At 48.5% G+C, this 72,089-nt stretch overlaps 1 protein-coding gene across 1 annotated transcript; it reads right to left on the bottom strand.

Moving 5' to 3' along the window:
• Positions 1 to 13,323: 13,323 nt before the first annotated feature.
• Positions 13,324 to 64,927, bottom strand: LOC119393121 (keratin, type I cytoskeletal 9). Its single transcript, XM_037659946.2, has 2 exons — positions 64,872 to 64,927; positions 13,324 to 15,532 (listed from the first exon to the last, which is right to left on the bottom strand). The coding sequence occupies exons 1-2, from the start codon at positions 64,872 to 64,874 to the stop codon at positions 14,363 to 14,365; spliced, it is 1,173 nt and encodes a 390-aa protein (XP_037515874.1). The 5' UTR covers positions 64,875 to 64,927; the 3' UTR covers positions 13,324 to 14,362.
• Between the last annotated feature and the right edge of the window lie 7,162 nt (positions 64,928 to 72,089).

Here is a 72,089-nt window from a genome sequence, read left to right as displayed (position 1 = left end):
AAACAGACGTCCTCAAGGATATATAAACAAGTTCTCTGACCAAATGGAGAATGTTTCGAGATGCTGGTGGTGCGAGTTGGCGACAGCGAGGCCAGAAGGAAGGCGTGATCCCTAAAGCACGACAATTGGCTCGAGAGCTGGAAAGAGGGATCTCGTAGAGATGGCGAGCACCGAAATGGGAAGACTCTTCTTCTGGCATTGGAAGTGTCACAGCTTCTCAAACAAAAAAAGCAACGATGGCGCAGCACATTGAACCGACCACAGAGGGAAAAAAGCCAACATGATAATTCTCCAGGAGACATTTGACTACGCCAAAATTTCCGGGTACGCCGTGCACAAACAACGCACAAAAGGAACGGGAGGGACATTGTCGTGACCAACATTGGTCAAGAAAGGACTGCGCGATTCCGCGTATTATAAAAAAAATCCCAGACATTAGCCCCATCGTCACAGAAATCGTGCCACGCAGCGAGAGGAGAGCAGCACTTCGTCCTGAACGTATACAGCAGCCTGTCGAAAAAGGCTTAACACATGATTCGAAGAATTGATTAACGAAACGATGACCATCGTGGGCGACAGCAGGCTCGTCATCGGAGGTGGCAATAACGCTCCGCACACGCAATGGGGATATGGGCACTCGTCCAAGAAGGGAGAATACTGGCAGACCTTATGGAAGGCCGTCCTAACACCTTCTCACTGAGCCGGCCTCGCACTCCAGAATCGGGCGAGCCCCATAGGAACACCACACCGGACTTAACGCTGTGTAGAAACGCCGGGAGAATCACCTGGGCGAACACCTTTGGGGACCTGGGGAGCGATTACAGGATCCTCAACATCGCCCTAGGAGAGCCTCCCGCGACACAAATCGGAAACAACAAATCAGGCTAGTAGAGAGGGACACATTCCGCAAAGCAGAGACGCAAAAAGACAGGGCCCATCAGAAACATAGAAGAATGGAGCAGGGACCCGCTTCGAGGCATAGAAAAGGCCACGATCGAGATAAAGTGGGACGACCTGGTGTGCTCGGACGAGAAGAGGACGACGATGACAGTGGTGGCCACTCCCGCGGATGGACATAGAACTCGCAAACCTTCTAGAAACCCAAAAAATCCACCGACAGGCAAAACACAAGAAAAATCTACGGCGAAAAATTGCGGAACTAAATACACATCGAAACACACTGTGCCCAGCTATGCAACAAGAAATGGGAAGAGGTGTGGCGACGCTATGGACGGGAACATCAACACGGGCAAGAAGTGGAAAATCGTCAAGCAGCTGCTTGACCCGTCGGTCACCGAAACAGCGGCGAAAGCGGAAATGACCAACATCCGTGAGATGGTTGACCAAATCGTCACTGCTGCACCTCGACAGATCCCCAGCAGTCGAACACCGGACTACTCGGTCTCCCAAAGAGGATATTACAGAGACTTCTCCCCGCAAGAAATTATGGCAGTCCGTACACTATCAAAACCAAGTCAGCTCCGGACAAAGTGACAGCAAGATGCTCCTGAATGTGGACGACCAGGCAACGAGCCGCTTGACAGACTACATCAACCAGTGCTGGCGGAACATGGGTATACCCGACAAATGGAAGATGTCTGACGTGATCCTCATCCCTGAGCCGGGTAAACCCCTAGAGTTCCAGAACATGCGGCACCTCTACCTCACTTCCTGCGTCGGTAAAGTGATGGAGCATATTTGCCTGAATAAAGTTAACGGCTACCTGGAGTCTAACAACGTATACCGCAGCAACACGATCGTCTTCAGAAGAGGGCTCTCTACACAGGTATGATACAACTCCAGGAGCAAGTCATAGACAACCACTGGACGAGGCTTGGGGCAACACTTGGACTGATCTAAAGAAGGCCTTCGACATGTTCGAGCACGCCGCCGTCCTCGAAAGAATTTCGCATTCGGCCTGGGCAAACGAACTTGCAATTGGATGAGAAATTTTCTTACAGGAAGAAAACCAAGGATCAGACTCGACGAGCAGGAGAGCATCTAGGTAGATTTGGCAGCGTGGCACACCACAAGGAACCATCGTGTCGCCTATGCCCTTCAACCTCGTCATGATCGGATTATCAGAAACCTTGGAGCGAATTGAAGGTATCATTCATACAGTTTGTGCAGACGACATTACGATTTCCACCACGAAGACGCAAGCGAGGCCGATATGGAGAAGAGACTTCAAGAGCGGTTAGTTATTGATTAGTTCCCCCGCTAATCAATAATTTCCTTTGAGATTATCCTGCCAACTGATTCTCAATACCGTGACAACTAGGCGCTATACGTTTAGCTGACTGTGAGAGATTAAATCAGCTGCAAATGTGGTCGCAGCAAGAAACATAACATTATGGCGAGTGCAAGCGACGGTACAGGCGAAAGGACAGGGCTTTGCGCTGTTTTCGCGATATTGTACGTAAGGCAACTTGGACAGCTGAGAACCTTTTTCAAGAACAGGAGGATAGTCGTAGCAAACAGACTGTTGGGCTAGTTCGCTATTCATGAACACTGAAAGAATTAGGCGCTAAAAATTGACGAGCACAAAAATCGCCAGGTATGTGCGGAAACACGCAGCACAGTCACAGCGAAAGCTGGAAGAGCGGCCTTTCTAGACCCCGTACAACTAATACAGGCACACAGCAAGGTACCCACTACGCCTAAATATCGTAACTTTCCTGAAGTAGAGAAGCACCTATAATGCAATTATTCGTCATTCTGCGATAAGCGAGGTACCCGCTACCCTTCCTGAAAGCCATTATGTGCCCTTTGTTGTGCTGTGGCTGATTACGATGAAGAATTATGGCTGAACCTTTTGTAATGGGTTGGAAGCGATGAACGACCCGTTCACACGTGTGCAATCCACATTGTGTGGCGCCTAGTTGTTATTTTACTCTTCTACACGCTAGATCACATATGTTAACACGATTGCTTGCCCGACATGATCCTGTATAGGGCATCTTTGCGAGAAGTTTCAAGCACCAGCGTGGCCTGAGGTAGAATACTTGACTGCCATGCAGCGGGGCGCTGCTTCAATAATCCCATCCGTTCCTAGAATTTGTTTCTATCTTCAGTTTTTCTTATTTCGTGCGAGAGCTGGTAGCGTAACGGCCGGCGGCAGCGACAACGTACGGCGCCAGAATCGGCTCCTGTTGTCTTCTCATTAGAGTTTTCGCTGTAATAGATTTAAGGCACCAAACACCATCCACTGTCCCGGGAGCCGTTGCCGAGAGCGCAGATTGTCTGCTTACCATGGTTAGGTAGGTGGTGGGTAAGCAAAGAATACCAACTCACCACCGGTGGTATCTGGCAGCCGAGGTTGATGCCTAGAATTTAATTCTCGGTTAATTTTCTATTCCGGCGATAGTGGCTTGTTATGTTTGCCGCTCATAAGTCGATCCTGCAGACAGGACGGCGCGGCACGGTACGTCGTACAAAGCTTCTTTCTCGGCTCTCCCCCTGCCTGGTCTTTCGCTGGGCAATTATCAAGAGAAAGCAAACGGCTTCCTTTGAGCAAGCTTGTCTGCCCCGATGGCCAGCATGGGTTTGCGGTCAGGCGACCGTTCTCAGAGGTCGGCGGCCTGAATGTGTGGGAAAATGAGGAGGACATCCCCCGCTCTAAGCAGTCGCTCGAGGCGACAGTATGCGTGACCCCAACACGGACCAAGATGTGCTTTTGCAACAATGCAAGGTCGAATGCGTGGGAGGCAGGGTCACGCAGACGCCTTTTCTTTCCCGGAACGGTTTTAACGACTGGCTCCGCGAGTTCAACTCGATGTGTATGGGAAAATGGCGTGAATGCACCAGGGCTAAATACAGATGTATTTCGACCGTGAGAATCCCTGAGAGCGTGGGAAGGAGAGGGAGAGCCATGATGGGAAAGAGTGCCAAAACGCCTGTCTGCGCTGTAAAGACACTGCTGTCGAGATTAAGGACAGCCCGGTAGGGAGTGGCTTAATCTGAGAATGAACGGATTGGATAAGGGAATGTCGAGGCGGACCACCAGTGGCCACCTCCCCTTTTCTTTGTTACCGCAAGGTACTTAAGACTGGACGGAATTCGTTTCCCTTCAGTCTAGGCTGTAATCACTTAACTGATAGATCAGTAAGACTCCGTACGATGCAACTTCGTCTGGGGCCGTAACCACTTGGTGGTCGAACAGTGAGACTCGGTTCTTCGTATGTAGTAACAGTGTTCTAGGCTCTAACTTAAGAAAAGTTAAGTAGAAGAGTAAGATGCTGTTGATGTCTATGTTATCATCAGTGTGCTTCGGCAAATGTACATATGACTGTAAATATTTCGCTGCAATATACCTTCAAGTTTTCATTACCTCCAACCTGCCTCCTGCTTCATCGACGTCGATCATCTCCTTGACGGGACTTCAATCCACATCAAGGAGAAAACGAACAAAAGAAAAACATAACTGGCGCAGTCTGACAGGGATCGGCGAGCTCTACAGCACCATACACTGGACCAGCCTGAGAAGACCGAGGAGCAAGGCATCCAACAGCCACCAGCGGCAACGTCGAGACGATCCCACAGCAGTCAACTCCGGCGCCGTGGAGGAGATCCAGGAACGACGAGCATTCAGCAAAGGGTGAGCAGGATTTCTTGCGTCTTTCTCAAGTTGGCATGGCAGTTTATGTGTAGAGCACATGGTGAGAACACGCGGAGGGTGCTGAAACAATGGAGTTTAATGGAGATGAAGGTGCGAGTGTGGCGGATATGGATCGGAATCGAGAGCCATCAAATAATGGTAGTCTAAATTCTGATAAATCAGCTGAGGCGAGAGTGCCTACTCAGAGGCAAGAATCGATGCAGCAGGCATCTCAGGTTTTGCCGATTCAAGTGAAACGAGAACGCTCGAACTTGAAATCCAAAAGCTCAATCTCCAGATTGAGTACGAAAAGCTATTGCAAACTAGAATGAACGCGGAACGTCTCAATGGCACGTTGTCCAACTCTGGGTCGGAGACGGGTGATCAGAGGCGGCGGTGTTTCGATTCTGTCCAGCAATGTGCAAAAGTGCTGAAAGGGTTTCGCCTGCCGAGTGACGCGGATGTACCATTATGGTTTGAGGAAGTAGAAAGACTGTTTGCTACTTATCAAGTACCGTATGAGAGTCGCGTGCATTTGGTTATGCCAGCACTAACCGAACGAGTCCGTTACCTACTGCGTAACCTCAACCCTGAAGAGAGTGCAGATTACGAGTCAGTTAAAGCGGCAGGTGCTGACGGAACTGAAGCTTTCTCCGGCAGAGTATCTGCAGAGGTTTGAACGAGCAGTAAAGCGGAAGGAAGAGACGTGGGCGCAGTTCGCGTCCCGCGTGAAAACTTATTTCTCATACTACCTTCAAGTGAGAGAGGCCGACACGGTAGAAGTGATGGCCGAACTCATGGTTGCTGACCGTATAAAATCGGGACTCAGTACGGAGGGTCTTGAGTATGTGAGATTAAGGGAAGGCGAGGGATGGCTTAGGCCAACCTGAGATCGCTAAAGTGCTCCAAACTTTCGAGCAAGCGAAAGGGAAAGGGCGTGCTTCAAAGCAACCAATTGTAGAAATGGGGCAAAAGCCGGCGACACGAGTTGAGAAAGGGGCTTTGAAATGCCACTTATGTCACGGCTCAGGCCATTTCGCTAAAGAGTGCCCGAAGGCTAGTGATAAGGAGAGCAACACCAAGAAGGCTATCGAGCCAAAGCGGAAAGTACAAAAGGTATATTAGCCGACGAGTCGGAAATTGAAATACCTGATGGAGTACTTAGCGCAAAGGTGAAGTCTCTGAAACACGAGGGTGAAGGCACAAATAAACTGCAGTTAATTCCTGTATCATGTGCAGGTATAGCCGCAGATGCGATTTTGGATACGGGGAGTGAGATAACCGTCATTCGGGAGAGTCTGCTTCCGCGTAGTCTAATAGAGTCGTGTGGCAAGGTGAGATTGGTGTCTGCTTTTGGTAAAACGATCGAGGCAAGGCTAGCTACGTTGCCGGTCAAATTAAATAGCCCGCGAGTGGTGACGCAGCCTCAGAGCGTCGACCTACTCTGCGCGTTAACTGATGAGCTCGTCGAGGGCACAGATTGTTTGTTGACCGAGGAAGATTGGAAACTTTTGTTGAAGGCCAGCAGCCCTCTGGCACCCTGTCGAGCACCGGCCGAGCCTGCTCATGAGGCAGAACAAGCAGTAGAGAAACCAAAAGTAGTGGCCTGCAATCTTACCTTGGAGGAAAAAGACGTTTCCGGGGAGGATGAGCAAATTGTGGAATATGCTCCACAACCAACCACTATAAAGCGGGAAGAGCTAGTGCTAACGAGCGAGAAGGTTGCTCACCTTGATGCTGACGCACAGGCGGAAGTACAGGCGGTGTTCCAAAGACATTGCACACTCTTTGACGGCACCCCGGGTATAGCGAAGGTAGACGAACATAAGATAGAAATAGAACCGGGCCACCAGCCAAAAAAGGTGTTTCCTTATCGGGTGCCGGAACTATTAAAGAAGGAAGTCAGCCGGCAAGTTGACGAACTGTTGACTTCGAAGTTGATCTACCCCACGGAGAGTGAGTTCGCACACCCGGTAGTATGCGTCGGAAAGAAAGATGGGACTATCCGCATGTGTGTGGACTATAGGGCGTTAAATGCTGTCACCAAAGTGGATGCGTTCCCTATGATGAATCCTCAGGAATTGATTTTCCGAGTAGGTAGAGCGCAGTTCATCACGGTAGTGGACCTTAGGCGCGGGTACTGGCAGGTACCGATGGAAGAGAAGAGTCAGAAATTCACCGCGTTTGTAACGCACGAGGGTCAGTACGCATGGAAAGTGATGCCTTTCGGGCTAAAAAATTCCGCGGCAACCTTTCAAAGAATGGTGAATAAACTCTTGGCGCAACATCAAAGTATGCCACGGCATACCTTGATGATATTGCTATTTTTTCTAGTACTTGGGAGGAGCACCTAAAGCATCTCGACATTATTCTTAAGGTCTTAGATAAGGCGGGACTGAAAGCCAGTCCGGAGAAGTGTCAGGTTGCGCAATCCCACATACATTACCTGGGGCATATTGTCGGTTCAGGGACACATGCACCAGACCCTGAAAAAATAGCAGCGATTAAGAACCTGGTACCACCGCGCACCAAAAAGGAACTACGCAGCCTGTTAGGACTTTGTGGCTACTATCGCGAGTACGTCCGAGGATACGCAGAGGTGACGAGCCCGCTCACGCTGTTAACAAAGAAAGCGGTACCTAATAAGATACCCTGGCCGGAGGAAGCCCAGGCGGCATTTGAGATTCTCAAACGATCTTTGTGCGAGGCCGTGGCGCTTAACACTCCAGAGCCATCTCAGTGCTACTGGCTTTTCACAGACGCATCAGCTACGGCGGCGGGAGCATGTTTGGCGCAAATGTCAGCCGAGGGGCAAGAGAAGCCTATCGCCTTTGCAAGTCACCGCTTCTCACCGACCCAGATGCGCTGGTCGACTATTGAGAGGGAAGCGTTCGCAATAATATGGGCCTTAAAGAAGTTTGACTACTGGCTTTTTCGGTGCCATAGTAAACGTCGTTTCCGACCACAATCCGCTGTCGTACCTTACAACTTCGACTCCGCACGGGGCGAAATTGACAAGATGGGCGCTGGCGTTGCAGCGATATCATGTGTCGTACAACATCGGAAGGGCGTATGTAACGGTAATGCGGATGCATTATCAAGGCTCCAGAATAGTTTATGGAAGCCATCAGAATAACAGTGCCATGCCAACTGGGGGGGACGTGAATGTTCCTGCCCACTTGCTGCTGTATATTGTGGACTGTGTGATTGTGAATTCAAGAAACAGACACTAGTGATCATACTGCTTGAAGCAGCAATGGTGTGCTTGATTGTTTAGCATGTACTTGTTTACGTTTCTTGTATTCTCCTGTCGTGTTGTCTCGCAATTGTGTTTGATGTTTGTGTAGACTGTTGTATGGTTAGAAAGTCCAGTGACCTAATCGCGGCAGTGATTTATCGTACCACTGAGCGTAGAACAGCCCAGCGTACTCTTTAGGGGGGACGTGTTATGTTTGCCGCTCATAAGTCGATCCTGCAGACAGGACGGCGCGGCACGGTACGTCGTACAAAGCTTCTTTCTCGGCTCTCCCCCTGCCTGGTCTTTTCGCTGGGCAATTATCAAGAGAAAGCAAACGGCTTCCTTTGAGCAAGCTTGTCTGCCCCGATGGCCAGCATGGGTTGCGGTCAGGCGACCGTTCTCAGAGGTCGGCGGCCTGAATGTGTGGGAAAATGAGGAGGACATCCCCCGCTCTAAGCAGTCGCTCGAGGCGACAGTATGCGTGACCCCAACACGGACCAAGATGTGCTTTTGCAACAATGCAAGGTCGAATGCGTGGGAGGCAGGGTCACGCAGACGCCTTTTCTTTCCCGGAACGGTTTAACGACTGGCTCCGCGAGTTCAACTCGATGTGTATGGGAAAATGGCGTGAATGCACCAGGGCTAAAATACAGATGTATTTCGACCGTGAGAATCCCTGAGAGCGTGGGAAGGAGAGGGAGAGCCATGATGGGAAAGAGTGCCAAAACGCCTGTCTGCGCTGTAAAGACACTGCTGTCGAGATTAAGGACAGCCCGGTAGGGAGTGGCTTAATCTGAGAATGAACGGATTGGATAAGGGAATGTCGAGGCGGACCACCAGTGGCCACCTCCCCTTTTCTTTGTTACCGCAAGGTACTTAAGACTGGACGGAATTCGTTTCCCTTCAGTCTAGGCTGTAATCACTTAACTGATAGATCAGTAAGACTCCGTACGATGCAACTTTCGTCTGGGCCGTAACCACTTGGTGGTCGAACAGTGAGACTCGGTTCTTCGTATGTAGTAACAGTGTTCTAGGCTCTAACTTAAGAAAAGTTAAGTAGAAGAGTAAGATGCTGTTGATGTCTATGTTATCATCAGTGTGCTTCGGCAAAATGTACATATGACTGTAAATATTTCGCTGCAATATACCTTCAAGTTTTTATTACCTCCAACCTGCCTCCTGCTTCATCGACGTCGATCATCTCCTTGACGGGACTTCAATCCACATCAAGGAGAAAACGAACAAAAGAAAAACATAACTGTGCTTACGCACGGCCGCTGGATGAAAAAGCGCACGGTACGGCCTGCCGCGTCGGGCGGCTTTCTATGGGAAAGCGCGTGTCGGCCCTAGTTGCAGTTGCGGCCGCTGCGGCGCGACGGGGCGGGGAAAGGAAACGGGTGCCGGCGGCTCCGTTGGGGCAGCAGCCGCAGCAAATTAGTTGGTGGTGGTCACAACAGCAATCTCACTCAGCTGTTCTAAGCGGTTTTTTTCTATCTCACCTATCGCATTCATGGCATATCATGCATTCAGTTGAGTCCGTTCGCGTAATCTGGTTAAATAGCCACTTAAATTTCCGTGTACGTGCCGAGCTCCTGGCATTTTTTTTTTCAGGACCAACTTTTTGCTTTGTGTCTGAAAGAACATTCCACAATGCGCGTAGCAACATTATATGGCGCTGAATGTGTGAAAAAGTGGTTGTTATATTTATGTGCGTGTAATGAATGCATCGTTTGTTATTTTAGCATATTGATTTCCATGACATTTCTTCAGCACGTTTCTGAAAATACTTGACAAGTATTTATTTGAAACATCGGACAATACACGTTCATGTTCTTTATACACAGGAAGTGCATGTAAAAATATACGTTGAATCTTTTTCGTGATGTCTGATACATGATACTGTGCCGAGAAGTAATTCAGCTTCGGATGCTTGATACTAGCGAATTCTACAAATATAGTGACGCATTCATCGTAACTTTGTTGAAAAGGCTGTGGAAATATATATTCATTAGAAGTGGCTTGCAAATTTCTTGACAGTTCTTAGCAGGGCAATGTCATCAAATTGACGTATATATAAGGCCGATCACTGGAGGCCCATGACGGAGACTGCCAGAAGACAATCACGTTGGCGTGCAACGAAGATTCGCCAGTGCCTGTAGAGCGGTTAACATCAAAGGACCAAAACGAAAGGTTTTATGGCCTGCACAGACTGGAAGTAGACAGGGAAGCCAAAATTTGGGCTCACAAGCTGGAGGCATAACAAAACAATAATTAAAAATAAGAAGAAAACAGAGACGAGTATAAGGAAGCGTTTACCCCCCCCCCCCTCCCCCACTTTTTTTTTGTTTACCGTATAGCTGTCAAAAGCGACCCACCTTAACTTTGTCCCTGTGAGTCGCTCGCAATGTGTGTGTTGGCTGCCGCGTATATTTGTTCGAAATGAAATCTTGTCGTCGCCCACCAGCCGCTTTTCTGCACTTTTTTGTCTCCGCATGTTTTGCTGAGGTAAGTTTGAGTCCGTGCCCCGTACCGCTAATGACCACAGACAACCCAACTCTCTGAATAAAAGGAATACACGTGCTTTTCATGGCAACCAACATCAGTACCACATGGCATTGCGGGGCAACGCACGCCACCGCAACGCGACAGCGTTCGGAAACAACCGGAACCGATGGCAAAGGTGCCGCGGGCTGAAAGGTGGGAACTAGAAAAAAACGAGAGATAAGAGAAGACGGGAAGGTGGTGTTTGCAACAAGCCCTCGTTTGCAGCTAGCAGGGATGAACCCTGAATTCATAATAAGTAAACTAACTTCTCACATTTTGTCCAGATTTTATGTTTACTGTTGAATTCGTTACGCGATCATGAAAACGGCGTAACGGGAAGAGACAGAAATACTGAAAACCGCAGGAATGCAAGCAGTTGTGTTCGTGTGTTTTTCAGACTTTTCATCACTCTTTCCGTCTGACCGTTTTCATATTAATTAATCTGTAACAGCTCGCCCAATTGTCAGTACTGAAGATGTAGTCACTGAAATTTCAAAGTGATTCGAATCTCCTTCTATGAGATGGTCACACAATAATTATGATAAGCATTATTTCATGGCAGCTGCATGCGATGCCGTATCGTATGTGTACTATAAACATGTTTGGAAGAAGGAAGAAGTTTATCTTATTTTGTGTCAAATAAACAGTGGCCGCTGCAGTTTCTGAGATCACTTTTTCGAAATGAAATGTTTAAATCTGAAGCAGCATACTCAGAGCCAAAATAAATAATTTCGATGCATTAGGAAAGGTGCAGCGCCTCCAGGTTGGTTAGTTGTGGTCTTCAAGAACACCAAAAAAATATGCCCACGCGATTACTTCCGCAAAAAGTGATCGGTGCGCGAAGTTGCATCTTGGGCAAGGCAAGAACAAAAATTCCCAAGCGCTGCAAGAATGTGCAAGAAATATCGGTAATTAACTGATGTGTACACGCTAGATGGATTTTAGGAGATTTCGGGCGTCGCATGAAGACGCACGCGCTCAAGCATAACTGCCGCAAGCGCGCCGCGCACGTGATCCCGCGGGCGTCCGCGAAACCCGTCCCCCCCTGGTGGCGCCGCGGCGGTGGTCCGGGAAACTAGGCCCGTCACGCCGGTTTCGGAGCACGCGGCAGGCCGTACCCGTGTGCTTTTTATCCAGCGGCCGTGGCTTACGGGCGGCGGCGGCGGACCATTACCCCACTGCCGTTGTGATCTGATAACAGGAAGCGCCAGTCCTTTGTCTGTTCTCCTTTTTGTGCTCCTCATTTTTTAGCGCTCATTCTTTCAGTGTTCATGGATAGTCGTAGGTACTCCCTTTACGCATTCCATATACCACAGACTAAGGGAAGAAAGCAGCAATAGATCCGGCGTTACAGTTGGTCTTACGAGTACGAATAGCTGGCAGTGCGAAGAGCTGGCAAATGACTGGTGTTGAGTTGTTTCATATAACGCAGCACTAGATTTACACAATATCGCACTGCTGTAGTTTGGCAGAAACAACTTTATTGGAGCAAGGTTGCACAATGGCCATTAAGAACTTCTTTTCAGTGGTGGTCGCGTCTTCCCAGGGCGAACTGCCAAATATATATTATATCAGTAATTAATTGAGATAATAGGTCATTAAACGGAATATCGCCGTGACGATGCCATGCGACGACGCCATTCATTAGCGTACGCGGATAACATCCCTCACAGTTCGACCTTTCGGTTCACAGTCGGCGTTTGTGTTCTCTTTTAATGTGGTGTGTGGCGGGACCACCCTTACTGCGCATGCGCAAACCCTCTCCACTCCCACTCCCCCTATCCCATCCCCCTCTCCATTTAGATAAAAGACTCGCGTTAGGGCGTACACACGCTCAGTCACCGCTCCGGTGTCATGAGTTCCAACGTCAACGTCGGCGCTGCCACAATACCTTAACGCCTGCCGAGATCGCGGAGCAGCGGAAGACTCGACGCGCCGAAGCGCAACGTAAACGTCGGCAAGCGGACCCCGAGCTTCGGGCTAGGGAAGACCAGCGCAAACGGCAACGTCGGCGGGAAACTGCTGCGGATGAAATGCGAGCTGGACATGCCAAAACGCTGATTCGCATCGCCTCATAGTCCCCTTTAGCGGGAGATGGTGTAATTTTTTTTAATTAAAAGTACACGCTGGCAGTACACTCTTGCGTATTTCGGCCGATTTGCAACCGAATCCTGCCAGTCGCATTGCTAGGCATACAGAGAATCATTATGCGCCATGTCCTCATGCAGATTTTAAGCATGGAACACTTTGTTTCTTTTATAAATGAAGTAAATTCGTGGGAATTAAGCACTGACAATTTCCGTATTCTGTCTGAAACTGAGATGCAAAAAAAGATATATGACGAATTAAGCCACTATTTATCAACGTTTTTGTAGTTTTTGTATTACAGTACTACAGTTAATAGCGTTATTTCGTTCACTCACTTTGCAATAAGATGTTTTATCTGTGATGTGTCAAAGTACATTTTAATAAGTGTTTACTGCGATAGACGACATGCGGCGTTTCCTTGTGAGCTGTCTGTTTCCTTCTAAAAAGACAGGGAGTGCAAACAAGGACACAACAAAGAACTCAGGAAACAAGTCGGGACACAAGAAAGAAGTCAGTCAGGGCGCTTGTGGTGTCCTGCCTTCTAAAGTGGTGCTTTTATGTGAAGTCCTGCCTTCTTTCTTGGGTCCGTGTTTGCACGACCTGTCTTTTTAGAATGAATGCTTACCACCTAGCTCAGCTCTCTGTTATTCTGTCTGTTCCCGTTGCCTCGTTATTTGTTTTTCAGTTTAGGTCCTGGGCTTAAGCTGCAGTCAAACTGCGAAACAAGTTTGTACATGATGCTTTGCATCGGTTTAATGAACACACAAGCCCCTGCATGGGTCATACAGGCAAATGAAGTTTCTCGTACGCGCCAAGGAACAAGCGAAACACAAAAGGCGAAAGCGTGGTGGGAACGCTTTTATTCGCTCGTAGATAAATTAAGCACTCAGACACTTGCACACAACTTGCACGGATGACCACTTTTGATTACCAGATCACTTCCCACTGGAACGAGGAAAAACGCAGTCTTGAAGTGGCGAGATGTCGTCCAACAAGCAATATCGCTCGGCCTTTAAATGCGTAGCACCGTAGAGCCCCGGCTTGTCGTCCGTAGATCTCATGCGGCGTGACCACCCTCACAATCAGCTGCTGAATACAGGCCTAAAGCAAGGCTAGCAATGCTCAAAACCAGGTTAAAGTAAACGATCAAAGTCTAAAATAATATAATTACCAGAAACAACCGAGAAGTGATCGTAATAATTAACTTAAGCTCGCTAAAAACGCTTCGGAAACACGCGGCTGACACCCGAGACGCGCGAGATTGGGCCTCGCCGAGCACGCGATTGCTCCTCCCACCGGCGCTTCAACGGCCCCTTCGTCGCTACACCTTGAGGGGAAACAACCTGACGGAACTCGCTGCAGACGACATGTATCACAACTGGCGTAGCAAGCAGGAAGTCGATAAAGCAGAGCAAAAAGTAGCGCGCATGTCGTACATCGAGTTTGCGAATCTCCCTAATCAGATTCTGCTCGTTGCCGGAGAAACCCGAAATGTTTACCTCAAACATAGACCTCATCCGCGGTTCGGTAAATGGCGCAGTGGGAGCTTTACGAATGGCAATTGTCCTCAGGTTTCATAGTAGTGGAACTGTATTTAGCGCAGGATTTACAACTACGCCAATCGCTACACAACCTTTTTTATCTAACAGCTTGTCGGTTCCAGCAGCATTACTTCTACTTCTCATTAGTCGGGATAGTGATGCATGTGCGACAGCGACTGCACGGATTATTTCCGTATGTGAAATAGACTCTTACAAGGTAAAAATATTACAAAAGAACATTATTTCTCGAGATGCATGCGACCAAGAGCGTCAGCCCCATTCTCCGTAGTTAAAAAGCACAGTCGGGGGCGGGTCATTTCACTCATAAAGCTCAAGGTAGAAATGAATGAATTTTCACCAGTAACCACCCTTTGCAACACCGTAGCTGCCACCGCCTTTGGAAGCGCCGTAACCACTTCCTCCGTAGCCGTGATGCATGCCACCAAAGGCAGCTTTACCGGCCCCGTGCACATCCGATCTTGCAAAGCTCCTAGCTCCAGCGTGGCTGCCACCATGGCTCTCGGTGGACCCACCTCCGTAACTTCCGGTAAATCCTTCAAATCCTCCATGAACGTTCCTCGCAGTAAGCTCACCATGATGTCCATTGTCGAACACTACCTTACCGGCATAGGGTTTTCCTGAACCTCCATTGAAACCTCCGTAACTGGGCTTTTCTACACCACCTCCAACTCCGCTGACACTAAGGTGACCACCGCTCGACAATCCATATGCTTGGTGAGATCTACCGTCAGTAGACGAGCCAACGCTTGCATATCCAGCAGACGATGGTGCGTACCTGGATGGTCCATATCCTCCACCCGAATAGCTGCCGGCTGAGTGAGGAAAGCCTCCAGCCTCACTGTGAGATATTGGGACTTTCAGGACAATCACCTTCGCCGGTATGGTTACCGTGTTGCCCGTGAATCCACCAGCGTACACCGATTCAACGAGTCCGGCACCAGTGATCCCTCCTTCGTAACCTGCTGTAAGCCTGGTACCTCTAAAGCCACGACTCGGCCCAGCAGCGCCTGAGAGCGACGCGCCACCGTACTGGTTGCCGGAGTGCTTACCAATCTTCGCGTTTTCTGGAAAGCCGCCCTGCGTTCCGCCGTAGCTGCTGAGAGTACCGTCACCGTTGTAGCCGCTAATACTGCCGCCGGTTGTAGCGTAGTTTGAAGCTCCGCTGTGTCTTCCGAAGGGTGCATTTGCTCCGGCTGCAGAGTAGCCGCCGTGGTGGTCGCCTACGCTATAGCCTCTGGATAAGTAGCCGTCTCCATGAGCCGCCTTTGCAGAGCCTCCCGCAGCAGTGTTGGCGCCTCCGAGACCGCCGCCGTAGCCGCCAGCGTGATAGCGGCCGATGCCGCGACCGCCGTAGCCGCCAGCAGTAGAACCATAGCCAACATTTCTGTAGCCGCCAAAGGCTCCGCCTGTGAATTCCCCGCCCGAGTAGCCTCCGCCGCCAGTGCCAATGTTGCCCGCCAGGACAACGCCCACCAGGGAAGACAGCAGCGTGAGGGCAGTATGCTGCGAGGGACCAAAGGACAATAAATGCGTGGACAGAGGCGTTTCCGGTCACTGCATAGACACATCTGTTGCGATAACAAGCGCCCACGTAGCTCTAGCCTCTTCTGCTGCTACAGAAACTGTCGGGACCTGCCATCTACAGGTATAGCTTATTGCAGTGAGCCCGGCAAAAGCCCTTCTGACTTCCTAGGGTTCTTGAATTGCGGCAGTAGCCGTTCTGACTCGTTATGGAGAAAAATGGGTATTCCGCGATGTGACATTATGGTGAACATAAACGACAGGTCCTAACATGGAAATCATGACATGCATGTCATGTATGGCATGATATACATGATAATCTCTTGGCGCACTTCCGGCTGTTTTGTTAACTGGATATATGCCAGAATTGGTACGGCACGACATGAGCGCGTGATGAACATAAATGACAGGTCGTGCATTGTATGTACCAGAATATACGTTTCATCAGCATGGTATATACCATATTGTACATGCACACATGCATGCGACAGAAAGATGCGATATATATTTGCGTCAAGACAAATAAGGAGATGTATGCGGCTGTTTGCTGGCTGCTTCGCATTACATCGATTGCCACAATGCGTGGGATCGGCCGTATTTTTTAGAAAGGCATTCTATTTTAACTACTGTTCAGCGCGTGTTCACAAGGGTGCATCAGAAGATCACAGAGCTCGTCGCTGTGGTTCATTCCCTTGCATCAACCCTTGAGAAGAATGAACAAATTTTCTAGATTTCCGTGAAGGCTTCGATACTCTCCCACATGATAAATTAATTCTTAAACTTGAAAACTTCGGCAAATCCCATGCATTGTGGGAATCGATTTCACGCGAAGCCGTCAGCGAGCAGCAGCCTGTGCCGGAATTCTTGCTTTCAGCCAGGCGTTTCGAGGTGGAGTGATGTCTTTGTGCAAATTAACTGATATATGCCCAAACTCAGAAAAAATTACAAAACAAATATTTTTTTCACAAAAAGTGTACTTCTACCCTCAAAAGGAAGAACAATTTATTTATTTACTGCCAGGTAAACGCAACACTTTCTTTCAAGCCGTCCTTACATATAGGACACAGGGCATTAAGGGTGCTATGTGCGGGTGTGGTAAGCCTTGAAACATTCCACGTGCACACCGACATTGCACTTCTTCCTCTCCATGACGTCTTTCAAACAAAGCACGCGTTTGCCTGGAGAAAGCGGTCGGCATTTCACGTGCACTTCTTCCTCTCCATGATGTCTTTCATACACAGCATGCGTTTGCCCGGAGAAAGCGTTCGGCATTTCACGTGCACTTCTTCCTCTCCGTGATGTCTTTCACACAAAGCACGCGTTTGCCCAGAGAAAGCGGTCGGCACGTGGCAGCATGAAAAGCAAGCAATGTCTAGGCTTGCACACGTCGAGAATTAGGCCTGTTTGATGTGCTGTAGGTGGCGCTAGTCATGAACTAAAGAAATAGCGATGTTAGAGTGCATCAAAGAAGCATCATATATGTAGGACACTGGGCATATATGGGTTAATTCATTGCGCGCATATCGAAAGCTTGCCAGGCACGTCGCCCACACTGACGTTTAAAGGGCAGCGCATGCTCCGACGTAAAATCGGCACTCACGGTAGAGCATAGACCGCTACTTACACAGCGGTCCATTATTGAAGGGAACATTGGAGCGCATGGCTTCCACTCGGCGCCACCACCGTCCGGTGGCTGCAACGAGTTTTGCGCAAGCGCAGTGAGCACAACCCGTTGTTCTCTTTCGTTGTCCTCTGCCGTGTACTGCTTCATTCCGAATTGTCACGAAGTAGGCTGCTCACGCGATGAAAGAGCACCGCTCCCAGCGCTCTCCGCGATTGCGCAAAACTCGCTGCGGACGCCGGCTGCTGGCGGTGCCGAGTGGATGCCACGCGCTCCGACGTTCCCTTTAACAGTGGACCGTTGTGTACATCATCACACCGTACGCTCTAAATCAGGCACCGGTTAAAGTACTGTAGCGCGGAAACTTGACAAAAAAAGTCTAGTTTTCTCGATATATCTAGCACTTTACTCAAGACATGATTAAGAGCGTAGTGCGCCGTTATGTGCATAAGTAGCGGTCGTCGGCGTGTTTGAGCAACGTTTTACTACGGCCTATGATGTCACAGGTGTCCATATGCAATGTTTATTTCACTCTGATGAAAGCGGACAGCTCACACTGCAACAACAATCGGCGTTGCCTCGACATGACGCTTGTATAGCGTCTTTTTAAAACGAAGGTGTTTTATTCCGGGGTCCATCAAGTACTTCCGTTACGGATATGACGTTGATAAAATGGACACCAACGGTTGAGAAAGAAAAAAATCACAGCATATCCACGGAGTGAATGATGATGAGTGGGTGAATTCTGCCCAGTACATCATCACCGACGTGAGATCGGGCGCGTTTATACTAAAGGTTCGATGAGTTATGACGACTTGCAGCGCACTTTAATTTTACATGTACGCTGTGAATTTTCATTGTTTAGAAAACCATTGCTTAGAAAACATCTGGCGTCTTTCGTTAAGCAGCTGGCGTCTTTTCGTTTTGCTTTAGAAACATCTGGCGTTCGTTCGTTTTGCTTTTACAAAACATCTGGCGTCTTTTGTTGGTTTATTTCATCAATCAACGGCGTTTTGAACAAAATTTTTATTGTTTAATCACGCACAGGAGAAATCTCACCAGGCACTACCTTGGAGGTAAAGAATGGCTGCTAATGGGAATGAGAGACAGAAGAAGTCGGCTTTTAGCTAACGCTGCGAATTTTTTATTGTTCAACAACGCACAGGAAAAATCTCCCACCGGCACCACCTTGCAGGTCAAAGCGTAAGACTGGTTACATACTACGCTACGAGGGACGAACGGGTGCCGCTATAAGGAGCTTCGCCCCTAAAAAACAAGAAAAAAAGATCTGCCACTGGGAATCGAACCCCCAACCTTGCGGCCGCGACGGTAAGCGCCCAACACTCAACCGACTAAAAAAAAAGACTAAGCTACCTCGGCAGATGCTGTACATTCCACGAACGCGCCTTATATCTTTCACACCTTCTCTCTCGCACGGTGCTCTCTGTGGTGGTGTAGGTAGGCGCAGCGGAGCGGGGCGGTGCCGCTGTCTGTGACAGGTGAAATGAAGTAATGCGCCAGGATCGACACTTACTAGCGCTTACCCCGAGATTGCGCGCGATTGCGCTTACTCCAAGATTGCGCGAGGTCATGGTTAAAGCGTCTCAATACCAGCGAAGGACACTAGCCGCGCTGGCGTCGCCGAGGCACCCTAGACGCAGTTACGTTCTTTGCCTTTCGCTTCGTGTTAGCGTGCGCCGGCTCATCGGTGTAGTGCAGCTTCCACATGCACCAACGGGATTTCTCCGCCGCCGACTGCTTCGATTGCGAGAGCACCGACTAAAAAAACTGCTGCAATACGCGTTGCAGAAAGGACACGATTTCGACGGGCGAATGTCGTGCCTTGGGGGAGCGCGACAGAGGCCAACGGGACACACGCGTTTGCGGCTCAAGCTACGAACCTCTGCCTCTCGTGCTGCTGAAGCGCGGTGTGGTAGTATGCATGAGCACAGGCGTCGGTTACTCATTTTTCGTCAAAGATCCACATCATAGCTGGCCTAGGATATAAAAGCTACCGCACAACTGGCGGATTTGGACACTACACCGCATCAGACATGCATCATTTACCCGTCCTGATTGTGCAAGTTAGTTACCTAGATGGTGCTGCTGGTCCTAGGAGTATAGTCGGTGACAAGCTAAGAATAAAAAGTAAACTGTACCGCTGTCCATTTGTATTATGCGCGTCCAACTACGGCCGGTCTTTACCATGACGTAACGGTTAAGACGAACCAATAAAAATGCAACATGGCGCCGTTCGCGACATGAGGCGAGGTACCGCTGCACCGAGACTGAGATCCGTCAATTCGAATTTCCTGCGGTGTTTGTTTCTTCCAGAAGAAGATAATTCCTACTGTTATCCGCACGTACCCAGGATCATCCTCGCCGGTCGTCATCCGATGCAGTAGAAGCTTGTGACTGTGCCGCGTTTGTAGTGCACCGAAGTGGCAGCAGTTCGGAGTACAACGCTTAGCGCGTTCCGTCACTTCGGCAGCGTCAAGTTGCAACACGGCGTGTGTTCCTCCATCGCTCGGATACACCAAGCATATCGCCTGAGGGTCACCACATCGGCGATTGTCGTCGCGTTCATTCGTGTGCAGTGAGGTGAAAGTGATGTCGGATTGTGCGCGTCTGTGTACGATTTACCGCCCGCAAAAGCCATGGCATTAGCGTTGCCACAAGTGCGTGTGTGTGTTACTTGGAGCTCGCAACGTGGGAATCTTGGTGATCTATTGTGATATGCGCCGTGCTGTGTGCCTATATGAGTGAGGTATGTGAGGACGAAGCGTGAGAGAAAGAAAGCGACCAACCTAACCCGTTAGCGCAACACAATGAGAAAGTAAACAAACCAGGTGTGGAGAATATGCAGTGGTGTGTGCATTATAGGAAGATAATTGCGGTCGTCATCCAGTGCGTGTGTCGTTATGTGACGTGTGCCTATTGGCGCAGTTCTTAACGGAATTCAGTTCTTAACGGAATTCAGTTCCACCAGCCCCGAATGATTTGCTAGCTTGAAGTGCCCGTCGCGTAAGTATCGCGCTCGATGCACGAACGCCTTGCAATGAGAAATGCTGAGCGAGGTAATCGTTGTCTGCAAACCGTGAAATGATGCGCTCGCTGTGACACGTCGATTGCATGGATTGTGATCGTAACTGAAGTGACGCCGCTAAAACTATTATTGAGTAAAAAAAGCTTTTGTTTTTAATGGCATTGCATCATACTTCACGATATCATATTTGGAATTCTTGTTTTTGTCTAACGTGCGTTTTTTAGCATATCGCGTGCATTGTGTGCATGTATTACGCAATGATAATTTGTTTATATTAAACTCGTGAAGCTTATAGTGCATAGACCCTTTTTTAAGCGCTTATAGGCTTCCCAAGCAACGCTAAGCGGCGCTGCTGCTCTTGACAGGCAGCGCCATCTCTGGCAGAAAGATAGAAACTGGGGTGTCAGCAGCGCGCGTTTTCCCTTCTCTCCACCGCGTTGCCGCTCGCTCCTGTGCACGTGCAGAGCTCTCGCGGCGCCTCAAAATGTACCGTCTGCAGCGCGGGTTCAAAAAGATCTCACAGCTGGACAAGCACTTCCGAAAAGCGAACTTGATAAAAGGAGAAAGGCTCGTCAATCACGTTAATGGTGAAGAGCAGTCGATCGACGACAACGACGCCTGACTCAAAGCGAAATGCATTTCCCAAGTCGCGATTACACCGCGTAGGACTATACCTCCAGGTAAGTCTCATTCTGTCATGTTAAAGATCAATAATGGTACACATGCACTCCGAAATGAAGCCGTACACGCTATCGATGTTCTGCGGTGTGGACTACAAATCATATGATTGTTGTTTTGATATGGCATGCTTACAGTAGCAGCCGTGTACTTTCGTGAACAAACGTTTGCGGCGTGCGAAACAAAGAAATTATACGGCCATGGCACTGTTTCCTGAGAAGGTTAGAGTCAAGTCCTCCGTGCCGCTGGAGAATCACCCGCCGATTAAGGCGCGAGGCAGCTAGCTGAGCTTTAACCACTGTGAAGCAAGATGAACTGCTCGCCTCGTTTTTTTCGGCTCTCGCGTCATGCTTGCAGTCTCTTTTTATGATATCGACTTGACAGGCGTGTAAAACCTGCTGCGCGAACGCGGCTAGAAAATCGCACAGTCAGAAGGTAGTTACTTCAAGGTTGCAATTGCAAAGCATGTATTAAGTACCAGTTATATTTAGCGGCTTAAATATATATCATCCTAATAAAGTGACAAAAACAAAGCAAAGCTGCAGAACGATGTCAAAGCTTGCTGAAAATGCACAGACGTCCGTTCCGGCGTGATAAAGCAGCCTTCCCTACACGTGATTTGCAGGCGCCGAACTTCTGACAATGTGCCGACTTCAGTTGAATTCAACCAACCGCGCAACGCTAACGGTATAACGTGAGTGTGAACGTTCAACAACGACGGGTAGGTCTCACGAACACGGGGAATCAAAACACAGTGGTTTCACCTACAAGCGCAACTGAAATTTCACAATGCGAGAAGACAGCGAGTAATCATTGCTGTAGTCGCTGCGTGCATGCGCCGCGTTACTTACCGATTCAGGTAGTCGAAACGAACGAAAGCGATGAACTCAGACAGCCAAAATAGAAGGCGGGACAGCGCTGTCAGCTATCCACGCTTGCCGCCTTTATTTCACGTGCGACACGCCCGGGAATCGATACAGTTTCACACGTGAATCGCGTGCCTTGGTGTTGTCCGCACTGTTGTGGCAGCGCACGACGGAGCAATACTTCGACCTCGCGTCCACTTCCGTGGGATCGCTTCTGCCATCGCGGAAATGCGCAGCTTCGCACAGCAAGCATCTCGGTTCAACGTGCCGAGCTGACGGCCCCCCAGTTATCCGCACCGACAGAAGAACGCGTGCACACGTGCGCTACCACTACCGTGAAAGGGTCTGAGTCGGCCGCGCCAAGTTCCAGAGCTTTCCGACAGAGCCGCGGCGCGGCTGGCGCGGCGCTGTCGTCGCGCCGCAAACTTGAGCTTGGGTTCCCTATCCCTTCTTGTGAAGCCTCACTCCCTCACTATGCTTCACGAACAAATAAGGATGGGGGAGCCGGAAAGGTGGGGCTTGAGAATGTACAAAAGGAATGTACTTTCTCATTGTGTCCACCGAGATTATTTATAGAGACATCTGTATGTTTTCCTTTTTTTTTCTTCGAAGATGCACGTGTTTTTTCTATGTCCGAATGTATACGTATGGTCTTTTGGCTACTGATTTTTTCATTTCTACATTTTTTTTTTCGCTCTACCTGCCCGGAGGATGGTGCTATAAAAGCGCATGGAAGCCTCGTAAATCTTGCCTTGATAAAGATCGGCCTCCGATCGAAACGTTGACAAATAAACTGTCTTTTGAGAAGCGTGTATCCTTTTCCTATTTATCTTACGGCAACCGATGACAGCCTCTTCACTACCTACGTATATATATATATATATATATATATATATATATATATATATACCTTCGCACAGACACACACATGTATAGAAGGTAGGGGTCTTTTTTTTTCTAGCAAAAGTGGGCCCTCCTGCTGTAATGCCCACTGGGGCGACGCAGGTATGTAATAAATAAATAATAAATTATTAGAAACTTGAACGTTTAAGGGCTTAAGGAGTAATGGCAGTGCCAATGCAAGTTGTCGAAGCGAGAAACAATCCCACGTAAAACTTTTAGTCAATGCCAATTTAGCCGCGTACATCTGCTTGGCTCGTGAACGTAACGGCAACGCATGCAATGGCCCCCAAAGTTAAACGCCGTGTGTGCTACACGCTTTTATTTCGTTGAAACAAGACGTCAAATGAAGCCTTGACGTTTTCCTCAAACACGATGACAAGCACGGCGACTAGAGACGCAAATGCGGTATTTGCGGCAACACAAGAGTCGAAATTCACAAAGGCAATCTCAGACCACTTCGTCATACTTCGCTTTGAGTCACAGTTGCCATGGTTACAGCATACGGTGAAGAAAACTGGCGGCGAGAGTTGCGCAAAAGAATTACAAACGACCTTATTAAATGTGATTAATGTCCCTATTTTGTTCTGCGAAACCGCAAAATAACGAATACTTTCTTTAAGTTTCATGTTAAATCTGGCAGTCTTTGTTTTATTACCATAATAGGTACTGCTCAGAAACATCACCTTTGAGTTGTACATTACTTCTTCGTATAGACTCCGAGATCAACGCGCGGGGGGTGCGATTTAAACAACACATATATTATTATGCTGACACTGAACTTCGCGCCATCCCAATTTATTTTATATAACTTTGCTTTCTCCATTTCAATATCAGTGCAGTATTGCAAAATAAGGTTTATATGCGTGAAAGTTATTGCCATTGTTTAGGAACTACTTTGTAGCGCGGAGGCATGCAAAATATGAGCAATGCGGCCTCGTGGGCGGAGCTTATATTTATTCTTAGGCTGTCACCGACTATTACTCAGTGACTACTACTCGTTTGCGGCGTCGTGCCCACCAAAGTACTGTGCTGTGATGAAGCGCTTCATTTGGTCAGTGTCGCGATGTTGTTCCGCTGCTTTGTCCTTGCTACTATTAATGGCCGGCGATGTAGAGACAAATCCTGGTCCGCCCCCTGTGCAAACAACGCAGGAGGGCTTTCATTGGTATTGGATACTATGCGTAGGCTCGAGTCCGGTCAAACGGAAATACTTCATGAGGTGAAGGGCATCAAAGAAAAGCAACGTGCTACAGATATGACAATTACGCAGCTGTCCGGCCGTCTTACGACACTGGAAAACACTATATCGTCACTTCGCATACCTAAGCTCAGTGGCCTTGACCCTTCCTTGTGTGACCTAGCTGCGAAACTAAATTAAGTTACAGAAAGATGTGACGACGCGGATAACAGGTCTCGGCGGTCGAACTTGCTTTTCTTTGGGCTTGAGGATGATGACAAAGAGAAATGGGACGATTCCGAGCAGAAAATTATTACCTTCTGCTCCCAACTGCTGGACCTTACTATCACTGGGAGCAAGTTTGAGCGTGTTCATCGACTAGGGAAGTTTGCCGTGAATAAGCGCAGACCTATCGTCACGAAACTTGCATTCTACAGGGACAAGCAGCGAATTCTTGCATCTGCGCATAAGCTGAAAGGCTTGACCTATTCCATTAGAGAAGACTTTTCTGGCGCGACCAGTGTAGCAAGGCGAAAGTTACTTGAATCTGCCAACATGCAGGATAAGAGAGGCAAGCTTGTCTTTTTAAAATTTTTTAAATCAACAAACGTATGTGTATGATAGCGCGACAGACTCTGTTACAGCACCTGCTAGATAGCTATGCAAGGAAAAAAGAACTCGGGCAATACCTAGACCTAGTCGCAGCAGTTCTCAAACACTATCTTTATTTATTACTAACATTCGAAGCCTTCTTCGGAAACGTGATAATCTGTGTTTCTTGTTGGAAGATGCTGATAGCGATATCGTTGCACTTACGGAAACCTCGCTGCATCCGAATGTGATGGACAGTGAAATTTTCGCCAACCCGAATAGGTATAGCCTATATAGACATGACTGCACAGCAAAAAAAGGCGGTGGTGTTCTTATAGCTATCAAAAAAGATTAGCGCCGTTCCTGGTGGATACCGACTCCTGCCTTGAAATAGTGTGGGCCGCATGTACTATATCGAGGGCAAAGATACTGGTTGGCGTCTGCTACCGTCCGCCAGATTCCAATACTTACTTCATTGATGAACTTCGAAGTTTCATTACTTCGGCTATTCGTAAATACCCAGCCGACATCATTTACCTGGTTGGTGAATTTAACTTTCCGCAAATAGATTGGTCTCAATTGTCATCTTGCCAAAATGCAACAGAGCTCATAAACGTCACCTTAGACTTCAATTTTTCCAAGTAATTAATCAGGCAACTCGCGATACTAATATTCTAGATCTCGTTTTGTGCAATGCTGCTGAGCACAATTTGTGCTTTATACCTTGACGGCATTAGTGATAACAGGCTTATCCAATTACAACGTACCACTCCTCTTGCATTTCAAGGTAGTACTATGACTCAAATCCGCGGTTACAATCGAGCTAATTATAAGGAAATGAATATTGCACGTAATAAATTTTTCCTTCAGACTTTTCTGCCTTCGTTTCTTGATAGGACTGTTGAGCAGAACTGGCTGATTTTCAAGAACGTGCTAACAAATTGAGTGCACCGTTACGTTCCCGTGGTGTCCATTTCCAACGATAATGCTAATCCCTGGTTTAACAAAGGTCTTAATCGTCATCGTAATAAAAAGAAGCGTCGGTACAGAAAAGCTAAGCTTGCACCTACATCATCGGCTTTTAAAGAAAACATCCCGCATGCTTAAAAAGGCACTGTTGTGCCGTTCGAACTTCAAAAAAGAAATACTTTTCCCACGATCTTCCTTCTCTCTTGAAACCTAATCCTAAGAAGTTCTGGCGTGTTGTCTCTCCCAATAGCATTAGTAATCACATTTAATTGTGTGACGATGAACAACAGCCACTTGCTGAGAGCGAATGCTCGCATGCCTCTAACAGATATTTTGTCTCTGTATTTACGAGGGAAGATCATTCCAACATACCCATCCTTCCTGACCATGATTATCAGTACATGAGTGCGATTGATGTCTCCGCTGAAGCTGTCACTAATGTGATAGGAAACTTCAAGATCTCAACCAGCGCTGGAGTTGAAAACATTAGCTCTAAAATATTAAAAAACACAGTCCTAATATCAAGTCAAATTCTTTGCTACATTTTTCAGCAATCATTATCATCAGGCTTATTACGCACGGACTGGAAGATCGCCAAGGTCATCCCTGTTTTGAAAAGCGGTAACGAAAATTCCTCGCAAAATTCCCGACCCATATCGCTAACATGCATTCGCTGTAAATTATTTGAACACATTAACGCCTCCCATATTTACGCGCATCTTGAACATAATTCCTTGTTTTTTCCTCAGCAACAAGGTTTCAGAAAAGGACTGCCATGCGACACGCAGCTGCTAGAATTTACGGCTGACTTGCACTCAAACGCGGACGCTAATCTTCAAACGGACAGCATTTTTAGAGGCGAAGCTCCTTAAAGCGGCACCCGTTCGTCCCTCGTAGTCGTAGTGCGTAACCAGTCGTAACGCTAGTACCAGATCTTGACCTCCAAGGTGGTGCCGGTGGGAGATTTTTCCTGTGCGTTGTTGAACAATAAAAAATTCGCAGCGTGCGCGTTAACTAAAAGCCGAATTCTTCTGTCTCTCAATCCCCATTAGCAGCCATTGGCATGTTCCAGTAGGAAACGTTAGTAGAAGTAGAAGTGTAAGTGTTAGCTAAAAGCCGACTTCTTCTGTCTCTCATTCCCATTAGCAGCCATTGTTTACCTCCAAGGTAGTGCCTGGTGAGATTTCTCCTGTGCGTGAATAAACAATAAAAATTTTTTTCAAAACGCCGTTGATTGATGAAATAAACCAACGAAAGACGCCAGATGTTTTCTAAAAGCAAAACGAAAGAACGCCAGATGTTTCTAAAGCAAAACGAAAAGCCAGCTGCTTAACGAAAGACGCCAGATGTTTTCTAAAGCAATGGTTTTCTAAACAATGAAAATTCACAGCGTACATGTAAAATTAAAGTGAGCTGCAAGTCGTCATAACTCATCGAACCTTTAGTATAAACGCGCCCGATCTCACGTCGGTGATGATGTACTGGGCAGAATTCACGGAAGATTCACGGTTTACCGATGAACGTCCGCAGCTTCGCCCACTCATCATCATTCACTCTGTGGATATGCTGTGATTTTTTTTTTAGATTTTGCTAAAGCCTTTGACTGCGTGGCGCACTCACGTTTAATCTCGAAATTATCAGCTCTCTGCTTGGATTCTTTAACATCATCATGGCTTCGTAACTTTCTTTCTTTCCGTCAGCAGTTTACATCAGCTAACAGTTTTACCTCCTCCCTCTGTGAAGTAACATCAGGTGTGCCTCAGGGCAGTGTCCTTGGTCCTTTTCCGTTCCTAATATACTGCCACGCCCACTTCTTGTCTTGTATTCGGGTTTGACCGGCAGAGACGTCTGTCAACGGTCGACGCTGTCCGCGAAGCAGTGTTCGAGAAGCTTCTCGATGGCAGTAGATCGTTTTGTTAAGGTTGCGCCCCGCACGCGAATGTTCCAGCTTGGTCTAGAGATAATGCCGCCACCAGCAATATTGCTGGAAAGTTCGATAGCGCCTGTGTAAAAGCCGACGCGCTTGACCGCTTGTCAGTTGATCGACGGTCGAAGCTCTGTTCGCCGCTATCAGTGTATTGCTGTAGTTTGACTTTCAGTTTCTCGGCCACAAGTTCGGCCAAATGAAAAGTTTCATCTCGGACGTGCTGACTGTTGTCTTCGTCGACGTCATGACCACGTGACAATACATTAACGATTTACTCACAGGCATATCTTCTAACCTACGTCTTTTCGCTGACGATTGTATCATTTAACGCTCAATTAAACCCACTGAACATCATTTGGCCCTTCAAAATGATCTCACAAATAATTACAAAGTGGTCTGACAGATTGGCACAGTAGTCTTAACTCCACCAAATGCACGGTTGTCACTTTCAGCCGCAAGCGCATCAATTCCTATTTCTCGTACCTCATAGATGTCATATTAGTATCTCAGGCATCAACGTACAAATACTTAGGCGTCCATCTCTAGCATAATCTTTCATGGGACATGCATATTAGGGACATTACGGTCAAGGCTTTCAGGTCACTTGGATACCTGCGCCGAAACTTGCGGAATTCACCAAGCAGTCTACGACAACTCACCTATGAAACCACTGTTCGTCCGCAATTAGAATATGCTCCATCATTGTGGTCTCCTCAACAAATCTACGTGACTAACAAGATTGAGTTTGTACAAAACAGAGCCGCTCGTTTCATTACTTCCAACTACAGCCCACATTCAAGCATAACGCAGATCAAGCATGAGATAGCGCTTGTGTCAATAAATGTACGTCGTTCCATTGCTCTTTTATCTTTCGCTCGAGGTCCTTTCCATTGCCCATACCTTGCAGTCATTTTCTTCCCTCCCTTCTCTCCCCAAGTACACGATATACTCTGACTCTTACGCCGCCATCAGTAACATACAGAACCGCACCTTACCCCATTCCCTACAACAGGAGGTCGAGCGAGCTGCCTATGCACTGCAACCTTCCCCTACGGTGGGTTCCTGGGCACTCGGGGATTCATGGTAATGAGCTGGCTCACAGACTTGCCTGTGATACACTGCACCGGGCACTGTTCATTCCCTGGCCCACACTTTTGGAATACAGTGGGAGCTCCGTCAAAACGATGGGAAGATCTCCCTGAGCCATCAAGGCGGTACACCTACAGCTCCGACTCGACAAGCGTCTTCACCCTCCTCCTCATCCATCGATCAGTCTGCCAGGGGATCGAATTGTATGGCACATCCAAATGAATTGCCTGATCTCCCCCTGTCGCCTTTTTCTTTATAAATATAGGTCGGACCCCTGCTGTCCCAATTGCCCATCTACATATGCAGACCTGTCACACTGCCTTTTCTACTGCGCAACTGCTCAGCAATCCAGCTCTTACCCTCCCACTTCCCTTTCCATCACCACCTGGCTCGACTGGATCGGCGCCGAAGGTGAAGAAGAAGAACAGCGTCGACTGATCGCAGGCGATCGAAATGCTCGGCCTATGAATTTGGCTGAACAGAAGTCTATTACTATAACTACTACTACTATCTTTATTCCGTAAATATCGCTACAGCATCAGGCCATCTCCCTTACCATTGGAAGCGCCCTCACGCATATCACGCCCCTTGCATAATCAATATAGCATTAAACGCATAAGTGGACGAACTAACGCTTTCAATTCATCAGCACTTGCCGAGCCATTGTTCTATGGATTGAGCTTCCCGACAATATTGCATCTATCAGTTACCACCAAGCATTTCTTGAATAATTGCAGAAGCATTTCTTGAAATAGTTTCACGTCGCCAGCACCATTTTGTTATTATTATTATTCGCGAAGTCTTCCAGCATTCTTGCTTTTGCGAGCGTGTGTGATTTTCGATCTTTTTTTTCATCGAATAAGAAACGCTGTCCCTCTGTCTGAAGGTGCTTGGATATATATATATATATATATATATATATATATATATATATATATATATATATATATATATATATATATATATATATATATAGACACGTTTCACTTTCGTGTTATAACGATTCTTATGACAGAGGGATCAGCCATGTTTTTTCTAAGCGGTTTCAAGCATTGGCGTGGCTCTGTGGTAGAATTCTTGACTCTGTGCAGAATGCCTGGGTTCGATTCCGGCTTGAGGCGTGCTTTTTATTTCTTGCTACCATCGGGATTCTTCGCGAATCGGCAACGCCGTCGACGCCGGCGCCCGATTTCCTGTGACAACGGCTCCATAATGCTATCGCATCAAAATTTCCAAAGCCTATTCTCACTCACCCTGCGTTGATGTAGACTGTGAATGAAATGTGGCGCGTATCTGAATATCACGGGCGTTATGACCTGTGATACTGTGTTCGTCATACACTCATGTCTTCCTATGCCTATCCTAGGATATATCAAGATAAGGAGACGATCACGAGAGCGCCAAGACGTAGGCGGATAGATAGATAGATAGATAGATAGATAGATAGATAGATAGATAGATAGATAGATAGATAGATAGATAGATAGATAGATAGATAGATAGATAGATAGATAGATAGATAGATAGATAGATAGATAGATAGATAGATAGATAGATAGATAGATAGATAGATAGATAGATAGATAGATAGATGGATGGACGTACGCACGGAGGGACGGACGGACGGATGGCTGGATGGATGGATGGATGGATGGATGGATGGATGGATGGATGGAAACGGCCAAAGTGCCTTTGGCTCGCTGTGAATTTTTGAAGGCTTGTTCTTTGACATAAGCTTAATGAAAACCAGCAGTAAAGTGGACGAAAAGGCAACTTGCCGCCGGTAGGGACCGAACCTACAACTTTCAGAAATAACGTACCTTATACCTTCCTTGGCTTCATTACCTGCTGGTTTTCGTTTTGATTCGCGAAGAAATGCCCCGCATGTAAAATACAGGAATCATTGAGATGTTTATCTCTTGTGTGGCAGCATATTTGTCTAACCGAAAACAATTCGCGGAGATTAATGGTGGAAAATTGGGCTGCCTTCCAGACAGATGGGGTGTGCAGCAGGGCAGTGCTCTGGGCACTCTTATTTTTGTTCTATATGTTTTTTGACTTTGTTAACACGGTTGAAGGTGGTGTACATATTCGATTATTTCCGATGCTTGTGTCCATGATCGTAGATTGATCATCTATTCATAAGGCGGTGTACAGATTCGATTATTTCCGATGATTGTGTCCATATATCCATGATCCATGATCGCGGATAGATAATCTATTCATGATCAATGTGCACGTGGTTTCACCGTCACCCTCGATCGAGGTACTGGAGGTTACACGCCCGCGTCATTGTGGCGCCAGCATTGAAACAGAAATTATTGCAATGTTTTCAACTTCCGTCTTTTAGGGGCGAAGCTCCTTAAGGCGGCACCCGTTCGTCCCTCGTAGTCGTAGTCGTAGTCCGTAACCAGCCTTACGCTTTGACCTCCAAGGTGGTGCCGGTGGGAGATTTTTCCTGTGCGTTGTTGAACAATAAAAAATTCGCAGCGGTAGCTAAAAGCCGACTTCTTCTGTCTCTCATTCCCATTAGCAGCCATTCTTTACCTCCAAGGTAGTGCCTGGTGAGATTTCTCCTGTGCGTAATTAAACAATAAAAAATTTTGTTCAAAACGCCGTTGATTGATGAAATAAACCAACGAAAGACGCCAGATGTTTTGTAAAAGCAAAACGGAAGAACGCCAGATGTTTCTAAAGCAAAAGGAAAAGACGCCAGCTGCTTAACTAAAGACGCCAGATGTTTTCTAAAGCAATGGTTTTCTAAACAATGAAAATTCACAGCGTACATGTAAAATTAAAGTGAGCTGCAAGTCGTCATAACTCATCGAACCTTTAGTATAAACGCGCCCTATCTCACGTCGGTGATGATGTACTGGGCAGAATTCACGGAAGATTCACGGTTTACCGATGAACCTCCGCAGCTTCGCCCACTCATCATCATTCACTCCGTGGATATGCTGTGATTTTTTTTACAAGGAAAAAGTGGTTGCGCGCAAACCAGACAAGGACACAGAAGACACGGACAAGCGCAAACTTTCGACTATCTTTATTTTCCGTCGTCGCAGTCAATATATATGCTCATTCACTCGGGTGGTAACAGCGGTAATGACATTGTCACGCTCTCCAGATTACAGCAGGCCGCGAAAGAACCTCATTTCAATTTCCAACAAAGAAATTGAAGTTTCGCTAACACAGGTGTCCCCTCTTGTCGAGATATAAAAGGCTTCCATAAGTTCCCGGGCAGTGCTATCATGGCTTTTGCCCAGAATTTTTATGCCTCGAAAATTCGGAGCACACATGCAATGCCGGGCGTGCACAGGCAAATGTGCATACTCCTTATTTTTGGTTGGTTGGTACTAACTTTATTGATAGTCCCGCAGAGCTTTAGCCGACCGGGCCTTAGGTCTCCCACGTGGGGACGTCGAGGCCTTGCCTCACCGTCGCCCCGCGGGCCTGCTCGACAGCCCAAAGTTGGTCGCCGAGGCTGGGGCTCCGCAAGGCAGCGGCCCACCGCGGCCGAAGGGTTCCGGAGTTAGCACCTTGCGGGTTTTTGTAACAGTCCCAGAGCATGTGAGTTAATGTGGCGACCTCAATATCGATAATTCATGTTCCCTTGCACGAATGTTGGTGCACCGTCCGCTTTGGCCGACATAAGTCTTTCCACACGAAAGCGGAAGCTCGCAGACAACGCCCACCGCGCAGGTTACACAAGGCAGCCCGTGTTTTTTCCGCACCCTCTAGATTTCTTCTTAGCAGAACATATTTTCGGGCACAGCCTTGCCAGCTTGCGCGGGGCAGAAAAACCATCGGCACATTGTGCCTTCTCGCAGCCTTCTTGAAATTGTGATGGAAGCCTTTTATATTCCGACAAGAGAGGACGCCTGTGTTAGCCAAACTTCAATTTCTCTGTTGGATTGTGAAATGATGTCCTTGCGTGACATGTTGTAATATGCAGAGCGTGATTACTGTTGTTGCCACGTGAGTGAATGAGCATATATATTGACTGCGACGACGGAAAATAAAGATAGTTGAAAGTTTGCGCTCATCCGTGTCTTCTGTGTCCTTGTCTAGTTTGCGTGCAACCATTTTTTCCTTGCAAGTATAAACCACATCGCCCAGCAGCAAGTTTTATTGAACCGTATTCCTTCTTTTGACCTCCTTAAAAAATTACAAAGCTATGTACAGGGTGGCGTGGAGGGGACATACACGTTTCAAATGTGAATAGTGCGCTGCCGCAGTAGCTTGTAGTGGTTGGTGGCGGGAGAATTTGGTAGAGGAGGACACCATTTCATATTTCCAGCAGGGTGGAGCAACAGACCATACCGCGCGAAACAGTATGGTTGTAGTTCGCAAAACATTCGCGACTATCTCTCCCTTTTCGGCGAAATTGCTTGGTCAACTGTGTCGCCCAATCTCAGTGTGCCAGACTTTTTCTTGCGCTGGCTCGAGAAAAACCACGTCTTCCAGAGGTATATCAAGAGTATTCAAGAACTCTAGGTGACGAAGTTGGATCCACTGATGAGGGCGGAGGTGCGCGTCAGTTGCGGCTACATCAAAATTTAGGTTTCGTTTTGAACACACCTCGTATACAGTTGTAATACCCAAACTGTATATGCTTGTGCTTCGGTTGCAATAAGCCATTTTTATAAAAGATAGCGCGCGTGTTGTGTCTCTCCCTATGTGACCTTGTGTTGCTTTACGCTAAAACAGTCGTCATATGCCTTCTAACTCCTGATGTAGATCTGCTAGCCTAGCTTAACTAGATCGCGTTTAGCGTTACCAAGTTCCGTTTCTAGTACCGACCTGCCCGGGTCCGTTGCTTTTCTTTAACCTTCGCTGCATTACGAACCTGACTGCCGCTATGGTCAGGTGTTTTGCTGCTGCTGTAGCACCGAGGGCAGGATGCAGTGGTGGACATCGTATGAGAGATGAAGGAACTACATCATTGTAATAATGCGCAGCAACACATTGCAAGCTTACCAGAATAGAAGCTGCGACACTGCACCGACCTCAGTCGGGTCCACAGCACTCTGCTATGTGCAATGCATCCTCGGACATATACAAGAGACCATGAACTCAGCATGATGCCGAGCACCTTGTCTCATATGGAAGAAGATTCGACAGACAACGTTCATCTGATCAACAATAGACAGCTGAGGTCGCGAGGAGCAGGTGCGCCTGATCAGCAGGGCTGCACTATCTGCCCAAGTCCACGTGAAATAATGTGGCCGCCCATCTCCGGACGTAAGCAGCCTGGGCGAGAAAATAAAATTTATTCTTTCCCTTTCGTAGCAGAGACAAGTTTGTGTCGGTTCCGTTTTTAAAGTCCTTATAGTATGTACGTTGTAAGCACGCGCGATACATCCTTTATTCCCAACCCCGACACTACAATTTACAATTTGCGTTGTTCTATTCTGTATTTCTATCCATATATTTATTCCTCTGACCTCGTTTTAGTAGCGAGCGCAGAATTGAACATATATCGATACGGTTTTGGCGTGCAAATCTTTGTTGACACCGCGCGACATCGCCATCAACGTGACGCGTTTAGTGGCTGCTCGGGCTTCCTGTAACATTCAGCCTGTACCGCGGGTGTTGTCGACGGCAAAGAGAGAAATAATTGCGGGGCGCACGACAGAAGCTGTCGTGTCTTGCCACCAGTGTTGCGGAATGGGCGCCTCCATTCCATTCCAGTTCCATTTCGGGGAATTAGAACTTGCCGCAATTCCATTTATTTCAATTCCTCGGAATGAAAAAAACTTAACGCATTCCCACTCCGGGAATGTCCGAGCAGGTCAATTCCATTCCTGCAATTCCTCAGCGTAGGAAATACATCTTGATAATTTTATCTAGTTAAGAAGGAACGCCCCATAAAGCTGATGTCATCAGATGCATTAAGAACTGCAAAAGTACGCAAAACACGTCACCAAGGCCGAAGGTAGTAGCTTGGTGACATATCTCGTGCAGTACAACCACCCCACTAATTCCCATAGGGGCAGTTCTCCCGCTATCTATAGTATTTGCATGGTCAGCATGTTTGAACCAATGCTGATGTTGTAATATTGTTTAAGTTTGCATGTGTTAATGCAAAAATGACGACACAGAGTATATTTATGCTGACAAAAGTAGTGTTAAAGAAGGCTAAGCAGTTTTGCCACGCGTCTGGGGCGGTCGTGACTATAGAGAAAACTAAGATTTGGTTAACCAAATCTTAGGGAACAAGACCCTCTAGATCTGCTGGTATTAGTTGGAACAGTGCACCGCTCGGGCACCTTGTGCCTTTGCATCGAATACGGAACACTGGGCCGCACTGCTCGTCAGCACTCACGCTTGTCAATCCGCCATTTTCACGACGCCCCTGCGCATGCGCGCATCCGTAGCGGAAAAGTCGCGAAACGTCTCTTCATTTCGGAGGCTTTGCTTCTGGCAATACCGGTTGTCCCGGCTCCTACCAAACCCCTACCAAAACGTCAGAGGGCAGCACAGGAAAATGAAACAGGCGGATTGCGCCTTGCAAGCATGGATGGGGTGAGGAGAACTGTGTTCGCCTGTGCGCAGGTATGCAATGTCTTCCTTGTCGCAAAGGTTATTTACGTGTGTCACGTACTAAACTGCTCGTGAGATAAAGGTCAGGCTGTGCATAGAGTATTCGCCGCTTTCGTGTGGGGGTATCATTGGGAACCAACGCGCAGGGGTAATTTGTCTCTCCCTTCGGTATCTGCTGGGATAATGCATTTGTTTGTACACTAACTTATGCCTCGGTTTGTAGTAGGCGCGTTGCTTATAAATGTACCATTCTTGTAATCAGCCAAGCCATTTTAAAAATACTGCTTTATTGTTAATTTGCGAGGCTCTGACTTACTAACTTTTGAAGCTTGAAAAACAGCACGTAGACAAAAACGTGCTCTATTTTAGCAAAAAGGCGTAATTCCATTCCCATTCCATTCCATGCAAAAGGCGCTTAATTCCATTCCCATTCCATTCCTCCAAGCGTCATCCCCATTCCATTCCGGGGTCGCGAAAATGTGGAATGATTCCGGAATCATTCCAATTCCGGAGTGGCAACTCCGCAACACTGCTTGCCGCCCTCGCTCTGTTGTCACGCTGCTCGGTAATGGGTGCTGGCTGCTTACGCCAGTGGCGTTTTAAGTAGCGCAGCAAGGATTTTCTTTTTGTCTGAAGGGGCACATCTTTGACTGTGAAGCACAGCGGTGTGAAGTTGCCTGTCGTTTTTACTGTATAGGACATTGGCAAGTGAACGTGCCCGGTGTGTCGCAGCCCTGGGTGAAACAGGGGGCACCTACGTTCTGCCCGCAGCTCCAATTCATAAAGCGCGCTCTTAACATCGCCGAAGTTCGAGCGTACGTGGCCTTATAGCGCTACAAAGCAGTGGGGCGCTAGCTTCCTTTCAATTAGGGCGGGCGTTTTGAATTGACGCCAAGATTCATCAAGATTAACGACGCTAGCATTGATTATATGTTACGTGAGAGCGTTTACGATTGAGGTTCGTGATAGGGGATGTTCATAATGCTTGGTGCACCGGCAACACTGGGCACGTCATTTTTTGTTGGGCGCCGTCGCGGAATCGTCTGTTAGCGTCTTCATAAGAAGAGGCCACGGAGAGGCTGAGCCGAAGTCGTTGGCGAAGCTTTAGGACCATGAAAATGCGGCTGTTTCTTTCGTCATCCAGCGCCGAACGGGTAGCGGACCTCACTGTGCTGCCACAAATTGACGAGAACTCAATGTTCATCCGGACTGCAGCTGCAAGAGGACACCGCTTCGCACAGCCGATCTGCTGTTCTCTAGTGGCGTGCGCTTCCGATCTGAGGTAGGCGTTCAAGAAAAGGGTTCGTTGCAGAGGAGAGTTCACTTTCAAACTTCTAAGATAGCCTTTCACTGCAATACATCTCCATTGTATTTCCCACTATTTCCCACTGCGATTATAAACAGGCGTCATAAACGCGTCAGGCATCGAAACCACGTTGTTTCTGCGCGACCTGTGCAACGCTGTGCCGCTTTCCTTGGCTCATTTCTTTAGCAACAGGTATCTCTACAACCTCCGAAGTAGCGTGTGTTGTAGTTTCTTCGAAATAAACAAGGCATGGGCATGTTCATGAGTGTTGCGCCGCAAACCAAACAAAAACACTGATCCTGCGTTTCAACTGTATACAAAGAGAGCCGCCCGAGTGAGGAGGCTCTTTCACTGCACACTGGTTGTTTATAAAGTTTCGTGGCCGTAATCCATCGCGTGGAGTTAGTATTGCGTTCTGGTTTTCATTGACATATCTTTTTAAAATATCGCGCCCTTTGCTATCGCATGCCACGGAGGCGTGCATAACCGCGCCTCCGTGGTTATACACGGAGGCTCGCGAGGGCCCGTGATCAGCGGAAAGATGAGTGCTACCTAGAGTTACTGTATATGCTACCTTTAGGTAGCAGAGTTGCGCATAGGTCTGGCTAGCAACCACAGCTATGCGGTGAAGTCGCACTCCGTCTATGCAGGCGCCATGCCTGTCGTCTCGCCGATTAACATGTCTGGCGTGTCGAATACGGGCGATAAACATTGACTATCGATGACTAGTGTTAATTCAGTTAGCTGCAGCGGCGTCGTCGAAACATACGAATATTGGCGCGCGTCAGCTTCTCCGTAATACATGGTTGCTAGCGGCGTTTGGAAGACAGATGCGCAACTCTGCTACCTAAAGGTAGCATATACAGTAACTCTAGTGCTACCAAACAAACAGCTCCATCTGTGGTACGGCTCCGTAGCATTGCTCCGTGTTCGCAGCGCACGCTGACCGAAGAAATCAAGAGAAAAAAATTGGGGGACACTTAAGCTTCGTCTTTAGGAGTTGAACACGACAGCGAAATCCGACCCCTTGTGCGCACTTCAACCACTAAGTGCATACTTATTAATGTGTGTTGTTACACACACACGCACACAGAAACACACGCGCACGCGCGATCTATCTATAATGCGTATACGCCTTGTGCACCGCCTATAGGGAACCCAAGCTCGTTTGCGGCGCGACGACAGCGCCGCGCCAGCCGCGCTGCGGCAATGTCGGAAAGCTCTGAACCTTCGCGCGGCCGACTCAGCCCCTTTCACGGTAGCGGTAGCGCACATGCGCACGCGTTCTTCTCTCGGTGCGGGTAACTGGGAGGCCGTCAGCCGGGTACGTTGAACCGAGAGGCTTGCTGTGCGAAGCTGCGCATTTCCACGATGGCAGAAGCGACCCCGCGGAAGCGCAAGCCTGGTCCGAAGTATTGCGGTTTAGTGGTCAGCCACAACAGTGCAGACAAGGCACACAATTCACGTGTTAAACTGTATCGGTTCCCGGGCGTGTCGCACGATAAATAAAGGCGGCAAGCGTGGATAGCTGACAGCGCTGTCTCGCCTTCTATTTTGGCTGTCTGAGTTCATCGCTTTCGTTCGTTCCGACTACCTGAATCGGTAAGTAACGGGGCGCATGCACGCAGCGACTACAGTAATGATTACTCGCTGTCTTCTCGCATTGTTAAAGTCCATTTACGGTTGTAGGTGAAGCAACTTTGTGTTTTGATTCCCCGTGCTCGTGAGACCTACCCGTCGTTGTTGAACGTTCACATTCGCGTTATACCGTTAGCGTTGCGCGGTTGGTTGAATTCAACTGAACTCCGCACATTGTCAGAAGTTCGGCGCCTGCATTTCACGCGTCGGGAAGGCTGCTTTATCACGCCGGAACGGACGTCTGTGCATTTTCAGCAAGCTTTGACATCGTTCTGCAGGTTTGCTTTGTTTTTGTCACTTTATTGGGGTGATATATATTTAAGCCACTAAATATAACTGGCACTTAATACATGCTTTGCAATTGCAACCTTGAAGTAACCACCTTCTGACTTTGTGCGATTTTCTAGCCGCGTTCACGCAGCAGGTTTTATACGCCTGTCAAGTCGATATCATAAAAAGAGACTGCAAGCATGACGCGAGAGCCAAAAAAACGAGGCGAGCAGTTCATCTTGCTTCACAGTGGTTGAAGCTCAGCTAGCTGCCTCGCGTCTTAATCCGCAGGTGATTCTCCAGCGGCACGGAGGACTTGACTCTAACCTTCTCAGGAAGCAGTGCCATGGCCGTATAATGTTTTTTTCGCACGCCGCAAACGTTTCTTCACGAAAGTACACGGCTGCTACTGTAAGCATGCCATATCAAAACAACAATCATATGATTCGTAGTCCACGCCGCAGAACATCGATAGCGTGTACGGCTTCATTTCGGAGTGCATGTGGACCATTATTCATCTTTAACATGACAGAATGAGACTTACCTCGAGGTATACGTCCTACACGGTGTAATCGCGACTTGGGAAATGCATTTCGCTTTGAATCGGGCGTGGTTGTCGTCGATCGTCTGCTCTTCACCGTTAACGTGATTGACGAGCCTTTCTCATTTTATAAAGTTCGCTTTTCGGAAGTGCCAGTCAAGCTTGAAAATCCTTTTGAAGCCGCACTGCAAGCGGTACATTGCGAGGCGCCGAAAGTGCACCGCGAGAGCTCTGCACGTGCACAGAAGCGAGCAGCAACGCGGTGGAGAGAAGGGAAAACGCGCGCTGTGAACAACCCAGTTTCTGTTTTTCTGCCAGAGATGGCGCTGCCTGTCAAGAGCAGCAGCGCCGCTAAGCGTTGCTTCGGACGCCTATAGGGAACCCAAGCTCAAGTTTGCGGCGCGACGACAGCGCCGCGCCAGCCGCGCTGCGGCTCTGTCGGAAAGCTCTGAACCTTCTGCGCGGCCGACTCAGCCCCTTTCACGGTAGCGGTAGCGCACGGGCAGGGTTCTGTTTGGTGTCGCAGAAGTCCGTGGTATGCCCGTGTCACTGTGGCGCACGTAACCCACGAGCCGCTTCGCCTTTCTCAGTATTTTGCCAGCGTCCGTGGTGTGCCCGTGTCATTGGGGCGCACGTAACCCACGAGCCGCTTCGTGCTTCTCAGTCTGGCAACAGACTTCTGCGACACCAAACAGAACCTTCCCGCTTGCTGTGCGAAGCTGCGCATTTCCGCGATGGCAGAAGCGACCCCACGGAAGCGCAAGCGTGGTCCGAAGTATTGCGGTTTAGCGGCCAGCCACAACAGTGCAGACAACACCAAGGCAAGGCACACGATTCACGTGTTAAACTGTATCGTTTCCCGGGCGTGTCGTACGAGAAATAAAGGCGGCAAGCGTGGATAGCTGACAGCGCTGTCTCGCCTTCTATTTTGGCTGTCTGAGTTCATCGCTTTCGTTCGTTCCGACTACCTGAATCGGTAAGTAACGCGGCGCATGCACGCAGCGACTACATTAATGATTACTCGATGTCTTCTCGTATTGTTAAAGTCCAGTTACGGTTGTAGGTGAAACCACTGTGTTTTGATTCCCCGTGTTCGTGAGACCTACCCGCTGTTGTTGAACGTTCACATTCGCGTTATACCGTTAGCATTGCGCGGTTGGTTGAATTCAACTGAACTCGCCACATTGTCAGAAGTTCGGCGCCTGCATTTCACGCGTCGGGAAGGCTGCTTTATCACGCCGGAACGGACGTCTGTGCATTTTCAGCAAGCTTTGACATCGTTCTGCAGGTTTGCTTTGTTTTTGTCACTTTATTGGGGTGATATATATTTAAGCCACTAAATATAACTGGCACTTAATACATGCTTTGCAATTGCAACCTTGAAGTAACCACCTTCTGACTTTGTGCGATTTTCTAGCCGCGTTCACGCAGCAGGTTTTATACGCCTGTCAAGTCGATATCATAAAAAGAGACTGCAAGCATGACGCGAGAGCCAAAAAAACGAGGCGAGCAGTTCATCTTGCTTCACAGTGGTTGAAGCTCAGCTAGCTGCCTCGCGTCTTAATCCGCAGGTGATTCTCCAGCGGCACGGAGGACTTGACTCTAACCTTCTCAGGAAGCAGTGCCATGGCCGTATAATCTTTTTTTCGCACGCCGCAAACGTTTGTTCACGAAAGTACACGGCTGCTACTGTAAGCATGCCATATCAAAACAACAATCATATGATTCGTAGTCCACGCCGCAGAACATCGATAGCGTGTACGGCTTCATTTCGGAGTGCATGTGGACCATTATTCATCTTTAACATGACAGAATGAGATTTACCTCGAGGTATACGACCTACACGGTGTAATCAAGACTTGGGAAATGCATTTTGCTTTGAGTTGGGCGTCGTTGTTGTCGATCGTCTGCTCTTCACCGTTAACGTTATTGACGAGCCTTTCTCATTTTATCAAGTTCGCTTTTCGGAAGTGCCAGTCAAGCTTGAAAATCCTTTTGAAGCCGCACTGCAAGCGGTACATTGTGAGGCGGCGCAAGAGTACCGCGAGAGCTCTGCACGTGCAAAGCGAGCGGCAACGCGATGGAGAGAAGGGAAAACGCGCGCTGCTAACACCCCAGTTTCTCTTTTTCTTACAGAGGTGGCGTTGCCTGTCAAGAGCAGCAGCGCCGCTAAGCGTTGCTTGGGAAGCCTATAGAGGCCCCACTGATAGCCACCTAGCGGGCGCCGCCGACAGTACGTGCGGGAAGCCGAGCAGACGACAGCGCTTTGCACAGCTTTGCTGTGAGGAGATGAATGAAGTTCGCGGCTGCTATTTCCCCTTCGTGCGGGAGCCAGACAACTAATTCTGCACTGCCAGGTGCAGGAAAGGCAAGGGCCTCTACGAAAGTGGACTTGTGCACGATGTTTTTCACGAACGAGCGCTTAACTAAGCGCACGTCACCGATTTCGAACGACGGCATGAAAGCCTGGCGCCGACGGTTCGTGCGCGACAGAGCGCGCGCATCGAAAAAACAAGTATAAAAAGGCGCCGGGAGCGCGCCCCGCGCCTCTTACCCTCTCCGCAGAAGACGCCACCGACACAGCCAACGCACGCGAAAGATCGGGATATTCGAGAAAGCAAAGCCGAGCCAGCGGCGCCGACTGATTCCGCAGACGAATCGGTGAGAGGATCTCGCCCTTTCCCTAGCTTTCGCTGTGCTACGCACGGACGAATCATACGCACCTTCCCGAACCCAGGCGCGAGCCGATACAATCAATGCAAGCGCAGCAAGCGTACGGGGGCAGAGTCAGTCAGTGAGGAGTTAGTCGGCGAAGAAGTTATGTCGTTCTAGTGATAGCATCGTTCGCTCAACCGCAGAAGACGTGTTGTTTGATGATCTAGTGCTGTGAGTTAAGTATCAAGAGATGACAGTGACAAGTTTTGAAGAGGGTCACCGAGAAGACATGTGATGACCGACTGCGGAGGAGAACGAACGTCCGCGTGGAGTGAATCGTCATGCCGGTGAATATCAAAGGTGCGTCGTGCAGACCAGCGTAACAAGATCCAGCTATGAGGTGCAGCTCGTGGTGAACATCCGCTTTGTTTTGTTTACAAAGGTGGCGTCTCAGTCACTTCTTGTTCTTTCTGAAGTCAACCAGTGCTGCATTTCTGTTTCTCTAAATATTAAATATAGAACTTAGCTTGTAATAGCGCGGTACATGTACCGCGCTAGTACAAGCTAAGTTCATGGATGACCAACCTGCCCGAACTACAACATTTCTGAGATATAGAACGTTTGAGTGAAGTGCCCTGCACGGCGGTGGAACCGAACCAACGCATGCTCAGGCTGATAACTTTGGTCGTCTACCAGTGTCAACATGATCGAGTGCATCCAGCGAGCACCGATATGACAGAACGAAAGCATTAGAACAAGAAGCGACGTCCTAACCCGCACAATGACGAAGCGTCTCGTTTTTGCCAACGAACAGCGGCGATCCATTGCTTCCGTCGCTCTTGCTCAGGAGGCCTTGCGGTAAGTGAGTAAAACCGTGTTCCGGGCGCGTTTTTGTAGGTGTTTGAGCACTCCACTCCACAGCAATTGTTATTCGACATCCCTTGAAGTTTTGGCCACCACACATACGACGAACGTTGCTTATTTCACTACGGAAACGTGAACAACGCGGAAACACACGTACAACGACGTAGGAAACCACGGCGGCCGTCTGCTTGCTTTCCCGAGAGCAATGATTGAGTTCGCCGCCTATGGCGCTTCCGTCAGCGCGCACTAGGCGTATACTCCACTTCACAAGCTGTTGCCAGCGTTGTGGAAGGTACGGGCGCTATCAGCCAATCATGACAGAGCGCACTTCATAAGTATGTTCCTACGCGGATGTCGCGTCCGTTAATTCGACCGGTGGCCCCGTCTGTATGGAAGTAGGCGTACTATAATAACTATCTTTTAATTTTTGTAGCAGATGGCGCTTGGTACCTTTTTGATCTGTTTTGATCTGTTTTGCTTATTTACGGACGTGACCACCAGCATTGCAATGAAACTGGCCCGACCTTCTCTATTTATCGTCGCCCGGTTCGTATGAGTTCTTGGGGCGTTAGAGTTTTTTAGGGGCGAAGCTCCTTAGGGTGTGGGTCATTCCCTCCTCTGTAGTAGTAGTCGTAGTAGTATGTAGCCAGCTCTAGTTTAAGGAATTGCTCACTAGATGAGCAATTCACTAGATATCATAATTTGCAAGACATCGTAGTGTCAGCGGCCGTGCCAGTGGTCTCATTCTCCCAAGGCGACCAAAAAGAGATATGAGAGCGTGCCGTTAATCGGGATGACATCGATATGCATTCTCTCCGTGATTCAAAGGTATGTGTAGTCCATGCTACTTGCTTTTCAGATGTTTATAAGGCACCACCTCTAACACGTTCAGTTATTTCGATAAAATAATGTTGTGTGCCCTTCTGACTTGTTAGCGGTAACCTTGACATAAGGCACACTTAGCTGAGCGTCGCAGACGCTCACCCCCGCGATGATGTAGCGTCTCTAGAGAGTGCATAGGTTTCCCGTTTTTGACGAGCGCCTCTTGCCAAGACGCGGTGAGCTTCGCTGCAAAACGACGGCGAAACGAAGTAGACGCACATTCATACTCCAATCAAGCGACTTCACAAGCGGTGCGAGAGATGCGTTCTGCGTTCCGCTGCTCGCACCCCGAACTCATAAAAAATGGAGCAATAAACGCGCGTGGCAGTATATTCTCAGAACAGGCGTTTTTTTAGGGGCGAAGCTCCTTAAAGCGGCACCCGTTCGTCCCTCGTAGTTGTCGTAGTCGTAGTGCGTAACCAGTCGTAACGCTAGTATCAGATCTTGACCTCCAAGGTGGTGCCGGTAGGAGATTTTTCCTGTGCGTTGTTGAACAATAAAAAATTCGCAGCGTGCGCGTTAACTAAAAGCCGAATTCTTCTGTCTCTCATTCCCCATTAGCAGCCATTGGCATGTTCCAGTAGGAAACGTTAGTAGAAGTGTAAGTGTTAGCTAAAAGCCGACTTCTTCTGTCTCTCATTCCCATTAGCAGCCATTGTTTACCTCCAAGGTAGTGCCTGGTGAGATTTCTCCTGTGCGTGATTAAACAATAAAAATTTTGTTCGAAACGCCGTTGATTGATGAAATAAACCAACGAAAGACGCCAGATGTTTTGTAAAAGCAAAACGAAAGAACGCCAGATGTTTCTAAAGCAAAACGAAAAGACGCCAGCTGCTTAACGAAAGACGCCAGATGTTTTCTAAAGCAATGGTTTTCTAAACAATGAAAATTCACAGCGTACATGTAAAATTAAAGTGAGCTGCAAGTCGTCATAACTCATCGAACCTTTAGTATAAACGCGCCCGATCTCACGTCGGTGATGATGTACGGGGCAGAATTCACGGAAGATTCACGGTTTACCGATGAACCTCCGCAGCTTCGCCCACTCATCATCATTCACTCCGTGGATATGCTGTGATTTTTTCCTTCAGGGTCGGTAAACATTTCGCTATTTGGGCGTAGCACCGCGGGCTCCTTTTGACTGAGAAAAGCTAAGGAGTGTCGGTGCGTGGCGTCGTGCATCTGTTTTGTACATAGTATTTGTGACCGGTGCTCCGACCACTTTTTGCGGTAATATAGTTATGCGCCAGTCTCGCCAGCACCTTCGCCTAATTTGTTTCCTTGAAATGTGTACTGCTGCAAGTCAGCCGAATTGGGATGCCTGTAGACACCTCATAGATTTTGTTGTTTTGTAACTGAGCAAATAAGGAGCATAGTGGAGCAGAAAGCCTGTGATAAACCGCTTTCTTTAATGGTTTTCAGGTGTGTGAGCTCGATTTCAAGCCAGAACACTTAAGGACCACTACCAAGTACACCGATCCCAGAACCGGCAGGACAGTAGTAGCTCCCATGGGGGCTACTCGGCTGACTCTGGACCTCTAGACGCAGTTCCGACAATTTTTCTCAGTTTACCTAATGAATAGGAACAGTTTCTGCGCATCTTATGGACAGTGACGTGTGTGTGTGTGTAAATAAAGAATGAAGTATGAATCAAAGTATTTATTTCGTCACTTTTCGGGGCCATCAAACTACGCATTTATAAATCGGTCGCATTTTCGATAGCGCACAATCTTTTCTTATTTTTAAGTAGAATAATAAGTCGCTTACAGACCAATCACCAAAGACTCTAAAGCGTAACACATTCCTTAAGTCAGTGCCAATCCGGACGCAAAAGGCGAAATAAAGCTGTTACGCATGTAAAATTAGCCGCGAACGCTTTATCATTTCATAGGAGACGATAGTGGCAATGGCTTTACTGTCTCCCGCGCGTTCGCTCGCTCGGTCAAGACGCGTGACGTCAAGGCGGCAGTGAGCAGGCCTGAATTTTTTTTCTAGGTGGCATTGTCTTGGCGCACTTTCTCTTTCGCTCGGAGTCGCGCTCGCTCTTGGCGCGCTTTCTCTTTCGCTCGGGAGCGGTCACTTTCCCTGCATTTCACCGATCACAAAGCGGTGATAATGAAGGGACCAAGTAAACCAACAGTACAATAAAAGTTTGATGCTTAATATATACACGGTATTTCACACACTTTATATGATGTACTGGGCAAATTTCAAGGAAGAGTTTCACGGTTTACCGATGATTTCCTCCGGAGCTTCGCCCCACTCATCATCATTCACCCCGTGGATATGCTGTGATTTTTTAATTGTTTATGCACCGTGTATAAGAATATTAACTTCAGTCACTGAATCACTTAAAGGGCCCCTCATCAGGTTTGACAATATTGAGCTAACGAGCGCAATGCATACACTGGGCGCTCACGATCACGTCTGCCAAAATTTGCAACGCTACGTACCGCGGAAATGGGTCAAATTTCAAGGTTAACGCTGCTTGCCCTTCCTCTTGCGGGCGCGCGCCCAGAGAATGAAGGGATGACGTGCATGAGAAAATGGCCCTACGTAGATGGTAGTGCTGTGACGTCGCTCCTCTACGTAGACTACTGTGCTCTGACGTCGCCAACATTAGCACGTGACACTGCGATAATTATTTGACACATGTGTAGTTTGTGCAGTTTGTTGCTTGAATAGATTAATAAAACTTGTGAGAAATAATGAGACACACAAAGGGAATGTGTGCGTCTTTTTCATTTTTTTTCGTGAATTTCAGCGAGATGCGGGGCTAATGTGCCTCCGTTTCCCATGCGTTCGTGTCCCCGCAGTTAGCGCATCGAGCAGACGCCAGCCCCGGAAACGAAAGTAATGGTCTGGCGCGTTAGAGCACTCATTATGCTCATTTATTCTACCGCGTCCAAGTAAACGTTAATTGCGGCACTGGCTCATGATACCGCCACTCTCGTGCCCGTACAAATGTCGCAACTTTCATGCCCGTCCCGCAGAAACAGGCAGTACGCCACAGAGAACGCCGACAAAACGCCCACGGCCGCTACATAAAAAAACATGGTTGATCCTTCCATCATAGGAATCGGAATAACACGAAAGTAAAAGAGTTCCCTTACAGAAGTAACTGAATGTTTACTGTACATGGATATAAGGGGAGCTTGTAAAATGTATATTGATGTCTGGCAGCTAATGGCACTGCTTAGCGTATATGCACCCACTTTGATGACTGGTGGTACATCTCCATCCCGACGACTAACGTCCATGTTAAATGATTAAACAAACCCTTGTGGTAGCTGTAGTAGTCAGCGGTGAAAGCGTAATCAAAGAAGGAGGTGTGAATGCCAGAAGAGCGTCGCATATTGGACTCAGAACTTGGTCACCATCCCGCGGCCTGTCAAAATGTGATTGAACAGCACGGCCGGACTAGAGGGAAACGCAAAGCGCGTCGTGCCGCTCCGGTAGCCCTGCCGCGACTTTTCTCGGGGCGAGCGCGTGAGCGGGGAACGCGGTGTTACAGCCAGGTGTGGCAGGCGCGCGTCGCAGAGGTAGTTTTGGTTTGAATTAGCGTGATGCTATGAGCGAGGCCGACGCTTTTACCACGCTTTGGCCAATGTCGCCACCTCGCGGTGTGTTAAGGAATTGACAAAATTGAACTTCTATTGAAAACGCGCCGAATGGAACGGACGTGTAACGCGTTGCAGGTGCTAATCGCGGAGGCCATAGTAATGACGATTTACTTTACCTTACCGCTCCTAGAGCGCAACACCACCCCACCGACCGGGAAAGTGGTAGATATAAAAGGCGCGTTTGTAAGGCCTCTTGAGTCTGTGACCGTGGCGCAGTGGATAGCGTGCCGGGCATCTGTTGTTGCGGGTCGAGCAGTCGTGGGTTCGATGCCCGGTGACGGAACCTTTTTTTCTTTGCCATCTATTCGTGTACCTTTTTTCGACGTCATTTCCGTGACGGAAATACGTCATTGAAGTCTTGGTGGACCCCGGCATAAAACACTTTCGTGTTAAAAAGAAAGTAGCGACCGCGCAACGCCGCTCGCGTGCTTGGGCTGGCTCGGAAACGTCATGCGCACGTGACCATGCATGCGCATGACGTGTTCATGCGTATGTGTCAAGTGAAGAGGGCAGGGAAGGGATTTGGCTTGCGAAGGCTGCGCGGGGCGAGTGGCAAGGGTTTGAAACTCGTCTCCTCGCATCATGGTTTCGCGCCGCTACAAATTATTGTTTTTCTCAGCTCGTATTTAACCGATGTGAAAAATTCTTGCGGCATTCTGTTCTTCATTCAGCACACAACTTCCAGCGTCTAACTAAAATTTGCTGTGTGGCCTGGTGAGGGGCCCTTTAAGGAACGTTAAGCGAAGCTTCATAGAGGCGGAAAAGATGTATTGGATATCAACGATGGAAAGAAGGCCTGCTCTGAGCAACTAGCGAAAGCGTAAAGACGAAGTAAGTAAGATTACATTTTGCAATAATTCAAGGGGAGGTGCTCTGCTGTTTGAAGTGAGGTGAGGTTGCCTTAGAAGGCGTTGTTATTAGTCGAGATTAAAACAGAGAAGAGAAATTCACATGCGTGGAGAAGGTAAGTAAACGACGGAGCATGTTTTAATTGACTGTGGAGATGTACACTGTCGTCCTTTATGAAAGAAAACACACAAGCCCGTGGCCTGCACTCCGCGGCCGCGACCTACAGCGCCATCAAGCGACAGTTGAAGAAAACACGTCCGCTTCTGGCGTCATCAATTGGCGTCATCACTAATGATTGAATCAATCGATCTGAAGCTTTATTTTCACTTCTCAGTGTGACTTGCTTGATTCCTTGCCATAATAGCAGACAGTTCCGTGTTTTCATTTTTGGCTACTCTGACTACGACAGTACTCAATGATCCTGACCTCTACGCACACATCTAATGATAGACGTGAGCGCGTTACAAGAGCTCACATGTCATGGTCCTCATCTCAACCTAAAACTGAACTGCTTATTGTTTCGTCCTCCAGAGTGATTACGACAGCTGCATTAGTGTCAACAACATCATCGATGAAGTGGTCCACCTTTCTCATTACAGCTTCCTGAGCGATAACATGCTCCACATGTCTCTTCCAGTTCTCAGCGGTTACTTGCTTAATTCCTTGCCATAGTAGAGTGTGAACGTCTTGAAGCCTAAACGTCTTGTTTGCCGCTGCTACGAAGCCCTTTACGTCACTCCAAACAAGCTCTACGGGGTCAAGCTGGCAGTGGTAGGGAGGTAGGCGCAAAACGAGGTGACCAGCAGCCTCAGCGATGCAGTCCACACGGTATCGGTCCCCGCTTGTGTGTACGTTGTCGACAAGCTTCATGAGCTCCGCCTTCACCATGTCGCTGCTCCACGGAACACCTTTTTCGGAAAGCCAGGCCTGTATGTCCTTTTTTAGACTACTCGTACGCGGCATCTCTTCCTGCTTCACAGAATCATAAGGTGCGTTATCCATGACTATAACACTGCCAGGTGGTTGTAGTGGAAGCAGCTTCTGGGAGAACCAATTTTCGTAGTGGTCCCCGTTCATTTCCTCGTGGTAGTCGCCTGAGTTTTAGGGGCGTAGCTCCTCTTAGTCTAACCATGTCACGTCTCCGTTGTCCGGCGTATCTCCCGGCAGCCGGCAGTGAACGGCAGTATCTGTCCGGTGGTGGTGGTGGTGGTGTGCGGCGTGACCACCCTTACTGTGCATGCGCATATACCTCTCCACACACACCTCCTCTCCACTCCCCCTCACCATTCCCCATGTCCTCTACCCCTCTCCCCTTTCCCTCTCCACTCACCCTCTCACTTTCCCCTCTCCCATACCCTTCTCCGCTTCCCCTCTCCACTTCCCCTCTCCCCTCCCCCTTTCCACTCTTCCTCTGAAACGCGGGCTAGACATGCCGAAATTCTCTCCTGCGCAACGCCGCGATGAGCTCGAGCGCATGCGCGTCCCCTACCCTTCTCTCTCCTCTCCTACGCTGCCCCCCTCTCGCCCGCCTGTCGACCGCGTTCCCCGCTCGCCCTGTGAGAATTAACGGCCAGGCTAGATGGAAGATACGACGCGCGTAGCGTCCCTCTTCGCGTTCCACGACGCGAGGTCGGTAGCATGCCCAACGAACGCCAACGGAACGCGATCGTGCAGGTGCTCCGGCTTCGCATCGCCTCATGGTCCTCCTACGGTCCCCCCCCCCCCCCTATCTTGCGTCGCGGCGCAGCGGCGCCGACGCAGGCAGCGTCGCGAGGCAGCGTCGCGAGGCAGCGTCGCGGCAGCGTCTTGATTGAAAAAACCGACCGCTCGCGCTGCACAACCGTTCACTGACCACCCTGTATATATAGGCACTGGATTTTGACCTCCAAGGTAGTGCGTGTGTGCGATTTCTCCTGTGCGTGATTAAACAATGAAAATTCACAGCGTACATGTAAAATTAAAGTGAGCTGCAAGTCGTCATAACTCTCATCGAACCTTTAGTATAAACGCGCCCGATCTCACGTCGGTGATGATGTACTGGGCAGAATTCACGGAAGATTCACTGTTTACCGATGAACCTCCGCAGCTTCGCCCACTCATCATCATTCACTCCGTGGATATGCTGTGATTTTTTTTCACCGACGAAAGGTCGGTCAACGCTGGTCATACGCGTAGTCGCGTGTGGGTAGACGGCACTGTCCAGTCTACGCACGAAGCCCGTCGATCTGGTTTGCCGACTGGTCTTCGAAACCCCAGTGGCAGAGGAGGTAGACTGTCACGCACTGCGGTAGCGAACATGGTTTCGTTGAAGGCGCAGCGGAAGTCTTCCAAGTTAAAAAAAATCACACATATCCACGGAGTGAATTATGATGAGTGGGCGAAGCTGCGGAGGTTCATCGGTAAACCGTGAATCTTCCGTGAATTCTGCCCAGTACATCACCGACGTGAGATCGGGCGCGTTTATACTAAAGGTTCGATGAGAGTTATGACGACTTGCAGCTCACTTTAATTTTACATGTACGCTGTGAATTTTCATTGTTTAGAAAACCATTGCTTTAGAAAACATCTGGCGTCTTTTCGTTTTGCTTTAGAAACATCTGGCGTCTTTTCGTTTTGCTTTTAGAAAACATCTGGCGTCTTTCGTTGGTTTATTTCATCAATGAACGGCGTTTTGAACAGACTTTTTATTGTTTAATCACGCACAGGAGAAATCTCACCAGGCACTACCTTGGAGGTAAACAATGGCTGCTAATGGGAATGAGAGGCAGAAGAAGTCGGATTTTAGCTAACACTTACACTTCTACTTCTACTAACGTTTCCTACTGGATCATGCCAATGGCTGCTAATGGGGAATGAGAGACAGAAGAATTCGGCTCTTAGTTACCGCGCACGCTGCGAATTTTTTATTGTTCAACAACGCACAGGAGAAATCTCCCACCGGCACCACCTTGGAGGTCAAGATCTGGTACTAGCGTTAAGACTGGTTACGCACTACGACGGGGACGAACGGGTGCCGCTTTGAGGAGCTTCGCCCCTAAAAATTGCCCTACCTGGCGTCGCAGCTCCGCTATTTGACGCAGGTACCGGCGGCGACTCTGGACAATGTGCGTCGCTTCTATGAGAAGGGCGTTCCGACAGCGTTTCTTGTACCTGAAAGGGATGCTGAAGTGGTTTTACAATTCGGTAAAACTTTGTTGTTAAAACAAGGACCAACGATATTGTCTACGATGGCGTAATTTTTTTCGCTGTTGTGGCAGCAGGAGCTTTAAAATACGCGAAAGAAAAGTTCGTCTTGCTCCCCCCAAGCAAGCGCGCCAAAAGTTTGGGTGTGGAAATGAACTAACCGGAACTACGTCATAGTCGGTAGTTTTGGCCATGGTGCCGCGTGTGTCACGGAGGTGCTCGAGTTGCCGCCACTTTACCGCAAGGTGGCAGCAGGTATATTCTGGGCCGATATCTCGGCTCCGGCGCATTTGAAAGCATGTAGCCAGCGTGCGTCGCGAGCATTTAAACTGCAATTTACATCTTTAACTTTTGAGAAAGAGATCCGCGGTGCATTTATTACATCAGATAGGCCTTGAGCAACACTGAAGAGTTGCCGTCGCTTAGAACGGACGCGCCATTAATGAAAGCATGCAACGCAACAAGCGTTGCAGCGGCGTCTCTTCCATTCTGCTTGGTCATCTTCGATAAATGCAGAGGCGTCCGTGGGTGCAAGCGTCCGAAGAGCAAGAGCGTCCCTATGCGACGCAACCAGCGTCGCGAAGTCGCAATCAGCCTTCGAGTCATGATCATGGCAATATAACGGTGGTCGTGATTAGATGATCCCACGGCTTGAGATTCGCTCTGATGCGTCGCGTTTGTTGCGCTCTGTCAAACCAACGCGCGCGACCGCATCAGTGTTTCCGCTCACTTTGTAAGCTGGAACCACGGCTGAAACCACGGTGGCTCGATCTGTGCCGCTGATGCGGCGGCCACCATGGGACGAAAGTGCTTCGCTCCAAATTGCAAATCTGGCTACAAAACGTGCAAAGAAAAGCTGTGTCTTTTCTCCGCGCCGAAAGACGAAAAGCGACTGCAGTTGTGGGGAAATGCAATTCCACGGAATGACCGCCAACTACAGTCCTCCGACATACATACGACATTGTGAAAACCAAATGCTTTTTTTTACTCTGTACACTCGCCGGTAGGAATTTTCACGCTTTCGAAAAAAAAAATAAATACGCGCGCGTCTCTTGCAATCGGCACTCTGTGACAGTCATCTCGGGACTACCCGCGCCGATTAAAAAATTTTAAGCTTCATAAAGCCTGGCGCTCTTGCTTTGGGGTCGAAGTTGGCAGACAGCCACTACAAGCTAGTGAAAGCACAAACAACCGTTTAAAGCCACAAAATTAGCTAGAGAAACCGGTTTTTACAGCACAGCGAGAGCTTGCAATGCGCGTCTTTCGGCCCAAAAACTCGTCGCGAACCTAGCGGCGCCCGCGAGCAACTCGAGCAGCACGGCGACGCGCTCGCAGCGCTCGATGGGCCACCTGTTTTATTCTACCACCGTGGTTTTGGCGGACCCGTGGCCTCCGTGACTACTTCTGGCTGCGCGCGTTGGTGGAACTGATCGCGAAGGCCATGCTTTTACAGAGCTGATGGCGCTGATGACGCGGCACAGCGAAGTTGACGTCACCGCCTTCGCTCAGCAGTTCAAGAAGCCCTGCGGCTGCAGCCGCTGTTTTTTAGGGGCGAAGCTTCTTAAGGCGGCACCCGTTCGTCCCTCGTAGTGGTCGTAGTAGTGAGTAACAAGTCTTACGCTTTGACCTCCAAGGTGGTGCCGGTGGGAGATTTCTCCTGTGCGTTGTTGAACAATAAAAAATTCGCAGCGTGCGCGTTAACTAAAAGCCGAATTCTTCTGTCTCTCATTCCCCATTAGCAGCCACTGGCATGTTGCAGTAGGAAACGTTAGTAGAAGTAGAAGTGTAAGTGTTAGCTAAAAGCCGACTTCTTCTGTCTCTCATTGCCATTAGCAGCCATTGTTTACCTCCAAGGTAGTGCCTGGTGAGATTTCTCCTGTGCGTGATTAAACAATAAAAATTTTGTTCAAAACGCCGTTGATTGATGAAATAAACCAACGAAAGACGCCAGATGTTTTGTAAAAGCAGAACGAAAGAACGCCAGATGTTTTTCTTAAAGTGTAGTAGTAGTAGGGTAGTAGTTGCATGTAGCCACCTCGCCCGATCGTCAACGGGCGAGGTGGACCGGCAACGGCGCGAGGACCCTGCCGTACGAGAGTTAAATCACACTAAAAGACATACTTTGCGGGCGATACACTCTAGTGAGCTTTCAACTTTTCGTCTTAGTGTACATGATAAAGAAATTATTTCTACGAAAAACGCAAGGCACACCTTGAGCAATATGTTTGGTTTTGGGACGCTAAATGGAACCATGAGGCGATGCGAAGCCGGAGCACTTGCACGATCGCGTTCCGTTGGCTTTCGTTGGGCATGCTACCGACCTGGCGTCGTGGAACGCGCGTCCTGTCTTCCCTCTAGCCTTGCCTTTAATTCGCACAGGGCGAGCGGGGAATGCGGTCGCTCTTTCGCTCGGGAGTGGACTTCTTCCTTGCATTTCACCGATCACAAGTGATAATGAAGGGACCACGTAAACCAACAGTACAATAAAAGTTTGATGTTTAATATATACACGATGTTTCACACTCTTTATATTATGTACTGGGCGCATTTCACGGAAGAGTTTCACGGTTTACAGATGATTCCCTCCGTAGCTTCGCCCCACTCATCATCATTCACCCCGTGGATATGCTGTGATTTTTGCCAAGAAATGCCACTTGCGTTCACTTCTGTGAACTCTTACATTGGTTTTCGAATTCAGCAAGGATCAAACATTGATTACACATTCCAAAGTCATTTCTTTTTAAAAAGTACTTCAGCTTCCCTTTAAGCCAAGCTTTTTCAGCATCCTCAGCATCGTCGTAGTGGACATGGTCGGTAGCGTGTCGTCTTTGAAACGCTGCACCACTTTGGCGATAGTTGGAATTTCGCCTTTCTCAAAAAAGCCGTGCACCACTCTTCGCAAGACGCTGAGGTCAAAATCGTCCAGCTTTTTTTTCCGATCACGGCCTTTCCCACAAGAACGCTTCTTCGGTGGTAGGACTTTGCCGGCGTCTTCCATCTCCCTTTTCCACCGATACAGCGTTTGCCCGCTAACCTGGGTCAGTTTCGCGGTCCTCTTGACAAGTGCATCCACACTTGCACTGTCCCCGCACTCGACGCGAAACCCTTCAAAAACATTTAAAGCTATCTGCTTCGCCAGCTTGGGAAAACCGCGCACATTCGAAGGATGGCTCGCTGGTCGCACAGCTTGAGAGGCATCTTGCACAGAAATAACCAACTCGGGCGACGCCATGATTCCGAAAGGCGGCGCATCACCACCTCACAACAAGCCTCCGCAGAAATGCGTCCATGCGGGCTTTCTCTTTGAATTCCACTAATGATAAAAACACTCTGCGAACTTTGAAAAAGTGAATCCTAACAATATTTTCAATTTGTGTGGGTGTAGCTTGCGAAATAGAACTGGATTGTTAAAATATTTCAGGGAGTATTTCCTGTGCTCCTACAGCCCTGATTGTACGAGAGAGCTCTACCTTTTGCTGCACTGCCAACAGTTTGGAAAGAGAGTATATAGTAATGGTACAGGTTTTCGACCTAAAGCACTTCCCTGTCGAGACATATTTCTAACAATGCCTCACACATGGCAGCACAATATCTAATGTTTGCTGTTTGCTTTATCAAAGGAGGCGTTGGCTTGATATGCTTTCCGCTAGATGGACATAGTTGTCCATTTTTGGAGCTGTTTGAAAGTTCGTGTGTGTTTTAACGGCGATGGCTGCACTAACCCGGTTTTCTTATTGCGATAGCAATTATATGGACAGTCTCGGCTGATTTTTGCCGCCGCCGTCGTCATGCACCGTATATGCATATGTTTGTGTTTATATATATATATATATATATAAGCCACAAAGACAAATAATTCAGAAAAACTTTCCGACGCGCGGAATCTAACGGGTAACTTCTCGCTTCGCAGCGCGCGGGTTTAGACGGTTAGGCCACGAACAGTACCGTCTTTCAGCCTGCTAACGGTGAGCTGTTTATATACACCATATACTTCAGCCTGCTTTCTTAGTCACCACATAGATGGCGCGAAGCACGCGCGTGAAGCGCTTTAAAGATCGTCGCCCCGCTCCTGCGAACGCCATTGCTCTTCGCCCTACAGGCCGTGGTCGCCTTCTTGCCCTTATCTCGAGGAAAGAAGGGGGCGGCCGGGGGGGGGGTGGAGCGGGGGGTTGTATGTCTTGTGTTTCCCCGCGATGTTCGCGCTGATGTCACAGGGCGTACTTCGCTCGCTGCAGCGGCCGCCTTTGCGAAAGGAGCGCGCTGTTCAAACAGAAATAAGTAGCAACTGTGACAGTTAGTTCGCGCTCGTCCTGTGTGTACCTGTTCGTTCGTCTCTTGCATCCTGCTTTATGTTTGAGCAGTGCGCTTCAAGTGTCGAGCTGTGACGCATGATAGTTCGCGCTCGTCCTGTGTGTGTTCTTTTTGTGCATCCTTTGGGCTCGAGCGACGCGCTGGCAATTTCGAGCTGCTTTCCGTTCTTCGCGTTACATTCCAATTTATTGCTATCGCATTCATTGCTTCGCCGTTGCGGCGAAACTGACTTTTGACATGAAAGTGTGTTATGCCGGGGTCCACCAAGACTTCAGTGACGTATTTCCGCCACGGAAATAGCGTCGAAAAAATTTACACGATCAGATGGCAAAGAAAGAAAAGTCCCGTCAACGGGTATGGAACCCACGACCGCTCAGTCCGCAACAACAGGTGCCGGGCACGCTATCCACTGCGCCACGGTCACAGACTCTAAAGGGTTTACGAACGCGCCTTTTATATCTACCACTCCGCCGCTCGGCGTGGTGGTGTTGCCCTCTGGGAGCGGTAAAGTAATTCGTCATTACTGTCGCCTCCGCGATTAGCACCTACAACGCGATACACGTCCGTCTCATTCGGATTTCAATTCTGCCAATGCCCCAATGCCTAAACACACCGCGAGGTGGCGATCGTAGCCCAAGCGTCGCAAAAGCGTCGGCCTCGCCCATAGCATCACGCTAATCGAAACCGAAAATAGCCCTGCGACGCGCGCCTGCCTCACCTGGCTGTAACACCGCGTTCCCCGTTGACGCGCTCGCCCCGAAAAAAATCGCGTCCGTGCTACCGGGCGGCACGACGCACTTTGCGTTTCCCTCTAGTCCGGCCGCGGTGTTCGATCACATTTTAACATGCCGCGGGGTTGCGACCAAGTTCTGCGTCGAATATGCGACGATCTTCTGGCTATCACACGCGTTCTCTGATTACGCTTTAACCGTTAACTGCTACAGCTATACAGGGGTTAGTTTAATCATTTAACATGGACGTTAGTCGTCGGGTTTTAAATGTACCTCCAATCATCAAAGTGGGTGCATCCACGTTAATCGGTGCTGTAGCTGCCAGACATTAATATACATTGTGCAAACTCTCTTATATCAATGTACAGTAAACATTCAGTTACTTCTGTAAGGGCACGCTTTACTTTCGTGTTATTCCAATTCCTATGACGAAGGGATCGACTATCTTTTGTATGCAACTGGCATTTGAATGTTTTTCGAAGCATGGCGTCGCGCAAAAAACGTAGTTTAGTGGCATCGCCAATGCGCCTACAAATCGCCGAACGGGCTCATTTTCGTCGCGACACCTGCCGAACAAAATGCGTGGAGGCTCCTTCCACTACATGGCAACGATTTAGTGTTTTTTTTCCGAAGCAGTTGCAAGTAACATCGAGGCTTTGTGCACAAGGGCGTAAGGTATTTGATGATTGAAAGTGATGATGGATTTCCCTGTGATATTACAATGTTACTGGCGCTTCACAGCATTTGGAGGTCCCGAATGGCTGTACGTAACGCTGATGTTGATGCTCGGCGAGCCAGAGAGTACTTTTGTGAGTCACTGACTTCGTTTCTTAAATTGCAAAAAAATGCAAAAACATGTACCCGATTGCGTACCTCGCATGGAATCACTGTTGCATATGAAACAATTCTAGAGAGGATGTACTCGCTTCTCACTGTCGAAAACTGTAGCCCTGCAATAAAGACAAAACCAAAAAAAAAACATTGTGGCTTTGTGGTACGACACCTGCTTGCCACGCAAACGGCCCCGGTTCGACCCTCAGTGGGACCGAAGATTTTTATTGTTTATTTTATTTGCATCTTTCTCGATTTTTTGGGTCACGGACGATTTTTCGCTCACAAGCGACGCCGACACCGACGGCAGAATTTCAGCGAAACGAGCTCTCTAACGCTATCGCGTTAAAAAAGTGGAGGGATAAGCGGGTGTAAAGCGAAGGGCAGACGCGGCATCCGGACTATGTACTTAGGCGCGCACTGCCTTGCAGACCTTGCAAAAAGATGCCTGTTGGAGCCTTTGCGCCGATCGATTCTTGTGTGGCGGCACTGATTTACAGCGTAGCAGCGCCTGTGACACTGCCTACAGGCGTTTATATACGTAAATAATTGCTTTCGTCGATCTGCAACACCGACAAGCTAAGGTTGATCCCTCGAGCTCTCTCGCACGTGTCCAACGCCGGCCGTTTCTTTTGAAACGCATATAGCGGAATTTTAATGTCCTGCAGGCCTAGCTTAAGCTGCAGGCTGGCAATTAAATTGCACGGACAAATAAGAACTGAGGTTGAAGAGCGCTTCTGCGCGCGCCGGTCATTTCCGAACCAAAGCACAGTGCGGATCCTGTTGACGAAACAAGTTCGCGTCGGTAGATCCTTTTTCTTTATTCAGATAACTGATATATCATATTAAAAATATTGTCTTGTTTACGGCATTATCAGGGCTCCCTCGCTACCTGAACAGCGCACGAAGCATTGGGAAGCCATTGCAGAACCAGTAGCTAGCACCTGAAAGGCTGCGACATGCGACTGGTTTCGTTTTCGCGCCCCACAAAACATGGCGGATTGAGCTTATGGGATTGTCGACAGATGGCGCTGTACATTTGAATATCCCCTACTCTACACCGGCCTACTCATAAAGCATAAATGTCGCAAACGAAAATTTGGCTGTCAGGTTCGCCATTGCATCACACAGGCTGCCAGAAACTGCTGCAGTACGAAGCTGAAGACGGCGAGTCAAGCGACTTCTCAAGGAAATTAACGCAACCGCTTTGATTTTGCCGCTTTAAGTCGTGCTACAGCCTTTGTGTAGTCCTTTTTGTAAGCAAACGTACAATAAAGACGTGTGGGGTCCGCTTTAAATAAATGCGCGCCCGGATCGCAGTGCGAGTGATGGTCGAGGCAGCACTCACCTTATCGACAGTGCTGTCATAACCACGGCACTAGCAGTGCGGACAAAAGTCCGCCGCTCTCCCAGAGGTGCTTCGGTGGCCTCTTTTTTCGGTTGCGGAAGCGAGGGCGAGAATGCGGTCGCGAGGAACCGGTTACGAGCCGCCGAGAGCGGAAGCGCTCTCACGGGAAGGGCGCGCTTCTCTAGCAGCCAGCACAACGCGCCAGCGGACGACATGTTGGTAACTGTGAGGCCCGCATGGCTCACATGCGCCTGACAAATGAATAAATAAAGCGCGCGACTAGTGCGCATAGTAGCCTACGCAGCCAGTTCAGCGCAGTCACCTGTTTCCCACCGCTAGACAGATCTTCTCGGATTAGTCGCTTGAGAAATACCGACCTGTTCTTTCGCGAAAATTTGAGCGTTCTTCTAGCGCGCCCTATACATCAGCGCTATGAACGGCAGCGCGCCATACTCAAAACAAATAACTGCCGGCGAGCACAAACTTGAGTAGTCGCTTGATAATCGCACACTTCGTTTCAACGTGGGTTGCGCTGGCCGCTTACGTGCGCGACCATGTTGCACGCACGTAGGAGCTACACAGTGCGTACCATTCTGCCGGTGGGTAAATACAAGAATTGCTGTCGGCGTCTGACTCGTTTATAGCAAGCAGTGACCTAAGCCCTCCGAACCTGGTCAGGCGGAAGTGGCGACGCCTATATATATACTGTACACGTTCGTTACAAGGGGAATGATATAAATAGCAAGCAGCACATTAGCTCTGCAAGCGCAGGTTAGGGGGTTAGAATGCTCCCTCGACTGTGTTTCCGAGTGTGTAATAACATCTTTAAGCGGCTAAATTTGAATCTTTCTTCGCCATAGATTGTAACCCTTACATATTAATTTTATGAAGCAAGGGAACGCTCGTGTTAAACCACCGTGTTCTAGAAGGTTTTCGCTAAGCGTGTGTATATATATATATATATATATATATATATATATATATATATATATATATATATATATATATATATATATATATATATATATATATGAAAGAAAACTAGTCACAGTGAAAAACAACATTTATTCTGAACTTTCGGCCGGGGACCGGCCTTTATCAAAGAAGGTATATATATATATATATATATATATATATATATATATATATATATATATATATATATATATATATATATATATATATATATATATATATATATATAAGTACAACTGCGACCTGAATAGGCTAGCTAACAGAATCGCGAGCAATTTGTGGCAAATCATCGTTTGGAAACCGTGCGTGTCAACAATTACTGCAAGTATCAATCTGTACATCTTACTTTGAGGGACTTTTTCCTACTATTAATTACAAGCAACTTAGAGCTATATTGGTACACAGCAAGGTCCTGCTGAAAATTCACTTTGATTAATTTGAGAGTATCTATGAGCATTGTTAACGGCGCTTTTATAATACGTGAACTCAGCTGGAGAAGCAGCCAAGCGTTGAAAAACAAGTCAGGATAAATATAGGACCGGAACGAGCGAGGAGCATTGAGTTATACAGATGAGAACAGCGAATATCTAAGGAAACTTCAAAGACAGCTTCGCCTCACTGATTCCCACATATGATCACACGTGCGTAGACTTTTTTTTGTTCTTTCTTAACATATACTCCGCCCTTTTTTGATGTAATTGTTTTTCCTTTTCTTTCGTCTTCTGGCCTGGACCGAGTAAGGTGACCGTATCGTTTCGTGTGCGGCTCTTCCAGGTCTGATGCATCAGATGGTTTTCTGAAATGGCGTGCCTGTACAGGCTTACGTAAAGGCGTGTCTGCGTCTGGCTCTCCTGAGATGAAGGCCCCTTCTGTTTGTTACTTCGGCTGTGTTCTTGTGTCACAGCAATTTGAAAACTTCGCGTGCAGGCAGGATTCTCACAGCATGGTCTGCACGCAAATTTTTGTGTGCACTGTTGAGTATGGCTCCTGCCAAGAATCGTATTGATGCGCGGATTCTCGTCAAAACTGCGCTTCAGACTGCGAGTCAGTGTGCGTATAAGGAAGCATGGACGTCGGCACGCAATGGTGTGGGGCCGTTGTGCGCACGCTCAGGAGGCTACTCTGGCCCTTCATTGAGTGCGTGTCGTGTGCACAGTGTTGGACCGATTAAGCAATGATCAGGACAAACAGGTTCTGGACCAGTGCTGCCAAATAACATAGGGCGAAGGCTTTATCCGCGCTGCCCCAGTTTCTGAGCTGCGCAGGCCTACAGCCTCGCCCGGCAGCGGTTGTTCAGTATAAGTGGCCAAGTGTTTACCTCCATTCCGTCTCCTCCGCTAACTGTCTCGGGTTAAGCCTGCCTTTCTCTCTTTGCGCCAACTCGTTGATTGCTTATATCTGATTTCAAAGCACATAGTTGTTCATTTGACCTATCGCATCGACAGATATTTAGCACCAGATGCTGCTGCTGTTGACCACGTTACGACACACATATCCCGCCCTTATTGACTTCCTTGCATCTGCCAAAGTCGTGCTCACGCTTGAGTATTCAGAAACTCTGTGAAGCAAAGGTACCTCGTGGAAAAGCCCGAACATTATGGTAGTCGCGAGGGAGGTAGTGCGTCCTGGCTTTTCAGGTGCCATTTGCACCGATGTTTAGTCCATTTCAAAGAACTGTCAATTCCAGTTGAGTTTCTTAGTAGTCAGTCAGTTAAATGTGTTAACATTTCCGGCTATCGGTGCAATATGAACAAAGCCTTACTGCACAGTTTTAAGTAAGCAAAACTTCAGCGTGCATCTCAATGGAGTACTGACACGATTTTGAGACATCGCATTTTTCGTTTCCTTGGTATGTAGTATTAACGCTGTCCGCACCCAGAGTCAGACAACACGTATAAAAATTTTTACTTTGATTTTAAAGTTTTCGTCACACAGTATCTGAAAGCCAGCGGCACCGCAATGGACATTATCCCGACCAGTCAACCCAGTTCCACTGAGTTTGCGAACTCTGCGCCCTGCGAGCAGCGTAAATCACAGAGATCGCTGTGTGGGTTGCTGGAGACAATTCAGCCATCGTTGTTTACGTGCACCACGAGCAGATGGCAGATCTGCCGCTATTACGTCACGAATTTCACTCTCCTCGTGACATCACACCGCGAAGACACGTCACTGAGAAGCCGCCCCCCTCGATATCGAAACCGAAAGTGTTTTTTTGAAGGGAGCGGTATTAGAAATATATACGATGCATTACCAGGCAGCACAATACTCTTTTAAGGGTTCTCGACACCAGTTCTTATACAGAGCAACAATACTAAAATATTTAAAATTGCGTCAGTACTCCTCTAACCATGCTCATGCAACCAAGAGCGACAAAATTTGAAACCTTATCTAAGGTCCACCGCGCAGACGCCAACCAAGCGGTGGACCTTAGATAAGGTTTCCAATTTTGTCGCTCTTGGTTTTCCGCTTTTCTTGGTTGTTATATTTGCTCGGTTTTTTAAGCACGTGTCAGGCAGATGTTGATTCATACTTTTTAACGGCTTTGGCCTTCCGTTTATTCAGTTGAAGTTTTGCGCCCGTCCTGTCCACTTCCCTTCGTCCTTGTTCTTTCGCGCAACCCTACACTATGTGTTCACCTGTGCACCAACTAGCCCAAATGAGAGCTTTACTGTTACGACGAAAATGAGCCCATTCGGTGATTTGTAGGCGCATTGGCGAGGCCATCAAACAACGTTTTTTGCGCAACGCCATGCATCGAAAAAAGCCGGGATAGTGCACCCATCGCCTCTAAAAACACACACAAACTTGCAAACAGCTCCAAGAATGGTCAGCTATGTCTATCTAGCGAAAAACATATCAAGCAAACATTAGATAATGTGCTGCCATCTGTGAGGCATTGTGAGAAACATGTCTCGACTCTAGCACAGGGAAGTGCTTTAAATCGAAAACCTGTACCACTACTATAGATCAGTGTTGCGGAATGGGCGCCTCCATTGCATTCCAATTCCATTCCGGGGAATTGGAACTTGCCGCAATTCCATTCCTTGCAATTCCTCGGAATAAAAAAAAACTTAGCCCATAACGAATGGTGATGTTTTAATATAGTTTAAGCTTAAATGTGTTAATGCTAAAATTGCGACATAGCGTATTTTTATGATGGCAAAAGTAGTGTTGAATAAGACTAAGCAGTTTTGTCACGCGTCGAGGTCGTGAATATGGAGAAAACTAACGTTTGGTTAATGGGGAACAAAACCTTCTATAGATCTGCTGGGATTAGTTGGAACAGTGCACCGCTCGGGCACCTAGTGCCTTTGCATCGAATACGGAACACTGGGCCGCACTGCTCGTAAGCACTCACGCTTGTCAAGCGCGCCTCGCAAGCATGGATGGGGTGAGGAGAACTTTCTGTGTTCGCCTGTGCGCAGGTATGCAATGTCTGAATAAGAGGCTGGGTCCGAGCTAGTTGTTACACTGACATTATGAAACCGTTAAGCGCACAAAGACGGCTTCATAATGTGTGTCGTCTTCTTGTTCCCGTCTTTTTGCGCTTAACGGTTTCATAATGCAATGTCTTCATTGTCGGAAAGGTTATTTACGTGTGTCAGGTACTTAACTGCTCGTGTGATAAAGATCAGGCTGTGCATAGAGTATTCCCCACTTTCGTGTGGGGGTATCAATGGGAATCAACGCACAGGGATAATTTGTTGCTCCCTTCAGTAACTGCTGGGATAATGCATTTCTTTGTACACTAACTTATGCCTCGGTTTGTTGTAGTCGCGTTGCTTATAAATGTACCGTGCTTCTAATCAGCCAAGCCATTTTAAAAATAATGCTTTATTGTTAAATTCGAGGCTCTGACTCAACTAATGTTTGAAGTTTGAAAAACAGCGCGTGGGCGAAAACGCGCTATATTTTCGGAAAAAAGACCTAATTCTATTCCCATTCCATTCCGTGCAAAATGCGCTTAATTCCATTCTTATTCAATTCCTCCAAGCGTTGTCCCCATTTCATTCCCATTCCATTCTGGGGCCGCGAAAATGTGGAATGATTCCGCAGTCATTCCAATTCTGGAGACTGTGGCAACTCCGCAACAATGCTATGATACATCGTGCGCGCGCGCGTGTCTATGTAACGACACCCAATAATAAGTATGCACTTAGTGGCACGCCCGTAGCCAGGGGGTGGGGGGTGGCTGGGGTTCGCCCCCCCCCCCCCCCTCCGCCACGCAATTTTGTTGACACATGGTGTTTCATCGAAAATAAATAAGGAAAATAGGCGTTTTTTTTTTTTTCAAATACTCAAGGCTCTCAGCAAGTGCCCCCCCCCCCCCCCCCCGACACAAATTCCTGGCTACGGGCCTGCTTAGTGGTTAAAGTGCGCACTAGGGGCCGGATTTCCCTACCGCGTTCAACTCTTAAAGGCGAAGCTTAAGGGTTCCTTAATTTTTTAGGCCAGTGGCGGCGGCAAAAAAAAATAGAAGGTCTTGGCTTCTCGGCTACTTTTTGGTTACTTTCTTGCTGGCTCGATTCGATCCAAATTTTATATATTCTGACGTTGCAGCCACTTGCGTTCGAGCATGCGGTGTGAAAACATGGCGGCGAAGTCGTGCTCCCAGCACTCAAAACCAAATTTGGCGCTTGTACTACCCGCGCGCGCGCGCACGCACGCACATACACACAAACACACACGTACACCCGCACACGCGCGAACACGCAATGCTTTTGGATACGTGGCTGGGACTTGGGGGGTACTGTTCAAGGGGGCCTCAATTTGCAGACCACCTATTGCTGAACGTGACTTTAAACAGCAATTGGGAGTAAGCTTTGTTAATGCTTGTCGGTGGGCTAATTGGTTTTTATGCATATTGGAAAGAAAAACAGCTCGAGAAGACAGGTACGGAGTGGGACAAAAACACGAGCGCTGACTCACAACAGTGAGTCAGCGCCTCGAGTGTGTGTCGCTTCCGTCCCTGTGTGCTCGCTCCGTTTTTCGTTTGAATACGGAAACGATCAATCGAAAACGCTCCACAAATCTGGAGCTCTACCCTCATCGATATCGCATATTCGAGTAACGGCTTGTTTTATTTCGTAGAATAAGGTACAGACTGCGCGGACTTGGTCATCACGCCAGAAATGGTTGCGAAATGGAGCACACTTTACGCCTTAATTCGACCGACTGCGATTTTGAGAACACTCATGCCGCGGTCATTTTTATTGTCGCCAGAAGGCCGTTACTTACAGTCATTGTAAGAAAAGTCACGCAAGACACATAAAGGGAGTGTTTCTGTGACAGTGCAATAAACTTCGTCATCCGGCACAAAATTAATGCTAAGGCCAGTAACTTATGCGTGAATTTCCGCAGTCTCCATTTCGGAGGGCTGTGCGTTTTTACATTTCGGCCGATAAGCCCCTTGAATTTAGCTATTTAAGTGAAAACTTGGCCGTTGTTTTCACACACGCGTGGCTACTTTTGGCTAGTCTTACAGCGCTTGGCTCAAATTGGCTACTTTTTGTCTTTGTTTTTGTCTTTTTGACCAGGCAACCCTGCTGGAGAGCGCTGCTTTGTGGCCTTTAATTTCAGCAAAACTTTTAAGTGTCTCGCATTATGGAGGGCTCGGTAAAGTCCTGCTTTCTTTTCTATACGAAATGGCATAAACAATTTCTAATCATCTGTGACTTTTCTTTTTTCAATCTATGGGATCATATGCAATGCGCCACCATCTTGCTTGAATCCAAAGCATAGCTTCTTGGAAAGGTTTTCATTCAGGCTGTGGCGATGAGTCGTTAAAACCACTTTAAGTCGTGGGCTAAAAGTCTGGTACTAGATAAAACGTAACGCGACGTAGCACGTAACAAGCCCCTCAAAAATTGCTCTGCGCGATATGTGTCAGACCCCACTCACCATGATCGAGTGGGCGTGTTCTCTCTTCAGGCGTGTCCGCGTCGGAAAGGCCTCGAATGTTCTCCATAGGGCTCCGCCAGTGGCTTATATACCCATCCGAAGAGACGCTTGCTTGGCAGGGCCGCGCTAATCGCGCCATCGCCGTTTTCCCTTTCTGTCGTCCGGCCGCTCCTCTCGGCCTTCTCGCTCTTCTTGTGCCGAGCGTCTTCCTGCGCTGCCTAAAGTCACAACAAGAAGGTTAGCCTATCAAGTGGGTCACTTTCACAGCGTAACCTTCTACAATTACCCAGACTCGTCTCGTATTCCGTACGGCTGACAGGAGAACGACTCCTGTCATCCTGCGCTTTTGTACGACAGGCATGTACAAAAAATCACCATCACACATCATGCCGGGGAACGCCCTTCCAGCACAATCCGCTGTCTGGACGGACACGCCCAACTTGTGGCCGGTAATGATTGTTTACATTTTGTTCGCATTCCTTACAACAGCCATGGCAGTAGATATGAGTAGGGCTCCCGTGAAGTCAACTTTCATGCAGCTGATAAGCCACAGAGCGGAAAGGGGAAACACAGTAGTGTTAAATACAACTAAAACCCCTTAATGACGCACATGAAGAAAAAGCAGTCATTGGAGTTTCGATGAAATTGACATAAAGGACCTGAAAACCTGGACGATGCCGTCGATGACCAAATTGTGGCGGCGAAGGAAGTAAAAAATTAAATGTCGTTAGATAATGAAAGTGGACGATTGGGCAAGTTGGAGATTCATGATCTAGCTATACTGTGCGAAAGAAAACAAGGGCGACGAAAAAGATGGCGTCCTAAAATCCCTCAAACGGTTGGAAAACGTTTAGTTCAGCCCTTCGTGAAAATTCGGTCCTTTTAGGCAAACGCTAAGGTAACGACTGGCGAAAGCTTATGTTCGGCTGCCGAGACGCTCATTAAGTTACTATGACGTTCTCAGTCGATTGCACTGTTCCTCGTCAAGCTTTCCGCACCTCACGTGGTGCTATACAACCTCCGGGAGCGGCCCACCTTTGACCAAGCGACGATGTGATGTGATGGCACCATCGATGAGGTCGTGTGTCGTGATTTTGGTACCGTTCGTATTGTCAACGCGTGACGCTGAATGTTTCAGTTCATGAGACATATAAAAGCTCTTAAAAAATGCTATCGCAGAATGAGATGGAAATCTTCATTGGTAGAACACGCGGCATACAATTCGCTGTTTGAATAGATTCCTTGACCGATGTAGAAATTGATGGTGCTAAACGAAAAAAAAAGCGACGCAATCACACTACTGACATCGCAAAGGTACGTTCTTTTCATGAGAGCTCTGAATATTGTTGGACCTTATCGCATCGACGTTCGGGACATTTAACAAATCCATACGCATTCCTAGTTACAAAAACATAATCGTACCTCCTCGCGCGATTGTGTCCGTGCGTGAGTTCGCACTGTGTAGTAAGTAGTTGTGTATCCAACATGCTGCATGTTGCCAATTTTGCAAGAGAGCAGACAAACGGTTTAAATGCTCAAGCATTCTGAGGCTACTTTGACGGTAAACCTGGCCGTAACGTGAGACGCTGTATATACGAAATGGGGTCGTAGTAGGCTAAGTTAACATATGAAATCGTTGTTATAGTATAACACTAGTTGATTTACGGCGGTTTCGGGGTAGACTAAACGGAAATTAGCTAATGTCTTCCTTGTCTTGCAGAGCTCTAAACTTGACGCGCTACCGATGCGTAGCCCGTCTTTCGCTTTCTTGTGTTGCACGAGTATAACACCTACTGAACTTTTTGGCTTTGTGCCAAGTCTTGTGAGGTGTATCGACGTCCTTGTGTAATTTGAGTAGTTGCGTTTCTATTGTGGGCTTACTAGGCACGACGACTACACTGGCGGGAAAGGGCAGCTCATGGGCATGTAAAGGACAGTCACGAGGGCTTGGAACCGGTGACATGCCATCGACGCTTACATATCTCTTACTGCTTTCGCAGACTGGCCTCGTGGACGTTTTCTTATCACGCTGCGCTTCGACATCAGCGATTCAGCGTGGGTAGGCAGCCAAGCTCACCTGCAAGCTAACTTCCGCTTACGTGGCTGTGGGACCCAACAGATGTGCCTGACACGCACTGAATCCCACTTGTTCCTGCTTGAAGACTGGCAACTGTGCGTCCTCGCTAACGCTGATTGTGTCCTTCAGCAAAAAAGGCTACGGAGCGGCACTGCGACGATGGGGCGTGGAACCGGCGACATGACATCGACGCTTATCGATTGCTAACAGCTTTCGCAGGTTAGTGACTGGTAACCTTCTTCGATGAATGTTTGCGTTATTTTGCCGGTACCACCCCGAACTTTGTTTTTAATAATTATTCTTGTGGTTTAACGTCTCAAAACCACGATATGAATATGAGGGACGCTGTAGTGGAGGGCTCCGGAAATTTCGACCACCTGGAGTTCTTTAATGTGCACCTAAATCTAAGTACACGGGGCTCAAGCATTTTCACCTCCATCGGAAATGCGGCCGCCGCGGGCGGGATTCGATACCGCGACCAGTCAGCAGTTGACCACCATATCCACTTGACCACCGTGGCGGGTAACTCTGTTCTTGTGTCCAGTACAGTGTCTGTGCGGTTTCAGCACAATGTCTTGTGTTCGGTACAGTGTTTTGCCGGTACCACCCGGCCCCCTCTCTTTTAGGGGCGTAGCTCCTCTTAGTCTAACCTTGTCACGTCTCCGTTGTCCGGTGTCAGCGGCAATATCTCTGTCCGGCGTAAACGGCAGATGGCGCTGTCTCGTAGAAGTACATACAAACTGCAGTTCAGGGACGATATTCTAGATGCCGCTGTACACAATCCGTGTCGTCATCACCATTTCTCGTCTCATTTCCTAGATGGCGTTGGTCCAATAGAATTGTATGCAACATGGCGCTTGTGTGAATCGACACTAGATGGCGCTAGAAGTGCCGCTGCTCTCCGATTGGCTGCTGCGCGGGATGCGCGGGCTTCGCGGGGATGCGCGGGGAGCGAGCGCCTCTCTCATTCTCCTGGATCGTCGCTGTACGTGTCGGATCGTAGGTGGAGCATGAACGATGCGCAACCGCGGGCGCTCGCTTGGCGGCAGCCAGGCGGATTCCGAGACGGTGCGCGCCAAGGACGCCGCTGCGAAACGGGCTCAACGAGAAGCCGATCCCGAGACGATGATTGCTTCAGGAGCTTCACCCAAGCTCTTCATCATTCACCCGGGGATATGCTGTAATTTTTTTCTTGTGTTCAGTATAGTGTACTTTATAAAGCCGTGCGGGACACGCCAAAGACATTTTATTTGGAAGCACTACGCTTTCTGTTTACTGATTCTTGATTTACTGATTCTGTTTTGATATGGTGGTGATGTAGCCCCGCCACGGTGGTCTAGTGGTTATGGCGCTCGGCTGCTGACCCGAAGGTCGCGGGATCGAATCCCGGCCGCGGCGGCTGCATTTTCGGTGGAGGCGAAAATGTCTGAGGCCCGTGTACTTAGATTTAGGTGCACGTTAAAGAACCCCAGGTGGTCGAAATTTCCGGAGTCCTCCACTACGGCGTCTCTCATAATCATATCTTGGTTTTGGGACGTTAAACCCCAGATATTATTATTATTATGGTGGTGATGTAGAGTTAAACCCAGGGCCCAAGACTACGCAGTTTGATCGGCTTCTAGAATGACAATATACAGTACTGAAAGTGCTGTCTGTAATGGACAACGATTTCTCGCCTGAAATAATAGAACTGAAGGTTCGTATTCTGCCTCTAGAGGAAACAATTTCGGGGCTGGACGACGTTCGTTCCACATTGGCTAACATTGACGCACATCAGCATCGGTATGAGGCAACATTAGTGAACTCATTCCAACCTCTGCAGCACAAAACTTGGAACTTGATTTGGTTGGAATTTAACGCGCACATAGGATAGGGATCTATCGCACAGATAAAGCACGTCCAATTATAGTGACGTTTTTGTTTTTTAAAGCGCGCGGACAAGTGATAACAATGAACGCATGTTAAATGGCACGAACTATAGCATTTCGAATGATTTTTCAGGTGTAGTGCCACATAAAAATCCCTTATGGAACAATGCCAAGCAGCATAGGCAAGAAAGCGTAAAAAGCAGTACTAAAGTTTGATACCTTGTACTACATGGGAAGCAAACGCTATCAGGTTGACAGCGTGAAGAACACAGTGAAACAGATGTGGTCGTCTCTATATATGACATCAAGGAAACGCTCAGTGTTCTCGTGATAAACTACAGAAGCATCAGAAATAAAGTCGATCCCTTGCATCTTTTTTGTGAAATCAGTTTAACCGACTGTAGTTACTGGAACTCAGTCGTGGCTCCACTCGTCAGCCTTGGCATTTGCTCGGCGGTGGGGGCGGCAAGCGGTCACGCAGAAGGAGTAGCGCACTTCAATACTTGCAGGTTGGTGCTGGTGCAGACTATTTTAAAGGGCCCCTCACCAGGTTTGACAGTTTTGAGCTGACGAGCGCAACGCATACACTGGGCGTTCACGATCACGTCTGCCAAAATTTGCAACGCTACGCGCCGCGGAAATCGGTCAAATTTCAAGCTGAACGCTGCTTGCCCTTCTTCTCGCGGGCGCGCGCCCAGAGAATGAGGGGATGACGTACACGATGGAATGGCCCTACGTAGACGGTAGTGCTGCGACGTCGGTCCTCTACGTAGAGGACTGTGCTCTGACATCGCAGTGTCATGTGCTACTGTTAGCGACAACTATTTGACACGACATCTGTAGCTTGTGTAATTTGTTGCTTCAATATAATATAAAACTTTAGAGAAATAATGAGACACACAAAGGGAATGTGTGCGTCTTTTTCACTTTTTCCCGTGAATTGCAGCGAGATGCGGGGCTAATGTGCCTCCGTTTCGCAAGCATCCGTGTCCCCGCGGTTAGCACATCGAGCAGACGCCAGCCCTGGAAACGAAAGTAATTTTCTGGCGCGTTCGAGCACTCATTAGGCTCATTTATTCTCCCGCGTATACCGAAATGTTCATGCGGCACTCGCTCTTTATACCGCTCGTCTCGTTCCCGTACAAATGTCGCAGCTTTCATGCCCGTCCCGCAGAAACAGGCAGTACACCACAGATAACGCCGACGCAACGAACGACGCAATGCCCACGGCAGCAACGTTAAAGATAGGTAGCGGCGTGCAACGCCCCTCGCGTGCTCGGGTTGGATCGGGCACACGATGCGCACGTGACCATGCATGTGCATGACGTGTTCAAGCGTATGCGTCATGTGATCCTCCGGCTCCGCTGCCGAAAAGGGCAGGGAAGAGATTTGGCTTGGTGAAGGCTACACGGGGCGAGTGGCAAGGGTTTGCAGATCGCCTCCTCGCATCATGGTTTCGCGCCGCTACAAATTGTTTTAGGGGCGAAGCTCCTTATGCCGTGGGTCTGTCCATCCTCCGTTTGTTTGTAGCGTTGTAGTAGCTACCTCTAGTTCGTGAGAAGCGCGCGCTCTGGTATTCAGTAGAAGAAGAAGACGACGTTGACAAATGAGACTCTCGTGCGTGTTCGCCTGTGTGGCATTCTTTCTTCTTTACTGCGCGCGTTCTGATATGCAGTAGAAGAAGACGACGACGTTGACCAGTGACACTCTCGCGTGTGTTCGCCTGTGTGGCGTTCTTTCTTCTTTACTACGTCTCGCGTTTCCAACGACACCCGAAGAGAACATTTCAGAAGCAACGCGCCATGAGGCCCCCTCTTGGCACGCTTTCTCTTTAGCTCGGAGTCGCCAGAGGGAAGACAAGGCTGCGGATCGGAGGGCACGGAAGGCGGCGGCAGCGCGCGCTCGCAGACAGAATCCTGAGGTGAGAGACCGCGAGGCCGAAGCTGCACGTCGACGCCGCGAAGCAGATTCTGCCGTTCGAGCCCGCGAAGCCGAAGCTGCTCGACAAGCTGCACGGCTGCGGCGAGAAGACCCCGCCGTTCGAGCCCGCGAGGCCGAAGCTGCTCGACAAGCTGCACGGCTGCGGCGAGAACACCCCGCCGTTCGAGCCCGCGAGGCCGAAGCTGCTCGACAGGCTGCACGGCTGCGGCGAGAAGACGCCGCCGTTCGAGCCCGCGAGGCCGAAGCTGCTCGACAAGTTGCACGGCTGCGGCGCGAAGACCCCGCCGTTCGAGCCCGCAAGGCCGAAGCTGCAAGGCTGCGGCGTGAATCGGATCTTCAAAATGTGAAGGACCATGAAGCGGCGAGAAAGCGCGAGTACCGGCAGGCAGAGCCCGAGGCTGTGCGAGCACGTGAAGTGGCTGCAAAACGCATCAGGCGGGCTCTGCCCGAAGGCGCCGACGCGAGCTTCCAGCGGGACTTCCTTGATAACAGTTTCGGTCATAGCTGCGGTGTGTGCAACAGATTGTGGTTCTCAAACAATCTAGCCACAATATCTTCCATCAAGAAGGACCACGCTCGCGCCAATGCCATCGCCGTGCTGCAGAGCGAGTTCGCTTCGCCCCACTCATCATCATTCACCACGTGGATATGCTGTGATTTTTTTCTCAGCTCGTGATGAACCGATTTGAAAAATTCTTGCGGGATAATGCTCTTCATTCGGCACACAAGAACTTCCAGCGTCTAACTAAAATTTGCTATGTGGCCTGGTGAGGGGCCCTTTAAGCAGAGATTGCTTGTTGCTCACCACCACCGCTGTAATTGATTTTCCTTACGTGGCACTAATTCCCTATTGCTCATTGTTATTACTTACGTTACATCTGTGTACACTTTTGAGTATTTATAGTCATGCCGCCGTGGCGACTCACTCTGCGCATATTCCCGCGCAGCTTCTGCCTCGCTATCATTCAGCCCGGCGTGACACGGCTACACGGCAAGGTATATCTAAACTGGTAGCGGAGCTTCCTTAGAAGCCTATGTGGCAAGTAGTTGGCGGCTTGTTGTTGCCGTCGCCATCTACATATCGCGGGGATAACTAACGGCAAGCAAAAAATCACAGCATATCCACGGAGTGAATGATGATGAGTGGGCGAAGCTGCGGAGGTTCATCGGTAAACCGTGAATCTTCCGTGAATTCTGCCCAGTACATCACCGACGTGAGATCGGGCGCGTTTATACTAAAGGTTAGATGAGTTATGACGACTTGCAGCTCACTTTAATTTTACATGTACGCTGTGAATTTTCATTGTTTAGAAAACCATTGCTTTCGAAAAA

Source organism: Rhipicephalus sanguineus, chromosome 5 (genome assembly GCF_013339695.2).
Source record: "Rhipicephalus sanguineus isolate Rsan-2018 chromosome 5, BIME_Rsan_1.4, whole genome shotgun sequence".
NCBI lineage: Eukaryota > Metazoa > Arthropoda > Arachnida > Ixodida > Ixodidae > Rhipicephalus > Rhipicephalus sanguineus.
Note: the sequence above shows the minus strand (reverse complement) of the source record. Positions and strands in the feature narration are given on the sequence as shown.